Here is a 72,089-nt window from a genome sequence, read left to right on the forward strand (position 1 = left end):
GCCATCGTCAGCAGACAATTCTGTCTCGCTTCCCACGACTCCACTCTGCTTTTGGCTCTGCTCCTCCTCCTGCTCCTGCAGCGGCATTTATTTATTTGTATTTGTGCGCGCAGCTCAATTACGTTTAACGCTTTTGACGTTTTACAACATGGCCGGCACACACACATTGAGAGGGTCCGGTTGAGTCGCTGATTGCGGCGGACAGCAAGCAGAACTCTAGCCACCGCCCCGCTCCGCCCAGCACCTCTCTCTCTCTCTCCATTTCTTCCACCCACTCGGCACAAACCTTTTTGGAAATTGTTGAAATTTTTCAACCTTGTTTCGTATGCTGGTACCCCTGCCCGAAAACAACAGAGGGTAGATTGGACTCGCGGAATCTTAGCACCAGTCTGACTGTCTGCTGTGCGATTATATTTTGAGGGATTTTAATAGCCAAAAAAGTGGAGAGAAATACTGAAGCACACTTTGTTGAACTCGTCAGAGTATCCCCGAATATCTCAGCGGTATCTGCACAGTCGTTGAATGCTCAGCATTCGATTTTTGGCTATTGTTTCTCTCGGTGTATTTGGTTGCGCTTAATTGGTTCTGTCAGCAGCAGCAGCAGCAGCAGCAGCGGCCGCGGCCGCGGCAGCAGGGGCAGATTAAAAAAGTTCTCCTAAAATAACATTAGCAGCATGTCCGATGCGGAGAGGAGAGGACAGTCGACGTCGACCGACCCGTGGAGGACAGTGGAGCAGCGGCTGTGGCTGTGGCAGTGGCAGTGGCAGGCGGCAGGCGGCAGCAAAGAGTGGAATTTAAAGCATGTGCCTTGGATGCTGGCGTTTGGCAAACAATTTGCTTAGTTATTGATATGAGAAGCACAAGAAATCGAGATAGCAACAGCAAGAGATAGCCAGAGAGAAAGAGAGAGAGAGAGAAGCAAACGTGGCTACTGCGGCACTTCATTTCCGGGCTTCCGTTTTCTAATAATGAGAGTTTGCCGTAATCTCGCGAAATGTACAATCAGATTGTGGCATGGGCAGCAGGAGCAGGACGAGGTGCAGAAGCTGTGGCACGAGCACGAGCTGGCACGTGAACAATGTGAACATTTTGCAGAACGGAGAGTGGTTCTGCTGCTGCTGCTGCTGCTGCTGCTGGTCCTTCCATCAAGCCAATGTCCTGTGAGTGCGCTCATTCGTATCAAAAAGAGTCACGTACATACAGGGCAAGCGGCAGTCCTTCGTCTTCGTCTTCATCTTCGGGTGCTTCCTTCTTGTGCGCTTTACAGTTTTGCACTCAATTGCTTATGAAATTAATGGGATATGTCAGTGTTTAGTATTGACCGGAAGCAATACAATTGATAAGGATTATGGATGTCCCACTGTGGTGGGCAGTGCGTGCTTCGTTTTCATAATACTTACTCCTCTTTCTCTCTGTGTGTGTAGGTTCGGACTCATCATCGATTTGGTCAACTGGGCGTGTGAGTGCTATTGACATGTGTGTCCTGTGCCGTGTGGCACTCTCTGTGATCGGGCTCCTGTTCGAACTGCTGCTCCTGCTCTCCCGGCAGCCCAGTGGTTATGGGTTTAGCCACAAATTAGCATATATAATGCAGCACGACCTGCTGCAGGCGCCACACCCCACACCCCACGCATGCTGCAACCTGCCCGTTCCATTGTTCGGCGAGTGCATAATTATTAATTCAGAATTTTCATCATTATGCTTGGGGAGGCTCGCCGAGGCACGCTTATTGTTCGTTTCGTCCTGCTGCGGTCCCTGCCGCCCTGGCCTGGCCAGCACATCGGCGATGTTGTTTTTATTTAAATAATTTAATTGCTTTTCGATTTGTTTACAAGTTGAAAATGCAAATTTGTTGCCTAGGCCCGCGGGGCAGTAAATTGACTGCGATTTAAGCCGCGCGTTAATCCCTTTCCCCGTAAATGAGTAACCAATGCATTTAACCCCCATACACACACACACACACACACATATAAATACATTTATTCCCTATTTATGTGCATATGTACGAGTATTTGAGTGTGTGCCTGAAGCAAACAATGTGTGGTCATAATAAAATTAACAATTGCATCTGTATATTGGTTTTTTGTTCCATTATTATCACTTCGCAGTCTCCAGTTGTGCACTAGAGGGTACACATGGGGTATATTGGCACGCGGGAGAGTCTTGCTTGATGCTGAATAATATTTAAGTGGAAACCCAAGGTATTCCTTTGTCGCAATGCTTTATTTGTGTTTATTTTCTTTGCCTTTTTTTATTGTCAATAAATAATAGCCAAAGTTTGAATAATATTTGAGCTTAAAATTGGTTTTTAAATCAATGGTTTACTATTACATTTTTCACTCTGAACCAACTCGGACTCCTTCGCTTACATAACTACATTAGGCCACGGGCAGTGGGGAGCGCTCTGAGCGGAGAAGCTGTGTGTTGGCCAATTCAATTTGTTTGTCCCACTATCAGTCGAGCATCCGCCCGACTGCCTTCCCCCATGCCTGCAATCTCACTCCAAGCCAGAGTGCCAGTGCGAGTGTATCCCTGACTATTCCCAAGTTGCATTTGCAGCTGGCGGAGATGCTTTGGCTCCTGCTGCCGGAAATTATTATTGGTTTGTTAGAGCGAGTTGCTGATCCAAAGATCCCAATGGTAAACTCTCGGCGGCGCAATGATGAAGCTAACCAAAAAAGTTTCTCTTCCTCGCTTCCTGCTCTCATTCGTACACTCGGAGAAAAATTGAATCATTGCGAGTATTTCCACTCTAAGAATAAGAACTTTTTATCTTTAGATTAGATTGGATTGTGCTTTTTTCTCTCAGTGTATATTTGCCAGTATTTCTTTTCGTAAGGCAAGATGGAGTTAACTTTTGCCATCGCATCCTCTTTGGCCATTGTCTCTGGCTGCAGAGGCAAAACTTTGCTCATGAACTTAATGCCAGAGGTGAGGGCTGGCCTGGGCTGGGCTGGGCTGTGCTCAAAGTAGCTACTGGATACTGGATACTGCCTCTGCGGATGGTATGGAGGTGCATAATGCGTGCCATCATCCCCGTTGGGAGGGGAAATGGAGCGGCCAGGTCCAAGCACGCATCCTGATGACTTTGGGCATTATTCTTAAATCCGATCCAATTAAAATGCAGCCATCTTGCATATGCAATGCAATTTAATTAACGTCGCTGGGGGATTTTTGTTTACTGCCCTTTTCTGCCAATGATCCACTCATGCCTCGGTATGCTCCTGGCTGCCTGCTCCTGGCTGCCTGCTGCTGCTGCTGCTGGCTTCTCCCTGGCCAGCTACAAAAGCATATAAATATCCACTCAGACATGTGTGTGGCATGGTCTGGTGTCTGCGTTCCGGGTCTGAGCATACGCTTGGCCAGCACATCCTTCATATCCTTCAGTTCATTATGCAACAATTATGCAGAGCAAAGCATGCGTTTAATCTTTTACCCAACACACGTACGCATACATCTACATGTACGTAACATCATCTATCTCCTTCCACACACACATACACACACACACACACACACACGTGTACATACATCCCTCTCCCTCTCTCTGGATGCATTTTCTGTGCGATTTAATACGCATTTAAATGCAAATTTATATACGAAATTATCTACGTGAAGAAATCTTCAGGTTTTAATAACATTTTGCCCGAATCCGCCAACAATCATTCAGCAATGATATTTTTCCCTTATTTTATTCGCCCCAATCCCTTGGAATCGAATCCCTTTTGTGCGTGATTGCGTAATGGCGGAGAAGTGGAAAACGAGAGTTTCCCCCAGAGTTGAAAGGTGAAAATTGCATTCTCACGCTTCAACGAAAGAGTGGAATAAACTTGATTTAAAATTAAACTTTATAAAAAGCCGTTCAAAGTAGTGACCATTCAATGGGCTTAAAAGTTGGGTGGTTAAATGCTCTAGGAGATGTCCAAGAGAAGAGATAAAATCTAGCATTCATCAGCATTTGTAAGAAGTAAATCAACTTCTTATAATATATATTTAATACTTCAAGAATGTCCATTTGCTGAGCACATTTCCCCTTGCAAATAGCTGAATATTAATTATAATAAAATGCAGGGCGAAAGGAAATGGAAACAAAAGAACACAGGCTGCTATGGAGATGCAATAAAATTCATTAACCCGAACATAATTAAAATTGATGGACAACAAAAGCGTTGACTTGAAGGCCAGTTTATTAGTGCACAAAAGCGTTAATTGCATTTGTCGCAACCCATTCCCGTGTCATCCCCGCTATATAACTCACCCCCTTTATTCCCTTTTTAGCTCACGTTCCACGGTATTGAGGAAAGTGACTATGAAACGCCCATCACGTTCGAGAACAACAAGGCCAAGAACAGGGGACTAGAACGAGATGAGATGAGATGGCCATAAATCGAAATCAAATCAAATGCCTGCCAATGTGGACTATAAAATACTTGAAGAAACTTTGCGATACACTTGGAGAAGGTGTTACGATTTGTAACAGATATTTGCACTCCAAGGTAAGTCATATTATTTATACATATTTTTCCCTTAAGATGTTCGCCTGTAAACTAGACTCTTAGTTAAGCTTATAGATAAGTAGCTTTCTGTATACTCTTCTTTTCATTTCAAGCTGTCTTTAACTTGTATAGTCGTCACCAGATGGTCTGATAGATAAGTTGATACAAAATCGAACGACTGTTAAGAGTATCTAAAGCTTCGGTACCAACAACTAGCCTTTCTCCCTTGTTCTTGTGACTGTTTCGCTTTTTTCTGACCATGTTTTGGTTGCTTTTGCTGCTGGCTTTTATGAAATCGTCCACAACTTTATTTGTTTTCAATGGCAATATTTTTGCACAACAAAAAAATCTCGCTCGTTTTTTTTTTCAGTGGGAGTACGAGTACGTATATCTCACAGATACTACATGAGCCGGGCCAACTAGTCGAGGACTGGTCGGTTTTTGGGGTCTGGGTTGGGGTCTGTCGCTGTCCGGGTCTGGTTCTGAGTAAGGGATGTACCCAAAGTGAATCGCTTTTTATTAGTTGAGGCAGCTTGCGTTGAATTGATTTGTTGTTATCGCATTGTTTGTGGGCTGTGGACAGATGGATGGATGGATGAATGGATGGATATGATGGCTGTGAGGATGTGGATATGGCTGAAGTGGACGAAAGGATCTAGCGTCGCGTCGCTTCGTCTCGTCTCGTTCGGTTCCGCTTCGCTCCGTTCCATTCCGCTTACCCGCTTGCCGGGTACGTGTCATGTGGCAATCAAAATTGAAAATAAAAGGCAACAGCTGCGTTGTCAACAAAATAAATCAGCGGCAGCAATTTCATTATTTGACAGTAAACGCGATAAACTGTTTCGGTCATTCGTTCCCCCTATGGAGCAGCTGGTCGTCGCCTTTCATCTAGTTCTGCTCCCCCAACCCCCCGTCCTTAAATAGTGGGCGGGCAAAAGTTGACTCTGATTGTTTTTGAAATTGTTGGTCGAAATTCAAACAACTTTTTCCTGGGGACCCTGTGTAGCTGCTGACTTTTTTGCGTGCTAATTCGTACGTTAAATATTCTGTTGTACATTTTACACACATAGCGGGGACAAAACTAATGTAGACAACAATTTTACTCCACACAACTTTCCAACAAATGCAAAAATGAATGTAAAATGTTTCGTTCAAGCTGCTAAAAATAAGCAACAAAGCGGGTTTTCTATTTATAATATATTTAAGGGCAAGTACCATTGAAAGTGTAATCCTTGGCGAATTAAATCATTAAATCGCTGAAGAGTTGTTTAGAAACAAAAAAGACTGAATAACAGAAATTTCACTCAATCAGACAGTCGAAAAGATTTAAGTAGATAGATTTCTTATTTGCTACACCTATTAGGCTTCTTTTTTGCGAGTGTACGCTCATACATCTACAACCTGGATCTACATACATATGTACATATGTACGTATACAATTAGCAGCTTCCTCTCGACTTATTTTATTAATTGAGCTGCAAAAAGTTGAGCCCCTATAACCCAACCAGAGCCCAGTCCACTCCACTCTCAGCCCAACTCCCAGCATACTCCAATCTAAAGCTCCCCTAGGAGAGAGCAGACGACAACACACCGCTGTAGGGCAGGCACCAGGAGCCGGGAGCAACAGGAAACCGAGCCAAAGTTCGTCGAGTCACAGTCGAAGTCATGGCAACGTATGGAAATCCCCATGTGCGTGTGTACACAAAAGTTGCTCTGGGAATTGCCTGGATGGGAAGAGGAACACAACCGCAGGAGGCTCTGAGGCAGAGCTGGGATTGGAGCGAACCAAAGCCGGAGAGCAGATAGAAAGAGAGAGAGAGAGGGAGGGGAATGCTACGAATAAAATTTCATTAAATACACCAACATCAGACAAGTGCACGCAATTATGGTAAGATAGTTAAGTTTTTGATTGTGGGAATCACGCATGAGTACGCACAGCTAACCCCCAACCACTCCACCCCCGAAACCCCAACCCCAACCCCAACCACAACCTCTACGCACTTCTCAAGGTTTCGCTCGGGGTCTCCATCTGGTTTCTTTTTTTTTTTTTTCGTTGCCTCTTGTGGTGAAAACAATTCTCAACTTGAGTCGTGACGCAAAATTTCGTTCATGTAGTGTGCAAGGATTTTAGTTTTAACAATTGCCTCAATTTATGTCGCAAAAGTTTTGCCCCTGAACGTACGAGCAACTTCTTTTGGGGCGTTGGGCTGCAGACGTTACGGGAAGGGGAAGGGGAAGGGGTAGTCAACTACGCGTGTAATAAATTTCAATGCCTGTCGTTTAATTAATGATAACAAATTGGGGCGGGCCAGACATGGCGACAAACCTTCGACTTGTGGAGAGTGGAGAGCTGCTCGAATTACCCCCTATGAAAGCACACACGCACACTCGCGCAGATGGATAGATAGAGGCCCAGACACAACACACATTTGGCGTTAATTCAATTTAACAAATATTGACATATGCTAATTCATACAAATGTTTGCCGAGCCACGTCTTAGTCCGCTGGCAGTCGGGGATAATTGATTGTAAAAACTGGCAATGAGCCGCATTAAAGCCCAATTATTTGCAGAAGACATTAGGCTCGAGTTTTGTGGGGGTAGCTGGAAGCGCTGTTCATTCAGAAGATGATTGAGTGGCAGAGCAGCTATAGCGGTTAACTGAATTGACACATTAATTGCACTAGCCAACAAAAATCGGTACATTTTCTGTTGATTTTGTGTGTGCAGATTTAATTTCAAGACTTTTTCTCATCCTTTATCCCTAAATATGTTGCCTAGTGTCATAACACTCTTATGTATGGCTGTAAATGCCTGAATGGGCAGCAGAGTGATCAACAGAATGCAATCCCTTAAAGGACTAAAGGCCGCAAAACATTTCCCCCATTAACTGAATGGACTCTGCTCCCGAGGCTATGGGCGCCCTCAATTGGGTTCACTTTACACTTGCTGGATGCTGGATGCTGATGCTCATGCTGTATAGTGGCGTTGAGTTGAGTTTTCCCAATTTCCATTGACTTTTGCTCACACGATGCATTGTCCCGCCCGAAAATATCGAACAATAACTCGACAATCAATGGCCCATGTGAGCTGAGCAGAGTTCTCATCCTCGGTACTCCATCGCCCAACGCAAGCTTTGGTCGCCTTCTAAACTAGAGTCCATCGTCATCATCATTGACGGCATCTGAAGTTGATGGCCAACACATAATGGCAGACTAATGACAATAATCGCCTGGGCCAAAGAGAGTGTGGGAGGGGTGAGAGATGTCGAAAGAGCCGAAAGCAGTTGGAAAATTTATGGCCAAGGGCAGTGGCAAATGGCCATGTGAATGGGCCTGGTTAAGTCTGGAGCACGGACGAGGGGCAGCAGCAGTGCCAGCAGCAAAGCACAGCAGGACATTCGATTTTATAAATGAGCCATGCGTTTCACTCTGCTTATGTGAAAAATATGTTAAATTAATGCCTCATAAAACAAAATGTGTCCCCTTTTTCGGCACCCTGTAGCTGGAGGGGTATGCTGTGTCTCGTACAGTTGATTCCTGCCAAAGCTACCTAGGATTAAAGGGTAGTCTGTAGCCTCAAGAAAGAGTTATACCCTCCACACTTGTGTCTTTTATTTACTGGTCGCTTTAGTCTGCTGCTGGTCATTGGTCCTTCGATTTGGACTTGCCAAGGTCGCATTCCCCAGTGAGTGTGGAATCGCTCTCTAGCTATCCCTACGTCAGACAGTGGCGCAGTCAATTTATTAAATTTAAAATCAACTTTTGCTTGCGGTTGTGTCATGTGCTCGTGCTTTGCCTCGCTATGTTCTCCCTGGGCTATGACCTCGTCTGGTGTACGGCGAGCACACACGTGGCGTAGGGCGTGGCCCTGAAGGCGGCATGCACAACCATTATTGCTCCATTAAATTTGTAAGTCAAGCATTTTAATATTTGGGCCAAACAATGCAAACGAGAGGCAAACCCAAGCCCAACGGGGGAAAGAACAAAAAAAAAAGGAAACGTACAAATAAAAAACAAGGCAAATACGAGTACTCCTCGTCGTTGCACACGCGATCCCCGGAGGAGCAGCCCTTGGAACAGGAGAGTACGAGTACCAACAGCACCAGCAGCTGTACAGCAGATGGATGTGATGGCATTTTCGATGCCCTTGCAGAGATGGAGCAGAAGTAGCCCTTTGAATATTATTGATTAAAGAATCATCATAGCCATGTCCGATTGTAACTAATTCCTTCTTTGAGCAGATTCAATAAAAACGGTGCAACTTTATTGCACACAATTCATGGTTGAAAAACCAGAAAATATATCATAAATCTTCCGAAGTAATGATAGACATACACAAGGGTATCATAATCTTCGGCCCTCGATGCTGCTGGCCTTCCTTTCTTGTTATAACAACAGCAGCAGCAGCGGCGGCAAAAGCAACTGCGCAGAGAAGCAACAGAGCAGAGGAGCAGAACAGCAGCAGCACAGCAGCAGCAGCAGAGCAGAGCAGAGGGAGCCAAAAGGAGCAACGACTGCGACGACGACGACAAAGATATGCAATTTCGCATATGTACTTATATCCTAGCGACATGAAAAGGATCAATTGTGGCAAAACGAATTGCATACGAATGCGATGTCAGTCCCGCGTGGTGCAGACCACGCCACGGGGGGATAGTGTGGGGTTATGGTGTGGCATGGATAGAGTATGGAGATGGGATGGCACGTTGAACGACAGTCAGCTCTCGAAAGCAAAACGACAAAGTAATCCCGGATTTGCATTTTATCGGAATGCGGCGACGGCAAATGGAGGGCAACGTTGTTCTCCTCGTCGCTGTTGTTGCTGTTGCTGTTGCTGCTTCTGCTTTTTACTGAAGACAACATACTACAAATACACGTTTTTAGCTGGGTTTATGCGAGGCGAATAGTCACGAAGTACGAACCATTCGATATCGCAATGTGTCGTGAGATTATTGATTTCTGGATAACTATAACAGATGAAGAACAAATCAAAGACAAACCCTGAACCTCCCACTAAGTTCTCTTTCTCCCCATTCCCATTCCCACACCGCATAAACTTGCTGTCTCTGCCCATCTCTCTCTGCCACACTCCACTAACATTCCAGTCATCTCTTTCTAGCCGTAAGTCAGTCATTTGCATGCGTCGCATATTTGTCGTTACAACAGCCAACTGTTTGTTATGCAATTGTAGTCGGTGAGTTTGTAGAATCGTCATCTCTGGGACAGCAACTCGGTGACTGCGCTGCTGCTGCTGCTGCTGCTGCTGGTGTGGTGTGTGTGTGTGGAATGTCCTGGCTGCTGCTGCGTCCATTTTGTGTTTTTTTTAGCATTTCTCCCGTTGCTCCGCATGCAACGCTGCTGCTGTAGTGTTTGCATGTTTTTCAGGCGGCAGCTTATTCATATTATATAAACTAAATGCGCTCGCGTCTTGCGTAACGAATTGAAAACGGCAATCCTCGTGGGGAGAGTGGGCAGAGAGAGCTTCAAGGAAATTTTCGGATGCAGAAGGCTCGGATCTCCCCCTCTTAATCTCTGTAAAGCTAAGAGGAAAACCATTCGGGAAGTGGTACGACCGATCAGACCTCCTACAAGATGGAAGGAAATGGTCAGACCGCTAAGCAAACGAAGGAGAAAAAAGTTTAAATAAAAGGAAGTGCAATTGGAAAGGGGAATAAATATATTCCAAAGAAGAAGCCAAGGTAATATCAAGCCAAGGCATACAAGCCCAAACCGAAAAGAAGAAGTGTTGACATTTGTAATCAAATTGTTGGGGCCTGTAAATGTTGTTATCATCAATGGCCCAAGGAGGTAACAGCTTGCCAGACGGAAGTCTGGAATGGGAATAGTAGGACTGAGTTGGGATATGCCATATGAGTTATATTTTTGACACGACCATAACAGACACACACACACACACATGCAGCGACGCACACATTTCCCATACACACATTCGCATACACAGGGAGTTATAGAAAATGTGCGATTTGCCAACTACGTGACGCTTTTGTTGGATCTTTTCTTTGGGCAACAGTTGCCAGTTGAACCCGTCAGTACCCCCCGCACCACATTCCCCACTCAACCAGACCTTATCCTTCCATCCTGCTCGTCGCTCGCTGCTCTCCTGCTTCCCCTGCAAATGGCAGTTACTTTTGTTGCTGTTGTTGGTGGAATTCCAAGTTGTGCCCACATTTTTTAACGTTTTGGCGAGAAAACGCATTAAAATTTGTTGCACGTCGCATAAATGCTTCCACTGTGTGAGTGTGTGTTTGTGTGTGTGTGTGTGTGCTAAACGAGCCAGCAGGTTGGCCAACAGAGAGGAGAACTGTGGACTAAGTTGGCCAACAGAGCGGGCAGGGATATGGCGGGGGTCGGTGGCATAAAGTTGGGGGATAGAGTCGGGTTAGCTGTAGCTGGCGAGAAAAGTTTACTACGCCACTCTGCACTGCAGGCAAATAAATTTGCGGATACCGAAACCGAAAACAGCACATAAAATCACAGTGAGAGCGAGAGATTCCGAGAAAAGGTGAACGAAAAGCACCAAAAGGGGGAGATATAGAAACATATGTATGTACATACATATATTGGGTGAAGGGATGGGTCAGGTGTATCTGGATTAGAGTTGCGTCGGGGTTATCGTTGACTCGACATTGCTGGGATTACGCTGCGAGGTCAAGGTATCGCTTTAATTTGGATATGTCAAAATGTGATGAACGTTTTGTGTCAATTTGTGTACTCAAATGGTGATTAAGTGGAGATTTTATTAAAACACAGTATTAACCAATCGAACCCCGATCTATGTACAAAACACAAGAACCGCGTAGAAAAGAGAGAAAGAAAGAAAAGAAAAGTGTAACAGAGTCTGTAGCTGCACAGAGTCAAAGCGACTGCCAGGCAAACAGAGATAGCAAAAGGAAGAGAGAGAGAGACAGAGAGATATATGCAGACAGGCACAGACATGTTTGAATGCAGAGAGAACAGAAACGAAGTCAAAAACGTTTCTTGCTTCTCTGCCGCTGCGGCAGCACAACAATTTATGCATAGGCAAAGCGCAGTTGTTTCTCTGCCGCTGCGGCTGATCTCTGAGCATAGCGCGAAGGCATGCGAAGCTTTTGCGCCGACTGCGCTGCCCGAGATCTTTTATACGATAACAGAACACTGATGGCCTATGCTTTAATGCTAGCAAAGAATTGGGAGAGCCAAGACTCAGCGAGCGGCGCCAAATAATCGGCGCTCAACTCCCAAGTGCATGTGGCTGCACTTAAAGAGCTCAAATATTAGACACACAGACTTATTCTTATACTTAATTTAAAGACTCATAATAATATTTAAGCTTTTGTCCTGGAGTAATTTCCTCACCGCAGAATATCCAGGGACACATAAACTTATGTTTTGCTGATTAAAGTCCAACCATTACAAGGCCACATCGCTTGCAAGTTGGCCACATTTAATGCCCAACTGAAGTGTATTATATTCTAATAATATTTAAGCATGGGCATACATACATAGCTCAAAATAATATTCTAATTATGCCAGTTGAAGGCCACTCAAAATCGAAGTCTTCTAGCTAAACAGTAAATAACCTTCTGGACTTTTGCTCCTTTTATGCTTTCATCCACATTTGACTGAAAATAACACTCATAGTGAAGTCTCTTCATGATGGGACTGTACTCTCTGCTTATTTCCGCATTATTGGTAACAGTCCATCATTAACCGCAAGTCTGCTCTCACCCATCGAAGTGGCCTGCCCATTCCCAATTCCAATCTAAAATCCCATTTTCAGTGGTGCCCAACCACAAAGTGCGTTAGCCAACGCTCGTAGTCGTCGTACTCGCACTGGCACTCGCACTCGCATCTTCCAAGTTAGTTTTGGCCAACCAATCAACAATTTAGCATGCCAAATGTGCAATCTCAGACCACTAATTGCAGCGCATTAATCAGAGGCAAGTAGACAGACATTTAGCACACAAAATGATAGAGATGGAGCTCCTTCCACTACCACTACTGGGAGAATACCTCACACCTACACCCACATACTCCTACTCGTACTCGAACACTCCTCGCATCCCATCAGAGGCAGCTGGAAATTGGTTTATTAGGCCCGAAGGATTCCCTAACTCTGTGTCTGCTGTTCGGTTTTGTGCTCGGGCAAATGAAAGAAAATTGTAAATTGCTTTTAATTAAAAGGCACAAACATAAACACCTGCTGCCTGTCCTGGCCGCACATACTCGTACGCACTGAAACAAAGAAAAGCGGAAATGAAATCGCAGCTAAGCTACGACCAACAACAATTCCACAATTCCCATTCAGAACCAAGGACGCCAGAGACAGAGACATGGCCCACCCGGCCCACCAGCCAGCTGTCGGGCGTCCCTTTGTCTATTGGTTGTGGGTGAGGACATTAATAAGCCCCCCGCCATGCGGGGCAGGATGGTCGCCAGTATCCTCCTTGGATCCACATGCAAAGACTACAAGGACAAGGAAATATGGCGGCATGTGTTGCGCGTTTGTTTATAAATCGCCAGGCCACACGACATGCAGGAATGGTAAGTAGTAGTCGGAGAAATCTAGAAATTGTTACTCATACGCCGCCTGTGCATGGCGCTTTTGTCTTTGTTTCCAAATCGATTCATACAATTAGCCGAAGAGCAAGGGAAGTGCCCAAGTCTATAGGGCTTCCGTGGATTTCAGTGAGGTTGGGATTCGTGGTCTTTGGTCTAGCGGATTTCTGCCTTTTCTGTTCATTAGAAGACCTAGGAAGGTTGCTAAAATACCACCCAAATCAATCCGTACTATTCCAATGTAAATGCACTTTCACTGAGAGAAAAACTCTTTCATTAGAGTCAAGTTTCTGGAATGGATATTCCCCACACTCAATATCGGGTGAGCAAGCATTCTCCAGCCTTTTTTCCCAGTGTCGTTGCAACGTTGTTGTTCCGACTTGTTGCCCCACAATGTGGCCGCTGTCGCTGTCGTTGCATTTGCATGCAACACACTTTTCGAAGCAGGCAGCTCTTCCCATCGCTCTCTCTACCACCTCTGCCTTTCTGGCTGCCTGATTGTTTTCCTGCGGTTGCTGGGCAACTGTAAAACTGTGAACATTCCTCCGACGAACGAAACGAAACAGAAATTGAAAATGCATCTTCTGTGGTAGCTGAAGCTGGCGCTGCTACCTCTGGCTCTGGAGCGAGTCTGAAGCCGAGTCAGAGCCCAAGTCGAGCCATAAATAATGCGGCATTATTTTCAAATAAACTCCCCAAAAAAACAGGCCTGGGCACACAGCCCTTTCCTGGGGGGTTTCGGTGGTTTTGCAGCCAAATGATTTTCACACATGAGGAACGTGCAAAACTGCCCATAAATCTTGACAGGGTTCGCTTCGCTTTGGTTGGGGTTCCTTTTCGAGTTCCCTTTACGGTTCTCTTTTTTTTTTGTTTCGTGCTTTCTTTCAGAGGTGTTTCTCTATGGGTTTGCTTTACTTTTTCGCTTCTCTGTTTGGTTTTACTTTATGTTTTTGTTTCCTTTTTTTTCGGTGCCGCCGCGTTCATTGATTCTGCTGCAGCGAAGCGAAACAACAATGGCAGGCAGGAAGCAGGCAGCAGGCAGCAACTCGGGGGCTGGCAACCCTGGTGGCATTGTCGTTTAGCCTCTTCTGCATTTGCAAGTGAAATGTTTTGTGGCTTGTCAGGCTCAATGAGGCGGGAATGGCAGCAGAATGGCTGCAGCCCTGCAGCCACTAACCGAACCAATATGCAATTGTACCCTGGCAATGCCAAAACAGATGCCAATAGACAGCGTTTGCCCCCAAAAAGTAGGCCAAAAAAGTTACCACAGCCATTCGAGCGTCCTGGAGGAGGAGCGAGGGCGCAAAACACGAGACAGGAAGGCCAACCCGACTGGGTGGAAGGAAATGTGGAAATGAGCAATGCCTGTATTGGCATATTCAATTTCGTTGATACAATGGGCGGCATAGACCAGGACACATGACAAATGAAACGAAATGGAGCGACGAGTGTGCCAACGGAGAAAGGGATTTCAGTATCGAATGTGAAACAAGAGAAAGGTACACTGAGATTACCAACAAGATGATTAGAACCAGCATTGGAATGCAAAAGGTTTCAGACATGGATAAATATTTCAGTTAAAGAAAACTTTAAATTTATTTTTACCTTTACAGAAATCTTCCTAGAGAAAATGTGTTTAGTTTTATATAATATAAAATATTATGAAAGCAATCTTAGAGGACAATTATGCATGAAGAATATTTCTGGAAAACATACTGATTTAATTTTATAATTATTATTTTGCATTTAATAACGAAAGATAATTTCTGTCTTAATGCTTATAAATATTTCCAGCGTTGTCAACTTCCCAAAAAATTACAGATTTGTAAACCAAACCAAACTGACTGTTAACAATCACTTTCAGTCTTTTCAGAACCCACTTTCCCTAAGCTTTTGACCCTTATTACACTTAAAAATGCATTCGCCAACATCTACAACTATTTTGCACTATTTTCTTTTATTTGTTCCCATTCTGTACTATATAACTCACCGCGGATCTGAATTGCATTCTCTTGATTCACTTAAGATGGCATTCGGTGCATCTCCATTGTGGAGCAGATTTATAGCAAGTTAATATGCCCATTCTCCATTTCAAGCATTTCAGATGGCATGCCCAGCACAGGGCATAGGCATGGGCAGGGGCTGGGGCATTGGCAGCGAAGGACAGGGCTAGGCTATAGGGCAGAGCGAGGCCAGGCCAGGCAGAAGGGCATAAAAAGTTCTAGCTACCGCTCTGCGCTGCGCTGCTCTGTTTTGCTCTGCTCCTGGGGTCGAGTCGGCTCGGGTCCTGGCACACGGCAAATTATTAGTTGAGCATGTGCCAAAAAATATTGCTGAAGACGACGGCAGTCTCAGAGCATGGGCCATGGGCCAGGCAGAACCTGGCCACTCCCCATACTCATGCCGGTGTCGCCCATGGCATTCCTCTGTATAGAGAGAAAAGAGAGTCTTGGCACTGGGTCGCAAAAATTTATGGCCGTTGTCTGTCGCGGACAAAGAACATCTTTGAATGTTGTATAACTTAAGTGCCAGTGCAAATTTTCTGCCACTTCATGGCACACACACACACACACACAAGTAATATATGTGAATGCACTTTTGCAAATATATAAAGATATATGTATGTATCCGTGTGTGTATGTTAGTTTTTGTTGCCATTCGCATTTATTTTTGGGGCGGAATTCCCAACTTTATGAAAAGGCATTTGGCAATTTGGCGCAGCTCCTGAGTGCAGCCTCCCAGAAAACTAGAACTCCTCTCTCTCCTGACACTCGGAATTAGAGAGGAAAGCCTCCTGCCCTGGCATTCTTCTTTTGTGGAATTTAATATAACTTTTCTCTGCTGCTTGTTGCTAATTGAATCGAGATTAGGCGAGCTTAGAATGAGATGAGTGGCCGCTCTGAGCTCGGGATCAAGAATGGATCAAGGGCAGGCAGATGGGAATGTTAGGTCTCGCTCTGTCCATCGCTCCTTCTGTCTTTTCATTTCAAAATAATTGGCCACCACTCCCTATAGTGAGCGTTTGATCTGAAGCTGATCTGGGTTTCAGCTGGTCGACTCTTACCGCTTTGGGAGTGCAAATACGTACGTTAATTAAGCCAAGCACTTTGAAACGAGACACGGAGTGAGGGTGGGGGATGCACAATGTGGTCTCTCAATTTGCCAGGCAGTTAAGTGCAACAACAGCAACAGGAACGGGCAAGAGCAACACAAGTTGATGCAACAGCAGGCAGCAAGAACCATAAACAAAATGCAATAATGCTCAACATGACACCGAAAACCCGCAGAAGTCCAAACGGACAACAAGAATGGCCACAGAGCAGCGGGACAAACGGACAAGCGGACAAACGGAACCACGTTTATAGCCGGACATCTGTGTGTGTGTGTGTGTGTGTGTGTGTGTATGTGTGTTTGCACGAGTAAGTACATATGAAATGGCCAATGGACATAAGCACCCTGATATTGGCTTAATTAAGCAGTAATAATTGCGCATAAATATAAAACAACGGAACGCAATTCCGAATCGGGAATTTGTAGTGTCTGCGGTCGCACTGAATGCCATTTTGGTTCGTTCGCTCAGAGGTGGATGCGTGACCAGCACAAACTCACTCACGAGTGAGGCTAGTGCTGAGCAATAAGAATAATAATCATAAACGAATGAGTTTCCTTTTGCGAATTCCCAGACGGAAGCTCAAGAATTTGTCATATTGTAAAACATTTAGCACAGCTTTTACGTGATTTATATAAAGTGTGTAGAAAAGTTAATCAAACTTACACCTTCCCCTCAGGTTATTCCCTTCCACTTAGTGCCTCTTATTCCTGACATTCCGTCATACACCCCACCTCTGAGTAGGTCTCACGCTGCCATCTCTTTGCCGAATCCGTTTTGAGGTCAACAGTGTTGAATTTCCGTTATCAGATTGCAGAGTTTTGTGGGTAGATCGGATTGGATCGGCTTCCATTTTAATTATTCACGTGACTGTGCGCCTGCGAAGCCTTAAAGCCGATTTTAAAGCAATTACAAACATTGTTTGCCAGCATTATTAATATTATTATTGCTGCCTTTATTGTTATTGCTGGGCCCAGAACATATGTTGAACCATTTGTAGCAACAAGAAAATTACACAAATCGTTTAATTTTTGTGCAACTTTTTTACCTTTCCATCTCCGTACAGTGACGGTACGGTCGGGGGTCTGTGGACCCAGCCCACCGAGAGTCATAAATTTTATTGTAGCCCCCGCGTCTGTGACATTTTTACCTGTGACATTTCCATTGTTGCGGCTCTGGTTCCTCTTTTATTTGTTTGCCGTAATTGTGGCGAGACAAAACAAAAAAAGAAAACGGCAACAAAAAAACACGAAGGGCACAATTAAACCGTAGGCCGAAACTGTAGATACTCTTGCCAGTCAATCATTCAGCACGGAAAGTCAACGGTCCCGTAATAAAAGTGGAGTCTACAATGTAATAATTCCAATAATAACATTTCTGGCACAAGAAACTCACTTGAAAGCCATGGCATTGCATTTCACACGCCATACCCTTCGAAAGAGTATGAAAGTACGCAGCAGCATAATAATACAGGGTCGTTAAAATTTAATGAAAATTAAAATGAAAATAATTTGTGTGTTTAATTTAATTTTATGATGCCCCGAAGACTGCGGCGGCAATTGCCCGCTGATGGATGCCTCGACAATGAACCAACTGCGCCTAAAACTATGAAGCAGATATCATAAATCAAGAGCATAAATTACCAGTGGATGCGCTGTCAGTGCCTGAGCCCAAGGCCCGGCAGCAGTAGGAGTTTGAGTGCGAAGCGCGGCTCCTTGACAACGACAAAGATGGAAAAACAATTCACAATAAACGCAGGGACACAGAAGACAAGACGACATCCCGAACACCACCACCCACCCACAGGAAAAGCAAAATAAAAGATAACAATAACAATAACGGTAACGGTAACAGTAAAAGCAATGTTAACAATAACATTACTTCAAATTTAATTTAAATTATTGCCCAGCCGCCGCCCTACACCACCTACCACACTGCCGTCCCACTTTTGGCCAAACAATTGCCGAGATGAGAATCTAACAAAGATTACCTGTAATGTTCCAGAGTATTAGCCATAGTCCCCGACCACACCCAACCAGCTGCGAGTACTATAACAATAAGGACCAACATGTGTGCGCTTCGGTTAGGATGGGCAGATGAGACACTTACTCGTAGAGACGGAGGAGCTTAGGTCCACAATGGTGGCAACAAAACGGGCAACAATAGGCCACGGTGGCCAGAGCGGCCAGAGTTCGCGTTTTAGGTAGGTATCGTGGTCGAGTTCAATGGGGGGGGATATGGGGCTAATATTCAATGTAAGCTGCGAAACCATTGTCAGCAAAGAGGATTGCGGCCGAGCGGCCAACAATTAGTTGATATTTACCAAATGAAACGCCGCTCAGATGAGGGATAAACACTTGCAATTGTTGGCTAAGTGCGCCCCAAAACGAGCCAAAACAGGGGCAGGGGAATTTCATTTATGGATATCTTTGATATGAGTTTATTTTTGGGAAAGTTGCCCAAAATAGTTCATGTGTAAAGCATTTCCATGGACACAAAAGAAAGCTTTTCAGTTTGAAAACTTTAGGTTTCTCTTCTGTTAGCATGTACAAAAAAACAGTTCTATTCATGTTTACAATTTGCAAAGTTTTGTTTTGAGACTTTACTTCTAAGCAACAGAGTGTAGGCGAAAAAGTGACAAGAAAACTGACAAATATAAAGATTGATAAAGAAAATAAAACATGAGTGTTTGATAGTGACACAAAACCTGAAGTGATTCTTTTTACGAGATGGAATTGGCTCTCTCCCTTGCCCATACAAAGCGACCAAAAGACTTGTCTTCGATATAATTGGTAGCCGAGTAAATCAACAAGATAAATCGAAGAACATTCTGACATTCCTCTAACATTTTATCACAGCAGCAAGACGCAAATTGCACTTCCAGTTACACTTTGGATATCAGAAATATGTATCGTAGCTGTTTAGATTTGCACACTGGAGTGGCTCCTTTGGCAGCTCTTGCATTTAAGTTTAAATAACTTTAATCGTTCGGCAGTCCCCCACAATGAGACATCTGCCAATATACATATATCCATCATGGTGCAATAAAATGCCAATTTTTGTCACGCCATAATTGTTTTTCAGGTGATTTGAACTAACTCATTAAAATGAAATAACGTCGCATCGGCAAATTAAATTGCAAAGCACATACACAATTTGAATTTTGTGCATGGAGGGGTTTTCGATTGCGGGGGGGAGTCGGGTGTCCACTAATTACAAAAACATAGCACCAACGATGACAGGCGACAGGCACAGAGGAGCAGCAGCAGCAACAACAGCAGAATGGAAGCCAGAGCCTGAACAGGAGCCTGTCCGGAGCCACACACAAAACATTCATAAACTTGATTTCCAGTTGCATTTTCCATTTCCAGCAGGATGTGCATTAGCAATTCAAATTCAATGCTCGCCATTAAACTCATTAACTGCACACAGATGCCGCCGACACAGGACTCGTCCGCCCACCCAAGGGACCGACAGGCAGACAGATAGTCCAGGCCAGACAGCATCTAAAACTACATAAACAGCAGGGATATTCTCATGGGTTAGTCTGCTGTTGCTGTTGCTGTTGCGGATGATGATGATGATGGTGGACAGGAGCGGCACCGAGCAACAAAGGAGCAGAGCGGAACGGAGCAGCCCACCTTTAATGACAATCGATCGACAAATTGAAGAACCGTCTTCATTAGACATTAGGCAGCGACAACTGCGAACTGGTTAAGTGTTTGCCTCTGCAGAGTTGACTTTTTTCTCGCATTGTCTCGAGCTCTCGCAGAGCTTTGGGTTTGGGGAATTTGACTAAACATTTGGGTGGGGAGGAACAAATGCACAAATGGCATGCAGAGAGGTATCTTACCCTGTTTTAAGGTGTAAAGTATTGTTCTCGCAGCTATGAAAAAAAGTTCTAATATATTTGTGCCTCCATAAGATATTTTCCAAGTTTTCCGCTTCCAGTCCTACATTTTGCTTGCAGTTGCCTTCCAGTTTCTCTTCAATTTCATTTAGGATTCCGTTCGAACTAAAACACCCCAAATTAGAGAGTACATAACTAAGAAGTTAAAGCATAAAGTAGGTAGAAAAACCCCAGAGTCGGTTCGTTTGCATAGAAAAGCCATTTGCACGCCGTTGACTTCAACAGCGACTGGGCCGGAATAGTTGAATGGCTGCCAGAGAGCTCGAGGGCTACCCGAGTCCTAGAGGTGGCAAAGGATAATTGACTTTCAAATCAGTTTGCTATAAATTTTTATCGGCACTCCTGATGCTGTTGCTGGCAGTTCGAGTTCCAGCTCGAGCTCGAGGGCTACCCGAGTCCTCCAGGAGAGCGAGAGACCATACCGGAGCAGACCAGAAGCCGGACGACGATAGCGTTGCTCGCGGCGACACCGGCAACGACATCGGCATCTCGGCATCGGCATCGGCATCGCCTCACCATCGCCAACGCCATCCCCATCGACAACGGCTGCAATCAATTGCCAGAGTCAACGGGGGCAAGCCTGTGATAATTGCCAGCTCCATGGAGGTGCCAGAACCTTAGGTATAGGAAGAGTACCCCTGGCAGTGGTAGTGGCAGTGGCAGTGCCATCGACAAAAACGCCACTAATGAGTTTTATTGAGTAGTAGTCGGGTGCCCTCTGCCACTGCCTTGGAGCGGACACTTTTTCAGAACGCTCCTTGGCTAAAAACGAATTTGATGACGCACGGAAGCAGTTAATCAAATCTGCAAGTGGCCCCCGAACTCCCTGAAGGGTCAACGTAATTGCATTTACCTGTCTCACACATGGAAGCCTGCCCCAGAGCACCAACACCCACCCAGCACTGCACCAAAGTGCTCCTGAACTAGGAAATCCACCAAAAATAGAACAAACGAACAAACAAATGGGAAAAATGAAAAAAAAAACAGATTGGAAATGGAAATGCGAACGTGAAAATGAGAATGAAAATTGGCATGGGCACGTAAATTATGTGCTGCCAATTAGCAGGCAACAAATTTCTGCACGCCCTTCTACGCGAAGGTTCTTTAGAAGAAATCGTAAAAGGAAATGGAAAATGTGACCAAAAATACGCACAAATGCCAAAAAATAGAAGTGAAGAAATCAAAGAAAAGCAATTCGTAGGCGATTTGGCTTGGGGTTTGTCTCGGTTCGTTCTTTCTTTTTTGTTGTTGTTGTTTGGGGGGTGGGAGCCGTCTCGTCACACACCCATATGGACGACTTTATGGCGTAATAGGCAAACACAATGTAATGCAAACGGAAGAAATTGTGTGGGAATTATTAGCCAGGGGAATAGTCGACTCGAATGTAGCCTGGAGGGAAAACTTTTTTCTAAGTTGTCTTCTAACATTAAAGCTGTTGTAAAAATCACAATTTAAATAGATTTATTTTGCAGGAATTTCCCATACTTTCACTGCCTTAACTACCCTTTTCTCATGCCACATAGTCCAGGGTATCAGAGAACGGAAAAAATGTATATAAAAATAATTTCGTCACGACATAAGTGGCATCATTAGAGGAAGTATGTTAGCACGCAGCAACGCAGCAATCCACCCACAAAACAGCCTTGACTCCCATGTCGCCCTGCCACTGCACCTCCCAGCCCACCCCGGCCATGCCACCCGCTCGTCCGTCTCAAGTGCCTGACGCCAAAAAGTCAAACACCGAAATTGCCAAGCACCAACAGCAAAGAAAAAAAAAAAAGTTATATATATGTATAGAATATATATTTATATATATGTACGTGGCAAGTGCTGGGACCAACTAGAGGCGTCAGATGGGGGGCGTGTACCAGGCCATTGCGGCAATGGGCTGGGGCAGGGTGCAGGGGCAGTGACTGGGGGCAGCGGCACTGGCAGCGGACGACCCACTGCGAATGAGTGCGAGGAAAACATGGTAATTTTTCATAAAAACCGCCAAATGCGCACACAACCTCAAGCGACGCAAAAGGAAAACTGGCAAAAGCGAAAAATAAAAGAAAATACATAAAGTTTCCTTCCTCTTCCTGCTTTTGTTTTTTCAGCCTCTTACACCCATTAGCAAGGGTGTTTTGGGCCAGAGGAAGAGAAGGAAGGCTTTACGATCCATTTATATGCGATCAGGAAAAATGGAAAATCGAAAGCAAATTTTCATTTAAAAAAGACAAAATATAATCCCAATTTCAAATAACTTTTTCCATAACTTTTGGAACGATAGTTCTTCCAGGGTATCCAAAGCTTCTGTCCTTTCAAATCCCTTCTGCCTTTTCTGGCTTTTTTTGCTTTCCTGCGCGGTTTTTTTTGCGGCTGGAATGTGACTCAAAGACAGGGCGCCTTCTGAGGCGGGGGGCGTGGCATTTCATGTTTATGCGACGTCTTTAGCCATTTAGGCATGCGAAATGCGTTTGCCCCGAAATCCTTTTTACGTGAATCCCAAGCCCAAGCGCAAGCCAAAGTCGAAGACCCAAGGACACCAAGACAAGACAACCACGCCATATGGACGGATCCAAGGGAGAATGAGAGCTGAATAGAAGGGCGGGCGGGCAGGTGGGGGCAGGAAAGGCGTGTGGCTGGCCGAGGAAAAACAAACTTCCAACGGAAGTGGAAAACGGCGGCAACGGAAATGTCAACAAAACAGCAAAACGCTTTGGGTGGTGGGCGCTGCCCACGAAAACCTCCTCCAGCGATAAACCCTCTCCATAAATCCCTGCTCCCTCCAATGCGCCCCGCACTCCCGGCCACTCATAATCATTCCCTGGTGAAATATTATCAAATTGCGGCAATTGATTTAACTGCCGGCGGGTCTACGTGACGGGGCTGACGGACCTGACGGCGGGCGGCGTGTCGTAGTCCTTAGCCAGGGGTCTAGGCGGATGCCAAATCGCAACACAAGTTGTGGCACTAAGCCATCAAACTCCACGGATCTCAAGTTGCAGATGGATAGATAGTTTCAGATGCTGCTGGCTGGCTGGCTGGCTGGCAAAGATAAACACGATGGTGTTGCAAATCGGATTGGCAGAACGGCTCTACGACGGCTTCTGCATACAAAACCATTAGGGGAACCAAATTGAATTAGAAACCTGCTGAAAGATGATGAAAAATCCACACAAAATTTGTTTAAGCAATTATTCGGACATAATTGGAAACAAGGGAAAGGGTTGCCGTGAAAAGGTTTCAAAGCAAAGATTTGTTGCGAGTTTGGGGAAGAATCTTTTCGGGAAACCGCTGTTAAAAAAAGGTTAAGGGGGATGGCAAATTTTCATCAATATTATGCAGTAAATTCAACATCAAACTGAATTTATATTTTGCTTTCGCTCCTTGGGAAATTCCACAAGTAACTTGATATCAGAAGTGTTATTTTTCTTTTAATTTTGAAGCAACTCAGCTTTAAGCTAATCAAATAAAATTGTTCATTAAATTCCGTCTGAAATTTCCACTCAATATCAAAAGCGATTTTCGAGAAAACCCATCGACAATTAATTGAAATATTTAATTATTTAATTAGACACCCAACCAACCCTCGTGGTTAATACTTGAAGTAAAACAGAGGCTGCGAACAGAATTCTCGGAAAAAGGATTTTCCAAGCCGCAAGTCTGAAGAAATTTGTCGCCGCTGATTTATTTGCGTGATGTAATTGAAACGCCTGTTGCCCTGGGTACTGATCAAATGTTGTGGAGCATAATTAGTGCTTTGCTCAAAAATAGATCATAAATAATCGTTGCTTGGTATTGCTTACACATCCAGAAGGAGGATGGAGCACTCCTCCCTCGAGAAAGACGCAGAAGTTGCCACAAAATTGTCAGAGCGGCCTTGCATAAATTACCTAAATGTTCCATCTTGCTTTTGGCCTCGGCACGACAATGGTGGACCCTTATCCCTTTTCTCCTTGGCACTCGCTGGCTGGCTGGCAGCGCGTCGTATGCGCAATTTTATTAAATTACATTCGTGTTTTGGCAAATTAATTACGAAATTATGTTGTCGTCTGGCGCCTAACGAGCTCTATCTCTAGCTACTGCCTCCCTCTCTGTCCCTAGATACATATGTATCTATCTAACTGCTTGTTGGGATGCTTGCCGAATGGTTCTTGGGGTTGTGGGCGGCCTTGACAAAGCCTTTTGGCTTCCGTCCTTGTACTGAGCACGCCATGCATTTCACTTATCTTTGACTGTCAGAGTATCAGAGAGCATCATGGCATCAGAGCATCAGAGTGCCCCCAGGCTCCATAGTTCATGCATATTAAAAGTAATTTCAGCTCATTTTTGGCATATTTCGTTGTCTGGACCGGCAAAAGACTAAAGGACGTGGGCCTGAACAGATTACTCAGCATTTGAATGGACCGTGGCGCTCTCACTTGCGCTGGGGTTTGCTTCTGGACACGGAAAATATTAAACGAAATCTCAGTCGCAATAAATTTGACTTTATGTTCATGCCTCGCTTACCAAATTGGGTTTCGGCAAATCACACAAATCTAACACTCTTTCCCCGTTCCAAACACCCTTCACTTCTGCCTTTTTGCTTATCTAATTAAAGCGCAGGCAAGGTCAAAGCTTAAACATTACTCATACGACGAGGCATTAGCCAGTTTCCCAAATCATTGTCAAAATAAATTACACTAATTTGTTAAATCCCCGGCGAAGAGAGGGACAGAGTGACATGGGGAATGGAAATGAAAATGGCAAGAAAATGAAAATCAAATCAAATTGCTGGCAACGTTTTAAGTTAAAAATCACATTTGCATATTTTCTGCATAACAATCAGAGAAGCAATGGCTTGTGACGTCAGTGGAATTGGCGAATGGCAACGCCGTCACACATGATGCCAAAAAAAGCACTGAGAAAAAATTGTTCTAAATTGTAATAATGAATAAATTTTGTAAGAGTTAAAGCTGAAGCTGCGAGGCTTCTTTTTAAACCATAAAGACTATTCTTCTGTTGCTTATTTACTGATTCAAATCTTATTTCTTTCAGTGCTTTGCTACCTGTTAGGGATCTCCCTTTGAAACATCTTTCGACTTTTGCCAAATTGCTTCAAGCTTGCAGCGACAGCGCACATCAACCAAAATCAAGACGATGCCTTTTACCAGGTGCCACCACCAGGTCCCCCATGTGCCACGTTGTATACGTTGTACCTCGTAGGTGGTTCCATTCACCACATCTCCCATTTGCACGCATTTCAACCGTACTCTCCCTCTCGCCCCATCCCAGTCATTGGAACCGAACGGATGTGTACGCTTCATTTATGCATTCATCAATCAGCTAACCAAGTGTAAATTTTTGCATTTCCTTGCGCGTTGAAATAAAACAGAGAATTTGAATTTAGCTGAAACCCAACCCCCAGCTCGATGGCACCCTCTCCATCTACATCTCTCTGTGGGGACCGGACCCCTCATTGCAGAGAACCCTCCGCCTGGCTAGATGCTTTTGTCTTTTGGGCTTTTACTCCGCATCGCATCGCATCGCATCGAAACGCTCCCTCGTTCGCCCTTCATTTATTTTATTTTGAAATATATAAATCGCACCTAAAAAGTATGCTACACTAAACTTTGATTCATGGCGCAAAGTTTCCGTGTGCGCTGGGAAAATTTCGCTTTTCCTTACGCACACACACACACACACACTTTTGCGCAGCTGTTGCCCACAACGTTTCGGTTCAACGCTTTTTACGTGCTCAGCTGCCACGCCCCCACAAACTCTACCTACCCCACGGCACCATTTTCTATATGTTTAAATTTAGCTGGAAGCCGAAGAGGAGCCAGCAGCAGCAGCAGCAAGAAGCCAGGAAAAAATCGACCAAAAGCCAGGCACCGAAAATTTTTGCAATTTTCCCTTGCGCCCATTTAGCACTTGGCCATGATACGCAGTTTTCTCTTTTATTTGCTGTGAAAATAATAGAATCATAAACTGAAACGAGCGTGGGTCGGGGCGGAGGGGAAGTTACATAGCCCGGCACGTGGTCCGCTTTGAAGTGTTTGATGAAATTTTCAACACTTAATGATAGCACACGCTAGTAGAACAAGAGAACGAGGAGCAGCAGCCGGAGGAGTATCAGGGAAAAAGGCAGAGGGCACAGGCAGAAGCAACAACATAGCCATGTCCTAGACCAACAACACATCATAAACGTCAACGGCATTGACCATGCACCGCACAATTGTGTTAACCAAATGATGCTGCCCGCAATCAGGCCCGTCCCCGCTGCACAAAAGCCCTTAGCTCCAGTCCAGGCGCCGTTGCAACGGTTCCAGTTCAGTTTCAGGCTCTCAGCCGGATCGGTGACTACATAAATAGCTGCTGCACGGAGCAGGCCGGTCCAACCAACCGGGCCAATAAAAGCAACGAGCCACTCCAAATAGGCTGCATGGAAATTCGCGAAAAATATAAGAGAAGGAGGGAGGTTAATGGTGGAACACTTTGAGGGGGCTGTGAAAACAGTAGTCCTCATACATATATACCCTATGGAATATGCCCTAAATGCTGGTTCGTAGGCTGTGAATTTAATGAAAATTATTTTTGCATTCAGTGCAAAATTGTGCAAAAATGTGTAACTAAGGAATGAAAAGTAATATCTCATTACACACAATTGTTATTATTTATAGAATAAAATAGAAACCTTTCATGCTGAGATGGTTGCCATTTCATTTCTCTAAAATATAGAAATCTGGTTTCTATGATTTTATTTTTCAGTAAACTTTTCCTAAAAAAGAAAATCTTGTTGCTGGCATGGAATAATGCAAGTTGCAATTTACAATTAAAAACATTTAATTAACTTCAACTGAAAGAGTTGCATTACACTTTGAACAAATTTAAACATAAAATAAAAATACAAATTTTAAGCTAGACCAAAATGTAAAGTTCCAGCCAGACTGGCCTGATTCGAAAGTATTTGCATTCATTATGGAGTACCCATTACCATATAAGGCACTTCAAGCATTATCACATCATTATAATACCCGAAAATTTGCATTCTGCCTACCCGTAGCCCGTAGCCCGTAGTTCAGGCCCAGTCTCTCCAGTGTCTGGGTTTGGCCATGATGTCCCCAGCCTGACTGCCTGACTGCCAGGCCTGCCTGCTGTTGTCACTTTTGGTCAGCAGCAGCAGCTGCTGCTGTTGTTCTTTTCCCCATTTTCGTTGGCGAATTTTCCGGCTGTAGCCTGCGTTGACTGTATTTGTTGCCTCGGTTTATGGCTGGGGAATTATGTTGTTTATTTATATTTTAAAAACCTTGAAAATATGCTTAAAGTGTTGCATTGAACGCGCCAAGCGGTTCGCCGATTGCCAAATAAATTACGAAATTTACAGGCACCCCCTGGAACGGGGGGCAACTGGAAAAATATAACCCAACACGAAGCGAAGCAAGTGAAGTCCCTCGGCAAACAGTTTTCCTGCTGCGAATGGCTGCTGAGTGTTGGCCCATTTGGACACAATCAACGGCAACATTAACGATATCGCCTTCAAAGTGCCGACCCGACCCAAACCCAACCTCAAAACCCAAACCCAGACCCCGGACTGGACCCAGAACCAGAGCAGAACCAGACACGAGCCCGAGCCTGCACCCCCACCCGACCCGGACAATGGCAATGGCAGGGCAAACACGCAAGTCCCCTTCAATGACAAACCCCAAAAAGTTTTGCAGGTGAAGCAGATGGCCTTTACAGTTTAGTGATGGGAACAACTGGGGATGAGTGGTCGTGAAATGAAGGAAAAGCGATGACATTTCAGTACACTTTTTCCCATCTATTTGTCTTTCAATTTAACTAAACGAAATGTTGGACAAATATTTGAAAGTTTCCTAAGAAAGCTGAAAGAATATTGTGACTAAATTAACTACACAACAATTCTAATAAAAATAATAAAGTATCGAAGATGCATTTTGCATTTGGAATTAGATGTCCGCTTCCATTTTTCTTCAAACACTAAAGTTCCACTCCATCACGATGTCATCTCTGGCTATTGCTTTGCCTGGCCCAGACGCAAAGAGTTTCTATGTATTTTGCTTGTTGCGTGTCCACTTTCACTTAGTTTTCATCGGTATGTGTGTCGGTATGTACACACGTACACACGTATATATGTATACATAGGTATGTATGTATATATAGTAGTGCGTTTGTGAAGAGCTGAGTGTGTACCGAGAAATTGCGGTTTGTTTGCCAGGTAATTACATTTTGGCATTTTCTCTGTATGGGTTTACCTGCTAGCACCTCCTGCCAGCCTCGTTCTCTCGATCCTCTGTGTGTGGGCATGTCAGCGTGATAATTATGCGACTATAATCGCACTTTTACATGCCAGTCCCCGTCTCTGGCCCCGGGATGTAGACGGAGGTGGAGGGCGCCGAAAGGTAGCGACTGCCGTGAAGGCTACGAGGACTTAACTCGGGACTTCGAACTTGGCTGGAAACACTTGAACCTTAAACGAAATATGTCGTCAAGCGGCAAAAGTCAGCAGTGCCAGCTAATTAACTGGTCACAAGGTACAGTACAGACTTTACCCACAACTCGACTCGACTCAACTCGACTTGGTCCGACCTCTCCCACTACTCCACGACACATTCATGCAATATTTAAGGCAAGAGTTGGCCGGGCTTAAACAAAAGCGAAAGGCATGTTTAATCATAAGAGCAAAAACAACATGGAATGGTAGCCATTGCCGTTCCCGTTGCCGCTGCCCTGGCCATTGCCGTGTTGCCAAAGGCTGAAGGTTCGCCTTTGCTCGGCTACAGAGAGGAGCTAAACAGCAGCCGAGAAGTCGACGCCAACGTTGGTGGCATACAAAAAAGGGTTAAGTAAATATTGAAGTGAATAAAAACCATGAAAAAGGGAGCCAAGCAAAAAATTGCTCAAAAAAAGAAAACACAAAAAAAGAACGAAAGGTAATCTAGCTTCAGGGTACGAATTGTTAGATACCCTGGGAGATTTTCTTTGCACAAACAAAGGAATCTGATTAAGTTGAAGAAGTAAAGCCGTTTTGATTAATTTCAGCTTTGTTTGTGAGAATGTTATGTAAAGAAAAACTATAAGCAAATATAATTACAACCAATATCCCATTTTATTGCGAAAATTTATACAATCCAAACTAATTCCGAATCAGAAAAGAAATATCAATTCCATTTGTATCTACCAATGTTAGCTTTGTGGTTTAGTCAATCAATTGTGTCATTTTAATCGGATTAAGTTCCAGCAATAAACCAATTATATTCGCTTACTTTCAGATTGATATTTATGCTAAAATCGTTCCAATATAAGTAGAAGGATCAGCAAGGTTATAGCTGTTAAAGGTGCTTATTAGGAATATTTGTATACTCTCTTCTTTATTAGATCAGAAATGCATTCATTTCTGTTCCGTTGCAATCATAGTACCCTCTGTAGGAGTATATAAGAATAATTCCTTCATACAAACATATATTTGTACATGCGTATATATGGCAAAGTGAAACGAAATGAAACGCACACAGTTAACTACTCTTTTGGGCATGTCGCGTGGCTGGGGCGTGGCACACAGAGACGGCGAATCAGCCAGAGTCGGAGCCAGAGTGAGAGCCACTGCCAAAGCCAAAGCCAGAGCCAGAGCCGGCGTCAGAGCCTGGCTAGCTGAAGCAGCAGCTACCAATTAATGTCCTTGTTAGGCAGTGGCCTGTAAAATTGGCTTAAAAAATATGTAACCTTATGCGAGAGCGAGCCACAGACACAGAACTTTTTCCTCTCCATATATGTACGTATGTGTGTGTAAATTAATGTTTATGTGAGAGCGAAAAGTAAATGAAGATTGTGCAACTTACAGAAATCTTTTCACTACAAATGTTCAATTGTTGCTCTATTCGAAAAAATATAAATCTGTCATATATTTCACTATATTCTTTCCCAACTCACAACCTCATTCGCCGCATAAACTACACTCGTATGTGCACATGTTTGTTTGCACGCTGGGTGTGATTGTGTGCGCTGGCTGGCTGGTTGGCTGTGGATGTGTGAAATCCTTGCCACGACAATGGCTACAGTTACGTTCCGGCTGGTGTTGCTTTTGCCTTTAAGTGAAATAAAGTTCACTCTGGTTTCTCTTTTTATGCACTCGCGGCTATTATTTAATTTGCGCAGCTGGGCGTACATTGGTGACGGCTTTGACAGGGCTAGCACGAAGGCTCTCGGTATTTCAGAGCTCAGCCTTCAGTATTTCTGCATTTCAGCATTTCATTATGGGCCACCTCATGCAATGCCATTGCAAATCATCAGATCCGGACACGGACATGGGGATGAAGGGACCACCAAAGGATCCTGGGACGGCCGGTTCAAAGCGGTTGCCGGGCACGCAACATTTGACCAATGGGACCGGAGACCGGAGACCAGACAGGGCACCAAATATCGAATCAGAAATGCAACATTTTTCAGACATCAAAGTTGCCGCAGCGATTTGCAAAAACCAAGAAAGACCAGAGCCATGCCATAGGGATACAACAGCACAAACGATGTCAATGGGTATGGAGGATATACAGGACACTGACACATGAGGCGGCTCCTGCTTGGGGTTGCATCCGTCTGGCGAAAAGAGCAACAACCGCAGTCGGACAAGGCTGAATGAAAGGGTGAAAGTGCCAGTGGAAGCCTCAGTGAAAGTGCGCACCCAGAAAGGAAGGAACGTGGTCGGGGGCTACAGCAAAAGCTAGAGCCAAAGGCTGCGTGGCCATCTAATCTGTAAGCATAAATTCCAATCATTTTGCAAATGGAATGTGCAAACGCAAACCAATAAAACCACAAAACACAACACAGCAGATGGCAGGCAGGGCACAAGAAGGGAGTACAAAGTGGCATCTACAAACTGCATGCGGTTCGTACGACAGGCCCGAGGGTCAAGTGAATTTTCGACCAACATTGACTCTGTTTTGCATACACTGGAATTTGCTTGGAATTTGTAATTGGAGAAATGAATTAGTGAGATTTAAGTCAATAAAAAAGGCAAGATCTTTACTAAAAGATGGGGAAAATCAATGCCATTTGCTGCAACTAGAAAGTAGGCCTAGGCTGTAATAGTTATTCATTCAAATACAACCTTTGGCAGAAACAACATATAATACCATTCAACACAAACAAAAACATCCAACAAAAATAAAACAGAACAACAAAATGCCAACATCTAAGACAAATGCATTTGAAAAATGTCCCCTCGATTATACCAAGGAACGCAGATGGGAACAGGACTATCTAAAGGTTGGTATACAATGAAATGAAGCATAATTTTGGCATCTTTTTAATCGTATCTCAACACAGGTCAAGTGCGCTGAGCTGGGCTTGGAGAATGAGTTCGTTTTGTATCAGAGACGTCAGAGGACCAGTTATCTGAGGGTTTTCTATCTGCTACATATTATTGCCACCTTGTTTCACTGTACAGTGATCCTATTGTTTTGCGCTGTGAGTAACAGTCGCCGCCTTTGAACTGGAGAGTTGATTTTTAATTGAATTTCCGTGCAGCATATTCGTTATATCCTATTCGATATTGCTGTTTATGTGATCTCCGCTTTCCTCATTCTAAGTATACTCAGCGTCAATTTCTACGAGGATTTTGTATCGCGTCACACTTGGATTCTGACAGCTACTTCAGCGGCATCTGCCCTGATTCTGGTACTTGCTGGTAGGATTTGTGTATGATTTAATTCCATTCTTTATTTTGCTTTGGCTTCCTGTAGATGTCTTGCAGGGCACGTTTCATTACAACATCAACGACTGGATGCTGGCCACCTCCTACGACACTTATACCATCCTGATTATCTACATGTTCTTGCCAATACCCTCACTCCTGGGCTCGGTGCTGTTGGCATCCACGGTCTCCGTTCTGTTCATTGCGTACTTCATGAAAGTCGTCGCCTCGCGGTTCCATTACTTCAGCATGGAGAGTGTGGATGCGTACAACCAAATGAGTGTGGACATCATACACTATATTTGCTACAACCTTTTGGGGGTCTTCTTCCGAATCATAAATGACAATGTGGTGCGCTGCTCCTTCTTGAATCGTCATCAGTTCATAAGGGAGAAGATCTGGCTGCGCAATGCTCGAGTCCAGGAGAAACTGCTCCTGGATAGCATTATTCCGCCGCAGATAGCAAAGCCCATTCAAGACGATATAAAGAACAGACTGGCGAGAAAGGGCGGGCAGGGTCAATCAACGCGCGTCATGGAGCAGATCATGGCCCTTCAGATCCATCCTGAGGTCAGTATCTTGTACGCGGATGTGGTTAACTATACGCAACTGACGACGACACTGGATGTGGAGAGGTTGGTGAGGCTGCTGCACGACCTCTACGGAAGGTTCGACTTGGCAGCCACGCAGTTTCAGGTTCAGCGAATCAAGTTCCTGGGGGACTGCTACTACTGTGTGGCTGGCCTAATGCGCCCGAATCCCGATCACGCCAAGTGTTGTGTGGATCTAGGTCTGTCCATGATCTCACACATTCAGGAAGTACGGTAGGTAATTGATCGATGTCTGTGTGCAAATAACTTTTGAAACTTCTTTGCAGGAGGGAAAATGACGTGGACATCGATATGCGCATTGGCGTGCATTCGGGAAGTGTGATTGCTGGCGTCATCGGAGAAGCTAAGCTGCAGTTTGATATCTGGGGTGTGTTGGATACATTCAAAAACATGAATTGAAGATCATCGATTGCAAAACTATTCTTACCACTTGCAGGAACCGACGTTACGATTGCCAATCGTTTAGAATCCACTGGTGCGCCAGGCTTTATTCACATAAGTGGCAGTACCTTAAACGAATTGGACATTGACCAGTATTCCATATTTAGCGGCACAGATGAAGCCCGAGCCGATGCGTTTCTACAGGCACACAATATCACAACCCATTTGCTGACAGCTGATATAATCATGGATCCGGATGCATACAGATTGGACAGTTGGGGCTCCTTGTCCTTGTCGGTAGTTGACATAAACGACAGACCGGAGCTGCACACTCGTAGTAGGATGGTAATTGGCCCCAAGGATTCGATTGACGAAGAGCTGCGTAAAGAGTTTAAAAATATGCCAGTCAGTGGCATGACGTGAGTTGATTATGGGAATAATAACATTGGCATAACTACCTCCAATACTTCACAGACTTGGCCAGTCTTGTTCAGCCTGTTGCGGATATAAACCTGAGGGTGAGACTGGTTCCGATCAGTCTATACAAACGTTTTGCCTCCACTTTCACGATCCTCTTTTGGAATGGAAGTATTTGATCCAGCCGGACTACATGTTCAAGTACAGCATGTTGCTGTCCTGGTGCGTTGGATTCAGCCTGGCGTACGTTCAGATGGTGGAGAGCCTGGATCCATGCGAAGTTTGCATTTTGATTGACTTGTTCGCGTTCGTTAGCCTCACAATTTTGCTTGTGATTGCCTGGTACAAAAAGATTTGCTGGCTAATTTATGGTCGTAGCGAGAAGATACTGTATGGGAAGTGGAACTGCATGATATTTCACGCCCACGACAAGATCGTGCGTCATATGACGCTGCGGATTTGTATCTACATCTTCATATTGACAACGTACTTCTCCATCATCGTTATCATAGTGGTGAGTATGCGGGAGAGATTAGGATGCTGAGATCCACAGCTCCACTTTGTTCCACAGATTAACTGCAATTGGGAAGAGTTCCAAATGAGGGACATTGAGAGCAAACTCTATCACTACGAGTTGGATCTTAACATGTGCTTTCACCCCTGGGTGGTCACAAATATGGTGGCACTGATCATCGGCATCAGCTTTACCTTCGCTCGCATACCGTTCATGGTTAAGACGGTCATCACTGTGTCGCTGACGAGCGTCTATATGGTGATTGTCTTTTTCCAGTTCCAGTTCGTTTTCCATCACAGTGCCACCATTAATCCATGGTTCCCCTCGGAGAATGCTCATGGTATGCGCATATTAATGACCCTATTCACGATGTATCTGAAGGAGCGCCATTCGGAGTTCAATAACAAAATCGGATACAGGTGGAGTGTTGACTTGTGGAAAAAGCAAAAGGATGCCGATAGGACCAACCAATCCATTACAATTGTTCTGAACAACATACTGCCATCGCATGTTGGTGGGTTCTTGGCTGCCTTGCGACTGACTCTCTCATCGATTTCTCTCCTCTATTCACAGTCAACGTCTATATTTCTACCCTAGCGAAGCATGAGCTCTACTATGAGGAGTATAAAATGGTCTCTGTTATGTTTGCCTCTCTACAAAACTTTGAAATGGATCTGAGAAATTTGCGCATGCTGAATGAGATTATCAGGGAGTTTGATCGATTGGTGAGTTCTGAGATATGAGTTGTGAATGTACGATACGTGGCTCTCATTTGAATTATAGTTAATTCATTATAAGGAGTACTACGTGGTTGAGAAGATCAAGGTTGTTGGCTGCACTTATATGGCAGCATGTGGATTGGATGTGAACTATGCCGATCGCATCAACAATCGGTTTGCGAGGCACGATTCACTTTTGGAAGAGGGTAAGACACGAGACTCAAATGTAAATATAATACATATGCTTAGATAATCGCGATCCATATCGTTTCAGTGGGACAGGCTCAGCGCATTCGCAATTCTTCACCTACGGAACATAAAGAAGAGCTCCACGAGGAGGTTGTCTTTGTGATGGCCACGTTTGCCTTGGACCTAATGCGCACCCTCTGGACAGTTAAGAAAGCGTATGAAGAACTTAGGTTGCACTATGATCGATCTTTAATATGCGGTGACATGTCCATTGGAATCTCTAGTGGAGAGGTAATGGCCGGAGTCGTTGGCGCCTCTCACCCACATTATGACATCTGGGGTGACCCCGTTAACATGGCCTCCCGCATGTACTCCACCGGCCTGATCGGACACATTCACGTGACCGAGGAAACGGCTAATCTGTTGCGTGAATTTGGCGTTGAGTGCATCTATCGTGGAATAACATTTGTAAAAGGCGCTGGACATATTCCCACCTACTTTATTGCCATTAATGATGACTATGAATTCGTGCCCCCGACCCAGTGGAGTAATGCCAGTGTGCGACGGCAAACGGTTACTTCTTTTGGGGCAGCTAGCGAAAGCTCTCAGAGCTACGAAGATGATTAACCGATTGCACTCCCTAAACAGTTACGGCATTATATAAATACATACATATGTACATATCTATGGACATATCTATGGACATATGTATGTATGTATATGTATATGAAGTAGATACAAAAAATCACTTACCATATTAAAATGTAATCTCAGTGAACATCGATGTTTGTTACATTAAAACTTCAACTTTTTGCATAGGGAGTACATGTATGTACATATGTACATTCATACATATGTACATATGTATGGGCTGCACCCACTTGCAGCGGCAGCCCACGCGTCGAAACGCAGACAACGACAACGTGCCGTTATCTCTATGCAGTTGGCAGCGACGCGGCTGCAGCAGCAGCATCATAAGCAGACCAAAACTCGCGTCACGACATATGTACATACATTTTAAGAACAAAAAAAAAAAATGAACGAGAACAGACATGCCCAAAGCCTAACGGGACAGGTAACAAAAACAACAACAGACAATGCATACGGAATACGGAATAAGAAGAATCATGGTAAAACGAAACATGTAAAAGTTAAACGGTAAATGTCCAAAGATGCTCCCTGCTGCTGCTGCTGTTCTTGGTGTTTCTGCAATAATTGGCATAATTCGTATGTAAGTACATACATACATATGTATGAATGTATATAACTATAAAGTTGAAATAGCTGTATTAGCTGGCGACGCTAAAGAAAGAGTAAACGCGAGACGTTTCCGTTCAAGCGCCACCCGCAGCCAAAATCGGCTGCTTCTACAAGCAAAGAGTGCAGAGAGAGACTGAGAGAACAGCAGTCTCCGGGAACGACACCCAAACCGAAACGAATGGATAGATAGAACAGCAGTGAGCTGGAGCGACGCTCTTCGAAAAGTCCCGTTAACCCCTGGCGGCACCGCGCCCGAAAGGCAGTGTGAGAAGTAAAAACAATTTAACCAACCGCTCAGATCAAGGAGAACAACCAGACAGAAAGCAGCAGACAAAAATGCATATGTATATGTAAATAACTAAATAACAAAGTCTGGATAGACCATTTTAATGCCAATCGAATAGGCTGTGATTTAGTGCATACGAAATATATGTAATCAATCATAGTTTTGATTTGCCAATACTATCCGAAAAACTCAACAAAAAGTAGGCTTAACGGTCGCTGTACTTGAACGTCTCAGTGCTTGTAATACTTTTAGAAGCAGTCAAGGAATATACAGAATATACACGAAAAAGAGAATGCCTCAACAAACCTTCACTGATGATAAATGTCAGTTTAACTTTAACAAAGAGCGCCTGTGGGAGCGCAGCTACCTTTTGGTAAATATTATAAGACATACAAATGGCGCAAACTTTTAAATACGTGAATATCCCATAGGCAAAATGTGAGGAGCTACATTTGGAGGAGGAATTCCGCCTGTATCATGTACGACTATGGAACAGTTTTCTTGGCGTATTCTGCCTTCTGCATACCCTCATAACCATCGTCCATTGTACAATTCTACTGTTAACTTGCCCGGTAAGTCAAACAAGAACCAGTATTACGATGCAAATAACAACCATCTTTATCCAGCATACCCACTTAATTTTGATCGATGTGTGTATATATTTAGTATCTGCATTCATTATTGTAACTGTCTTGAGCGTCAATTTCTGTGAGAAGTTTGCCTCTCGACACTCGTGGATTACTTATGTGAGCTCCGTGATTGCAGCACTCACATTGGTATCTGCTGGTGAGTTAATTGTATATTAGACTTCTAATATTATACTTTTCCTCCCTCCTTAGATATCTTTCAGGGCACATATCATTACTACACACATGATTGGGCATTGGATACATTTTACGATACTTATATTATTTATATGATTTACATGTTCATGCCTATACCCCTTATGTCGGGTGCCCTTCTGCTGGGAGTCACAGTGTCCGTCGTCTACATAACCTATTTTGCTGTCTATATTGCCACGGAATACTATTTCGAGATTTACAGTACCTACGACTATGGGAGGTTTATTGTAGACATATTCCACCACGTGTGCTTCAACCTTCTGGGCATGTTCTTTCGCACAATGAATGATATTGTTGTGCGCTCCTCCTTCCTGGATCGCCATCAGTATGTAATGGAAAAGATATGGCTGCGGAATGCAAGACGGCAGGAAAAGTTGGTGCTCCATAGTATTATCCCGCCGCAGATAGCTAAGCCCATTCAAGACGATATCCAAAATAGACTCGCCAGAAAGGGAGGAGGACTCCGCTCCCCAGGCGTCATGGAGCATATCATGGCCATTCAGATCCATCCCGAGGTCAGTATCTTGTACGCGGATGTGGTTAACTATACGCAATTGACGACGACACTGGATGTGGAGACGCTCGTGAGACTGCTCCATGGTCTCTTCGCAAAGTTCGATATGGCTGCCACCCACTTTAAGGTTCAGCGAATCAAGTTCTTGGGGGACTGCTACTACTGTGTGGCTGGTCTAATGCTCCCTGATCCCGACCACGCCAAGTGTTGTGTGGATCTGGGTCTATCCATGATCTCACACATTCAGCAAGTGCGGTAAGCTATTGATATAAGTCTGTGTATAAGTAACTTTCGAAACTTCTTGCAGGAGAGAAAATGACGTGGACATCGATATGCGTATTGGCGTGCATTCGGGAAGTGTGATTGCAGGCGTCATCGGAGAAGCTAAGCTGCAGTACGATGTATGGGGTGGGTTAAGCATCGTAGAAAAGCATCCATACATACAAGAATATTGATGGAAAATTATTCTTTCAATTGCCAGGAATCGATGTAACTATTGCCAATCGTTTGGAATCCACCGGTTCAGCGGGATATGTACATATAAGTGCAAGTACTCTGAACGAACTAGATCCCAGCCAGTATACGATAATGCCAGGCACCGATGCAGCTTCGGTGGATCCCCTTCTAATCAAACACAACATCAACACGTTCCTTATTTCTGCTGAGTCTTCTACCCATTTTACCAAACGTTCCACAGAGAAGTTTGATTCACAATCTTACATCGATATGCGCGCTCGACCAGATTTATACAGTACTAACGAGGATGTGATCAACGAAGAGCTGCGTCAGGAGTTTCGTAAGATGCCAGTCAATAGTTTCAAGTGAGTGTAGACTCTCTCGGACAAATGACACATTTTCAATTAACTGAGTTTCTTATAGACCTGGAAGAATATTCTCCTTGAAACGACGTGACCATTCTAATGATCTCCTAACTTCCGAGGTAACCAAATTCTGTCTGGTCTTTCGGGACTCCCAACTAGAGTGCAAGTACTTGCATTCGCCGGACCTAATGTTCAAGCACAGCATGTTGCTTGCTTGGATCATTGGATGCAGCCTGACCTACATACAGCTGATGACTCTAAACAAAAACCTACGCATATCCGGCCTAGTGCTGGATTTTATTATTTTAACTTGCCTGACCATCTTGCTTGTCATAGCTTGGTACAAAAAACTATGCTTTCTTAGCTATGGCATGAATGAGGAGATTAACCATAGATTCAGTGGACTGAGCTGCCGCATATTTCGCACGTGTGAGAAGATCCAAGGAAGCCTCAGCCTCCGCATTTGCATATATCTCTTTATCCTTTGTTCCTACAACTCCGTGGTCAGCGTCATACTGGTGAGTTTCGATTGGTAGACTGTGCATTTGCCCTAAAGTTGTGCTCTTTTTAGATGGGATGTGACCGCGAGGAGTTCGAAATGATGAGCATCGAAAGTAAACTTTATCACTACGATGCTGACGTGACAATGTGCTTTAATCCCTGGGTAATCACAAATGTGGTCTCCCTTATCATTTCAATGGGCTTTACGTTCGCTAATATTCCGTTCATTTTAAAAATAGTTGTCTGTTTTGTGTTGACGCTCGCCTATCTGATCATCATATTTTTCCAGTTTGAATTCATTTTCCATCACAGTGCTACCACGAATCCTTTTTTTGCGGCAGAATATGCACACAGCTTGCTCGTTGTAATCACTTTTTGTACCTTGTATTTGAAGGAGCGACACGCGGAATTCACAAACAAAGTCAACTTTAAGTGAGTAACTCCATAAAATGTTATTTAATTATAATGTCAACTATTTCCATTATCTTAGTTGGCGCGTGGAGTTGAGAAGAAAGCAGCGTGATGCCCATATAACTAACCGCTCAATAATAATTCTCCTGAACAACATACTTCCTGCTCATGTTGGTGAGTTTTTGGATGAACTTTTTTAACAAAACTCATCTGTACTCGCCTCTCTCCATCAGTCAACGTTTACCTCACATCTCTCGCCAACCATGAGCTCTACTATGAAGAATATAAAATTGTGTCCGTTATGTTTGCAACTTTGAAGAATTTCGAAATGAGCCTCAGAAGTTTGCGCTTACTGAACAAGATCATTACGGAATTTGATAGATTGGTTAGCTATAATGGGTCATATTATCTCTTTTGTCATTACTGGTTGGTTCCCTTTTTAGTTGCATCACTATAAGGGTAATTACTTGGTGGAGAAGATCAAAATTGTTGGCTGCACTTATATGGCAGCATGTGGGTTGGATGTGAGCTTTGCCGAACGTATTAGCAAAAAATCAGACAATGAAGACTCCAACAATCGAGACTCGCTAATGGAAGAAGGTTAGTTGTAATCAAGTCTGAATGGGATAGAGTATATTAATAAATGTGTCTTACCTTTTAGTGCAACAGGCGCTGATGATTCGCAGGGCCTCTTCTACAGTATCAGGTCAAAGTCACAGGGAGAATCTGCATGACGAGGTCGTCTTTGTGATGGCAACGTTTGCCCTGGACCTAATGCGAACCCTTTGGATGCTCAACAAAGCCTATGAAACGGTATCCTACGATAGGACCATCATTAGCCCAGACATGTCCGTGGGCATATCCAGTGGTGAAGTGATGGCCGGCGTCGTTGGGGCCTCTCAACCTCATTATGACATCTGGGGTGACCCCGTTAACATGGCGTCCCGTATGGACTCCACCGGCATGATCGGACACATTCAAGTGACCAAGGAAACAGCCATAATTTTGCGAGAATTTGGCATTGTGTGCAACTATCGTGGCAAGACATATGTGAAGGGACCAGGAAAAATTCCCACATACTTTGTTGCCATTGATAACAATTATGATTTCATCACCGTCGATGCCAAGCGAACTCCAAGGCGTCAACATCGACAAAGGATTGCATCTCTGTCTGACAACGAATCGTTAGCTGGTTACTTGGGATTTGATGAAGAAGATAGTAATAAAGAAAACTAAATATGAAGTACTTTAATGTCAATTATTTCATAGCCAATCTGGTTTCTGTTTTGATGATTTTAAACTTTGTCTCCTAGCCCCTGTGCTTTCAATCCTAGCCGATCCTTTGCGTGACCTGCATATTCCCTTCGAAATATAATTAATGATTTTCTACGCCCTCCAATTACAAGTGTCAAAAGCAGAAGCAGAAGCAGCCGAAACCAGAAACGAGCCCCAGTCCTGGCGTACCATCAATGTCTTGACTTTGCCTTACAAACTGTTCAGCATAATTGAATTAATCCCAAAAGCATTTCAAGTTTTAACATTTGTGAGTTGAGGCTCTAAGCATAGAGTCCTCCGACTCTGAGTGCTTTCTGATTAGATGGGTACCCTTTTTACACGTACAATTAAAAGTCATTTTTACAAGCAATTTGCAAATTATGATGACGATGACAGACATGAATGGTGATCGTCTTCCTTTGATGCCGTTGATGCTTGTCATTGTTTGCTGTAATTGACGACTCCTCGTTACAGTGAAACATCAAAAAAGGCACGAAAATACGGGTTAGACAACCCGTCAGGCATTTCAGCGAGGGCCCCAGGAACCACCATGCGTCCCGTTCTGCATGAAATGGAATTCTTTTCACCCGGACACATCAGCATCGAATAACCCTTTGACATGTAAAACGTTCGTCCAATGCAAATCGAGATAAAACAAAAATAAGAGAAAATGCTGTTCCACGAGTAAAAGTGCTTCCTGCGTGGAAACAAATGGAAATGCATGTGGAATTCAAATGTGAATTAAAACGCGGAAATTATTTGCGCTGAAAACAGGGAAAATTAAATAAAAATGCATTTTTTGTTTCGATTTTTAAATGATGCACGTGTATGCACATTCGAATACACAAAAATATGTACATACATAAGTACATATGTATATGTATGTATGTATGTATATGTGTATGTACATAGCTGGCCATGTTGGAGTCGTAATTATTTGTTTGCTTGCTGCTTGTTACACTCCTGCTAATTGAATATTTACACATGTAGAGACAGGTGGCAAGCGGAGCAGAAATAACTAAACAGAAAGTGACACATGAACTCGTTAGCAATTTGGCTAAGAGCTGGCTCCTATTTGTACAGATAGTTGTTGAAAATTGAAATGTTCCATTTCCATTAGAGGAGACTTAGGAGTACGTTCATACACATAGAAAAGTTGTGAATTGATTACGTTTTAATGCGCGTGTCCGTACCTGTTCTTCTTAGTGTTTCCAGATAATTAATGTTAGCTCCCAAGCAAAGTCCAGTAAATAACACTGTCGATCGTGAGAGCGAAAGCTCTCAGAGAGCTCTAGCAGTGAGCTGTAAACGGGAGCGGCCGCAGAGAGCGTTAACAGTGATTGAAGTGTTAACAGCGCTGTTGCTCTGTTAGATCTGCTGCAGTCCAAATGTACATATGTATATGTTCTGCTCCCATCTCTCAGGTAACTTAACGGTTTAACAATATCCCGTTGCAGGTCATCGTCTGTGCGTAACACGGACTCTGCATTCAACAGCGCTATACCAATTTCTTGACATATTTTAGTGCCTACCTCGGTCATAGGTCGTTCTCGCTTCGTGCCAGTTTAACCCTTTATCCCAGAATTGCAGTTATACGATTCGTTTCCAGGCTTGCCTGAGTGCATAAACCATTTCATATCTAAAATTCTTTCACGTCATATCAAAGCCAAGCCTATTAAAAAATGTAGTATGTATGTATGTACTTTGTGAGCAGTCCTGAGAACTGGGACTGGCAACGGCAAGAAGCCTCCTTCCAACGCACTCAAATAACAATACGTAAAATGTTGCCATGAAAAGAAGTGCGAGCAAAAAATGTAACGTAATCGAAATCGAGTTTCATTCTCAGGCCATTTGCCATTCCCAGAATCCAAACTAACAACATTGACTCAAGTCCGCAAAAGCGAAAAAAGGGAAAAGAAACGAGGAGGAACGTTGTGAGACGCGTCTTAAGCCGCGTCACAACTCTTATACCCGGTACTCAGTACTACATCTGCAACTTAGCGGTTATTTGTCAAATTTTACATTTTCTCTTCATCTGTCATCTACATCAACAACACTACTCACGCCAACACGCTCCTTTAGCTCGCCACCCTCCCCTAGAGACACACACTGCAGAGTCAGGGCAGAGGCAGCGGCAGAGTCGTGGCAGAGGATGAGTCAGAGACGTGTCAGGGGAAGAGGCCTCTGCCACTGCGCGAAGCAGAGTGTGAATGAGAGAATGTGTAAAAGCAACAAAAGCTGCTGGACAGGGTGGGTTTAGCCACTGCAACTTAATTTCTTCATTGTGGCCATAATAATGATCCAATCGGATCCCAATTTGGTGATCAGATAGATATGGTCATTCCCTACGGAATGGCGTTTTTAGTTTTCTTTTATCTTTAAAATTGTAGATTTGGGAGGTTTTCGCCCTTTTGCGGGGGCGGAAGAGGGCGTGGCTGATTTTTGAAATACACTTGTAACAGTGTGAGCATACAGAAGTCTGGATGCAAAATTTGGTGGCTCTAGCTTTTATGGTCTCTGAGATCCAGGCGCTCAACAAGACGGACGGACAGACGGACAGACGGACAGACGGACAGACGGACGGACAGACAGACATGGCTCAATCGACTCGGCTATTGATGCTGATCAAGAATATATATACTTTATGGGGTCGGAGACGTTTCCTTCTGTGCGTTACATACAACCGTTATGTGCACAAATACAATATACCCTATTTACTCTTCGAGTACCGGGTATAAAAATATAGAAAAAAGTCCAGTTCCAGGCTAACTAATCCTTTTTCCCGAATTTCTTTTTTCCTCTTTTCTTGGGGCCGCGTGTGAGTGTGTTTTGCTGCCAATCCAAGCGACCAAAACGAAAATGTCATCATCAGCAGAGAGCTTGGTCAGAGAATAGAAAGAAGAAAACCCAAAACGAACTACGAGAACTATTCCTACCCCTCTCCCACTACATATACATATATACTGCCACTCAACGTAACTTTTTATGTGCAACATAGCAGAATGATTGTGTTCCGTTCCAGAAATATCAGCACAACAAGCACGACAACAACCACACACGAACAGCAACAACATCTTAAGCCATTTCGCATAAAATTTCACACACCATTTTAGCCAAGTGCCACATTACCTGCACACAAGATGGGACTCGACTCAACTCAACTCGACTGTGGTCCGCTTCACCTGGTCGCCCCGCTGAACCCTGCCCCATGCCTTATGCCTCTTGGCTGCCGCTTACCTCTCGGGCACCTCCTCTGTGCCGAACCATACCAAGAAAAGAAAGAAAATAAAACCAGAAAATGTTGAAAAACACGAAACTCAACATAAAAAATACCTTTTGACACATGCAAGCAGCAGCAAATGGGGGCGTGGCCCAAGGCCCACGCCATAGCCAGAGCCAGACCAAAAAGTCTTGGCCACTGTTGGCCAAATAGGAGAGGGAGCGAGGGCAAGAAGCTTAAAATCAGCGGCCAGAGACTACATGGAAAAGGCTACAAAAAAAAGAAAAGATTCCACCAGCCAAACGAGGAGAAAAGGTAAGGAAAAAAATCTTGAAAATTGCATTTTAAGAAGAAGTTCGTGTGGCTATAACGGAAAATCTATAAACACACACACACACACACACAAAACACTTGGCCTCTCCAATATATAGCGAGAGTGCGACTGAATGCAGACAAACGAACAAAACGAAATAAAAAAGGATACATGTAAGCTCAATCTGAAACTGACTGGAGGGCCACAATGGCCAGTCGGTTGTCCAGTTGGTCAGCAAAGCATGCCGAACCAATCCAATACAATTTTAACGATAATGTGAGCCAAAAGCAAAGCGTTGGCGAAATTGATATGGCCACCAGAGCAGTCCACACAGACACACACGCACAGACATCGAGAAGGTATAAATGCAAACGAATAAAATCACGGAAGACGCACTAAAATAAAAATAAATAGTTGCATTTTTATGGAAATATAATATAAAAGCAGTTTTATTTTTATCTATTTGCTATTTTTAGACCCGGTACTCGAAGAGTAAATAGGGTATATTGTATTTGTGCGAATAACGGTTGTATGTAACGCACAGAAGGAAACGTTTTCGACCCCATAAAGTATATATATTCTTGATCAGCATCAATAGCCGAGTCGATTGAGCCATGTCTGTCTGTCCGTCTGTCCGTCCGTCCGTCCGTCCGTCTGTCCGTCTTGTTTGTCGGCTAGTTCTCAGAGACTATAAGAGCTAGAGCCACCAAATTTTGGCACCAGACTGCTGTATGCTCACACTGAAACCAGTGTATTTCAAAAATGAGCCTCCCAAATCTACAATTGAAGATAAATCCCAAATCTGAAGATAACAGAAAACTAAAAACTCCATTCCGTAGGGAATGACCATATCTATCAGATCACCAAATTGGGATCCGATTGGATCATTATTATAGCCACAATGAAGAAATTAATTTTCAGTGGCCAAACCCAACCCCGCCCCGCAGCTTATGGCAGCACACTCTGCTTCGCGCAGTTTATGGCCTCTGCCCCTGACACATCTCTGCCGCTGCCTCTGCCTCTGCCGCGACTCTGCAGTGTGTGTCTATAGGGGAGGGTGGCGAGCTAAAGGAGCGTGTTGGCGTGAGTAGTGTTGTTGATGTAGATGACAGATGAAGAAAAAATGTAAAATTTTACAAATAACCGCTAAGTTGCAGATGTAGTACTGAGTGCCGGGTATAAACGTTGTGACGCGTAAGAAGCGTCTCACACGTCCCTTCTCGTTAATAATAAAAATCAAGTAAGTAGGGGAAAATAATTATTAAATGTTAAATATTATTATCAATCCTAATCCACTATTTGCTTTATCTTTTAAGTAAAATATAGCAAATATTATCTACAGATACAATTTTCTACTTTAAGAAATTATTTTGCACCTTCTTTCATACTCTCAGTTGACTTAACTGTTCTTCAAGACATTCCTGAGAAAGAACTTAGACTTCCATGGAATTCCAAGGTTTTTTAGAAGCAAGAAAATCAGTTTGGTTAAGCCTGAAGTGCGTTGCCATAACAATTTATACTTCGAGCCACTCCCAGCGCAGAAGGTTGTGTTAGGGTCTGGCCTGCTTTCGCTTGAAATCTAAATCCACAAACGCGCGAACTAGCAAGTAGAACAGAAACTACAAATTATGACAACAAATTGCAAACAAACAAGGAACAAACAAGTGAATCACCTTTAACGCTTCCTTCTGCACTTTTTGGTCTCTCATTTTTCCTGGGATTCGCTCCGCCATGCCAGAGAAGCTTAAGCAGAGGTAGGCAGGAGTAGGTTGTGTGTAGGGTCTTGTCATAACTTCCAGCGCTCGAAGGCAACACGAACGAACGAACGAAAGAAAGACTTTCAACCGAAGTGAGCCAAAGAACGAGCCAACGTACGAACCCAAAATGACAAAAACTGCACAGACAGCACAGGCAGCACAGACAGCAGGGAGACAGTAAGAGAGGAGCATCAGACAGGTTGGAATAGCTAAAGACCAAGACATGCATGTCAAAGGACAACGAAATCTCCTGGTCTGTGTGTGTGTGTGTGTGTCTGCATTTGTGAGTGTTGGTTAACACTCAAAAGCGGAAGTAAGCGTCGTGTTGCTGCGGTTGCTGAGGATGAGGAGTATGAAGAGACAGCCCAAAGGCAGCCAGGAAGCAGGCAGAAGTTTGTTTTCTTGCGGCGTCATGACTGGCATTTCTGTCTGCTTCTGTTTCTGTTTCTGGTACAGGTACTCGCAGTCGGTATTCGGTACTCGGTACACGGTATTCGCACTGCTGCAGTGACAGCAAAAACCAACAGCAAAAACCAAAAGCAAAAGCAGAAGCAGACGGCAAGACAGGTGTGCAGAACTAACCGACACAAAAATATCACTTTAAAGTTTCCCACCGTTGAGTCCTGTCGTCTGTGTTAGTTTTTGACATGAAATTGCATTACATTTCACACAGAAACAAGACAGTTGCTGGAGTTCCGATGGCAATGGCTCTGCACTTTTAAACATTGTCCTATTTTTATGCCAACTGTCGTTTGGTTTTTCCTATGAAGTGTACAAATTAGTTGGCCTTGTCACAAACAGCCCCTGCACCAGCAGCAGCAGCAGGAACAGGAGCTGCAGCAGCAGGAACCACTCTGCCAGTGTCTGGCATCCTTAAGCTACTTTTCATCGATCCGCTCAGCAATTACGTGCAGCGTTCTCTCTACGGAAACAATTTATCAGACAGGGCAAACGACCCAAGCTGGCTTCCTTACCAAAAATAAAAATAAAAATAACGAAAAATCTCCGTACTGCTGCCGTACGACCTCTTTGTTGTACAAGTAGTATCTTCTGGCACGGTCCGAAATGTATGTCCAAAGTGCATGGTAAAGTAAATTTTGTTTAACAAACAAAGTGGAGAAATCTCTTACATGTTCGTATATTTAGAGCTCGAACTATGAAGGGTTATATGGGATACTCTTTACAGAAATTTATTTCAGTTAGCTTTGTTTATAGTATAAATTCAAAAGCATTAACAGCAATTATTTCTCAGTATTACTACCTCTTACAATAGTTGATATACCTCTTATTCCCTAACTTATCGCCTGCTTATTCCTTCCGCAACAAACAGTCCTGCAAGCCTTGAACTATTCTGCGAAAGAGAAGCCAAAGCATTGGAGCACATGCCCTGAGGCCAACGAACTCCATCAAGAAACGCCCTCGCTAATTCCGCCTTTGAACTGCAACCAGCCTGAACTGACCGAAAGAGAGTCAGGGGCTGGATTAGAGGGCTGTACTCGTAGAGCCCATCCCAGTTCAGTACCCCCATTTAGTGTCTGCCAAATCGTCACATCATTACTTATAGTCCCACGAAATATAGTGTTTTGTGTCGAGTTTAGCCTAAAAATAGACCAACTTTTTGGCCAAATTGAAAACGATTCGGCTAAAATGCACTTAGCGTGGCAGTCTAACCCCACACGAGCCAACAAACCGCCGTGCCCGAACTCATACCTCCGCGCTCCGTTGACTGACAGGAGCCAGTGTTGAAATTTATTGTGCAAAGCAAACGGGCAATTTACCAAACTGCAGTTGTCGGAAAGAGTGAAAGAGCGAAAGGGAGAGAAAGGGAAGGAGAGTGAGAGAGGGTAGAGCACGCTCTGTGTCTAATCGTTGCGCTAAATTAACACGTATACACCATGTGGCCGGCCAAGATTTTTGTCTGTTGAGCAATTGCTGGGCCCGTTAGACAGTAGGACTTTTTTTTTGCATACTTCCTCACCGCTAACAAGTTTTTCCATTGATACCCTTACAGAGTGTATAAAAAGCGTGAGCAGCGGCTTGCAATCGCAAGAAGAAAGCATTTCAAATTCAAGAATTTATGAATTCGTGTACAGCATTAACCGTGGAATCAATAGTTATTTACTTTACTTGTCATCTACGTATGTGTATTATCTATGCATGTATTTTATATTCAGGCTATCGTTCCGGTGTGTCGATAATTTAGTGCTGTTAGGCGCACCACAAAAACGATTCTGTTATGAGTAACGGAGATTACCTTGCCATGGATCGATCACCAAAGTGGAAAAACGAAAAGAGTAGCTGCACGACCAATTTTTTTTTTTTTTTTCCCACTGCGCAACTCAGATTCTTATTTTATTTTTATCTGTCTAAATATCCTAAAAGAAGTTTCAATCAATGACATTTTTTTTATATCTGATTTCTCCAATGACAACTACTGTACGTAAAGCAGTGAAGCGTTTCTGCTACATACACACATGTGTACATGCACATTCTTTAAAACTTTGCAAGCAAACATGATCGGACATGTCGCGACCAGCCGCCATTTTCTTTGTTTTTGCTGCAGAGGAGCCGCGTAATTGCTGTACTGATTCTGCGCCTGCCAATTCCCAACTGGTTCAAGCTCGACTGACGTCTAAGTGACGCTGCGGCTTTGTTTTAATCATTAATAATCCATCTTTTATCTATTTTTAGGTAATTGTAAATTTTTTTACTTTTAATATTTGTGAGAATTTTTGGAAGTGCCTGGCGGATTCGGTTGCCGGGCCATAGTCAATAAATTTGATGCAGCGATGGCTGAAACTTTACTTTCGTGTTGGCATATTTGAAATCCGGATCCAGAACATTACACCACGTTCCCTTGTAACTATGAATCTTCAAGGGTATTCAACTTCGGCAACCAAAAGCCAATCTGTTTTCCTATTTTTTTTTAGCAGCTTTCCTTCTTTGCAATGCTCACGTTTTATGGGCCACACAATTTCACAGTTAGGCAGCCAAGTAGAGGTGCCAATATTGTTGTAAACTGCTGATAGTTGGTACTCTGCTGGCTGGCGTTGCCCTGCCCTGGCAAATGCAATGCGCCAAATGGGATTGCCATTTGCTCCACAGCTCGTTTCGTTCGTTCACTCTCTCTCCCTCTCTTGCTGTATCTCTGTCCCTCTCTCTTTTGTGCTTTGCTGTTGCCGATTCTCCGTGAGAAGGTCTCATTTCTGTTCCGTTTTTATTGCATTTCATTCGCTTTTCGCCACTCAGCAGCAGCAGCAGCAGCAGCAGCACTAGCAGTGGCAGTGGCAAGAGCAGGAACAACGATAAATACGAAATACATTTTTAGTTTTCTAATCGACGCGCGTTCATCGCATAAAAATAATGCAATAAACGATAATCCAAACGAAGCCAGCTGCATTTTTGGCTCGACTTTTGTTCACTCAGTTGATAATGGCTGGTTTATGGTCGTTGGGAAAACGGAAATGCGATTTGGGAACTACAGAGAGTGTACCATTTGCGAATTTAGTGGCTTTTGTCGAGACCCTTTGTCAAGGGTAAGGCAGAGAACATTGCCAACACCCAGCAAAACTAGTTTCCCTTTTACACCCATAATTCTAAGAATCTCTACGCGCAGATACAGCTACGAAATACTTTTCAATTAACACACCAAGATGGAACTCATCCCTCAAGTACGGCTTAAATTTTCAACGAGATTTAAACGACTTTTCCAGCATCCCAATTGCGAATGACATTAAACACCAGTGAGCCGCAATTTATTCCATTCTTTTTCTTGAATTCGCCTTAGTAAACGCTATCAACAATTCGTGGAACGAATATCGAGTCCCATTTCAACTTTAAGCTCAGTTTCTATTTGCCAGCTCTCTCTCTCTCTCTCTCTTTCTTACTGTCTCTGTGGCATTTGAAATTCATGGCGCATTTAATGAACTTTGGCGACAGCCAGCCACCAGGAACAGGTGAACACAACTCTGCAAAACAGCTGAGAGCCATCGCGGGGGAGCTTCTGGCAATGATAAACGGCCCGGCTGATAGAGCTTAGCAACCTGAATGTGCTGAGGGTATGGGATAGGACCGTTTACCCGAGATATTTTCCTGTTTTTCAGTTTACGTGCTATTTTTTTTTCCACAGCTTGTTTCGTTTTGGGTGAAACGCTACGCGAAATTTAACAACACAATAAAACACATCAAATAAATTTTCGCAGAATATTTTGCTTATCGGCGAGGCGTGGCAGGAGGCTTTCGTACGACGCGAGAGATTTAATGGCAACTTGATAAGCAGGCAGCAGCCAGCAGCCAGAGACTCCCTTTAAACTCGCTGGCTGGCTCATGGTAATAAACTCAGCGAGCCATGAAGCTGTTTTGAAAATCTAAATAGACTCGCCAAAGCAACTTGAATTTATTTTCCCTTCTCACCGCTCACCAGGAAAAAAAAAACAGAAAATACGGAAAAGGAAATAATAAAAAGTTTAGCAAAAAAAAAAAAGAAACGAGGGAACGTGGCAGTTGAGTGACTCGACCATGAGATACCCGTTAATTAATGGAGCTATTTCTAGATATACTTTACATAATCGAATAGACGACAAACTGGACGTATTCTGGGAGTTCTGGAGATCGTACATCGCTGGATCCTGGCCAGAACAATTGGAACAAATTTACTTTTAGTTAAGAGCTGAATCTAGTATTCCTCATTCTTAATATTTTATGTAATTTTTACAAACACCCCAAACACTATCCACCCCTTTGCTCAACAAGTTTCGGGTATTAAAACGAGCTGTAGGAATGGGAAATGGAGAAAACAAAGGCTAGAAATAATACCGCGGCATGCATAATTTCGAGTGGTTTTTCGGTGGCGAGGTGGCCACATTATGCAACATTCCTTTCGGCACATACAGGCACACCTCCAGAGCCCACAGACCCCCCACTAACCCCTTGCCGCATGCTCATTATGATAATAAAAATGCTGAGCGGCATGGCATATCTCCAGCCCCGTCGGGAGGGACCAGGAGGCCAGGACGAGCTGCGTGGGAAATTTCCATGGTCTTCCACGGTCAAAGCCCACAACAACAATTAAAATGTTATTAAGCGGCCAGCAAAAAAAAATATAGAAATTATGCAATGAGAGCAACAAGGATGGATAAATAAGTAGAGATGGCCGAAACGGTGGGACAGAGGACCACAAAATGGATACAATGAAAGGTAGGCAAAAAAAAATGGCAACAACCTGAACCAAATGAGAAGCAAATAAATGACAATGCGGTAAAAAATGTTAGTGAATTGTGGTAAAGGTTCCATCTAGACAAAAGGCTAGTACTAATGAATGTGTGGGCGGGATGGATAGATAGATGTACACTCTGTGTGGTTGTATGTGTGTCAGCATTGTTACAGGAAATAATCGATATGATGAAAGCGTGGAGCAGATGGCAAAAGCAATTACTCAGCCCAGAGCAGGTTAGCACTCGGTGACGCAACTTAATGAAGATGCTAAATTAATAATTTAGAAATTTTGTATTTGATTAAAGATTGGTTTAAAAACACAACCAATTAAACAACTACAAATGTGCAAGTTCTTTGGAAAACCCACTGGAATTCTGCCTCAAATCAAATTGATTTTCATTTCCTCTAATAACGAAGAGAAATAAACTTTTACTGTTTTAATTACTGTTTCCTAATTTCCATGAATATCGAAGCTAAATGATTGCCAACAAATCACATGAATGGTAATTCATTTGTCAGAAAAATCGAAATCCCTTTTACCTGCCGTTATTATATTTTAATGAGACTCAATTATATGTACGAGTACTCGTATCTTGTCGTGTGTCCTGCCACAGGGCTGAACTGCAACTACAGTAAATTATCGATCTTTACTTAATTTGTGGCGCAAGCGACAATCAATTAGTGAGGGGACAGCCCGAGCCATGCCACGCCACAGCCGCAGCTGCAACAAAATTGAAACAAAGTTTTGTGTTTGCCGCACAATGTATTTGGCTTTTTTTTGTTTGTATGTTTTTATTTGGTTCTTCTGCTCTTGAAATGTTAATTACGAAGCAAAAAAGTAACTGAAAAGAATTTCAGAGCGAAACAAAACTTCACAAATGTTAATTATTTAGTATGCCAAAGAGGGAACAAAGAATCTCCGAGCATGCCAAAATAAAAGAGGATACCAGCAAGAAGATATACTCGTTCTTATGCAGGGCTCACTCAAAGGAAGGGAGTTGAAGGACAAAAATAATGCACTCTTTCGTAGATATTGTACAAATATTTACACAAATGTAGCATGAGTTCATGTGAGTATTGGGGGGGAAGATGTGAGAAGAACTAACTTATGACTTTGCATTTTAATTAATCAAAAGAAACAAACAAAGAAAGTTGCTAGTGTGGGCAAAGTTACCCCCATGTAAATCCCGAAGTAACCCTTGGACTAATGGATTGCTGATTTAAATATAAGCTCTTTTAAGTAGGGGAAACAAACACACACAAATCTGTTGGCAAATTCTGGCATGAGTCCTTCAATTGTAATTAAATAAAGTTTCGATATTAATGCAACAAACAAAATATAGGCTTCGACATCTGCTTGGAAAATGTGACTGTCAAATTGTTTTTCCGTTGGTGTCTCAACCTCTTACGTAGAATAAAATCAGCAATGTTAACAAGTTGAAAAATCTTTGAAACTAAACGAACCTCATCCTTTTAGTGCCACGAAATACCTTCTTCTTTGGCAAAGACTCATTAGCTTCGTACACCTTCGGCTACACCAAAAACTAGAGTCACTGCCAACGAAATAAATCACATACAGTGTGCGCAAAAAACTGGCAGAAATAGTTTATAAATAGTTGCAACTTTTATCCTCCCCATCAAATAGCAGAGGGAAAAAACTGGGGAGAAAAAAAAGAAGAAATAATGTTACCCACTTAATGAACTACTTTAAATAATTTTCCAACTGAAAATTATTTTCATTTACTAAAACTTTGCCGTCATCGTCGTCGTCCTCATCGTTGTGCTTGTCGTTCCTAGACACTGGGAGGTTCTCCCGAAAATAAAACCTCCCGAGACCACCCATACCTCACCCCGCCACTGTCAGGAACGCCTTAACTCTCATTCAATGGCAACTTTAGCATCGTTAACAATTTGGCAAGATTTAAAAATGGCAGCAATTGAGGGAAGAGGTAAAGACGGAGCAAGAAATAGAAGCAGCAGAAGTACGAGTACGAGTGTGAGATGGGGGTAAAAAAGTGAGACTCCAAATAAAAATATCACTTTGCTGTGTCGCCCGACAACACTGAAATCGCTGCCAAGGACGGGGTAATTTATCAAGACAAAAACCGAAGCAACTCTGAAAGACAGAACGAGACAGAGACAGATGGCCAGCGCGAGCGGAAGTGGGACGGATATAGGGGCCAAGAGTGGAGATGGCAGCAGCAGATAAAGCACACCACTGCAAAAGCCAAGAGTGAGAAAAGGAGAAAGAGGGGCGTGTGCGGGCGGGAGCTTTGAGTCTTTGGTTACTTTCTTAATTTCATTTACGCAATAGCAGCGACGCCAGCAGAAGCAGCAGCAGCGGCAGCAGCAGCAGCAGTTGAGGCAGCAACTGAGGCAACTTTACAGCTTCCTTTGGACTGTTTTGTTTTTCAATTTGGCTCAAGCGATGGAAACTTTACCAAATACATCTCAAAAGGCAGAGACGGAAGGAACAGAGCAGCAGTGCACTGAGAAAAATCCAGAAATAATATACATGCAAAATACATACATATATGTACATATGTATGTATGTATGTATGTACATATGTATGTACATATATTTGCACATGTTCAATCGAAGAATGAAGGGAAAAGTTTCAGAATTTCACCAAAATCAACTACTAGCATTCCTCTGACTTGAGGCAACTGGATATGTATAATTCAGAAGTTGTGGAAATGTTCTTCATATTTTTGCTAACTTTTTGTTTCCATTTAAATTGTTACAATATTTTATGTTGAAGTTTTAAAATTTATATTTGATTAAAGAAAGAGTTTTCTACAGCTCCTATTATATTATTTTAGTTGCTTGTAATTACAATTATTTTGTTTCAGTGTAACACCAGTAGCAGCAAAGACAGCAACACCAACAACAACAAGAAAAGACGTGCAAAGTTTCTATTAAAACGGATTTAATTATGTAATGGAATCATGATAAATTTCGCGCAACGTGAAAAGTGTTTGGCCAGCTCTCCTCTCTCACTCTCTCTCTCTCTCTCTCTCTGTCTCTATTTTTGCCATCTCACTGTCCCTCTGGCTCTCTTCAAGTTGAGTGTGCCTTACAAAGGCCAAGAAAAAGGAAGCTAAGACAAAACTTGTACAAGTGGAGCAGGCCATAGCAGGCCAGAGCAGAACCGAACAGAACAGAGCAGAATAGAATGGATGAAATAGACACAGAGGTAATATAGATAGATGGTATACGATGCTATGGGTAGAAGGAGGTTTGGCTGCTAGGCTGTTTAAAGAAATCCCCCACTTTTTTTGGGGGAGGGCCAGTTTGAGGCTCATGATTTATAGGAGCGTAGTTTAATTAACGGTGCTCATAACGAGTAGTAGTTCAAAGTTTTTTTGTTCCACCGCCATGCGATAATCCATTGTTGCTACTTTTTGCGGGGTGCGTGAGGGGGGTTTTCCTTTAGCTGCTTTCAAGTATTCTCTTCAGCAGATTCTAGCCAATTAGCTTAAAAAGTTGAACAAGTTTTGACTCGAGTTTGTTTTGCCATCCATCGAAGCTGCCTGCTGTTGAGTGCCTAAACTGCTTAATGAATTGAGCTGTTTCTTATAAGCAGCACTGCCGAAGGCATAGTTTTCATGTCTGCAACTGTCCCCCTTCAAACCGACTTCGATTTTCATTTGTTATTTCCATTTTTCAATTAAAATCACATCACAAAAGCATATGGAAGCACCCTTCCCTTTCTCTGCACCACCATTAAAAACTCTTCTAATGGCAACATTCTCTGCTGGCCTATCTTCTGCTTTCTTTATCCCTGCCTGACAACTCACTTAAATCGCAATAAATAACGCAAAAGGCAGAGACAGAAAAGGTAGAGAGAGCGCACACCTGACAACACCTAAGCGGTGCAAGGGTAACCCGGCAAAAGCAAAGCAAAGCGATCCCGCATCACTGATAGGACCCTGGAACTCGCCCACTCGGAGGGGTAAACCCTTAGAAATCCCCGCAACGAGCATTAAAATAAAATTAATTCTTTTTTTCTCTTACTCAGGCAGGAAAATGGAAGGAAAAATGACAAAACGATTGACTATTAAAAAGGATAAGGCATAATATTTTTCGCATTTTGCGGCTGCAAAGAAAGTGTGTGGAGGAGAGCCAAACAGAGGAGGAGCTGGCTGAGCCCATCACGTAACTGAAGCACAAATAGTTTACAGACGCAGCTTATCTCTCTGAGCCAGTAATGTTTTCCTATTTCAAAAATGACAAAAGCGCTCAATAGTTTGTTAAAACTGGAAGCCCACAGAGTGTAGTCCAAGATGCAAAAGAAGAGAAACAAACTTTTGAATAATAATAATGGTCTCAATAATCGCAGCTAATGCTGTTGCCTCAAGGCTTCGGTAATTTTTCCAACAATGCAGTCTGAGGTGCAGTCAAAAGATTTGCGAAAATTCCGATTGCAAGATTATATTACATACAATACTCTAGGGCAAAATGATTCCAAGAAAGATCTATAACCTATGTACATACATTCATGCCCGTTAACCTTTGACTTTTGTTCTCATTTTGATTACTGTAAAGTTAACCCAAGTGGCTCACAAATATTTTAATGCATCTCTTAAATATCTCTCTGTGGCCCCTCTGTCATTTTTAGTGCTCGTTGTGTTGCTCTTAATGTTTTTGCTACGGCAATTAAGCATCGAGTCTTAAAGCTGTTTGTGTCCTCCTCCTCATCCACCTCTCTTCTTTGTCAAACCAGAAGAGAAAGAGCAGCGTTGAAGAGGCCATGAATAATTTCCCTCAGTAGCTGACCAAAAAACGTGTGGGGAGAGGGAGTAAGAAGTTGAAGAAGCCCCCCCTCACACCATTTAGAGAAAGACAAAGCAACCGCAAAGAGCGAGAGAGGGGGGGTGTGTGTGTGTGGAGAACGACTTCAAAAAAAGTTTCTCTCTCTCACTGACTGCGTTGCGGTTTTGCTGGCTTTTGGGGTTTTCCCTTTTTCGGACAATGCTCTCTGTTGCTCGCATGAGATTAGGGCTCGCTTAGTGGGCAATTATCGCCTGCAGGGCCCATAATTATTATCATCCACAGAGAAAGCAGCACCAGGACCAAGTTGCATTTCCTCATTTCATATTCCAAAGACGACTCCTCGGCCACTGTCTCTCTGGGGGGTGCCGTTATCTGGTGCCCACACATGAGCGGCATGAGAAAACCGAAAAAGAGAATCAAGAGAAAAAGGCTACATTTACGGAATGTATTTTCGGGTGTCGACGCTTTTGATACCCTACCCTTTGAAGATCTGCAGGCAGTCACCGGTTTTCACTTACTTTTGCGTTTTTTCCATTCGTTTATATGTTGAGAGCTGAGAGCATAATTTAAAGCTTTAAGGTGGCTTGCTTTTACATATTACAAAGCGAAATTGGAAGCTGTGTCTGCTTTCCCTGCACTCCGTCACACTTTATATGCTCTTTGTAAGGGTATACTTAACAGGGGTTGTGGGGTGTCCGGATCGAGCCTCCGCACACAATGGACTCTAGTTGTGAGTGTGGGGGGTAGTGCTGGCCCAACACTGATGAGCGACTGCCACTAAAAATAATAATAAACGTAAATTTCTCTAATTTACACTCACATGCACGCATCCAGAGACATAGAGACTCAAGCTGGTGAGATAGAGAGGGACGCAAGTCAGACAAGCACATGACATGCACAGACAGGCACACTGACACAATGCCCCAAAGATTAGAGCCAACAATGGGTGGTTTCCAAACACGATTCTTGTATACCCTCATGTACTCCACACGTAGCGGCCAATCAGTAGATCAGTAGAGGAATTTTGCTCAAAAATATTCTACCTGATTGAACCATTCAAACTATTCAAGGTAAAGCCCACATGTTAGGTCCTACGCCTTCCAATATCGACACTGTGCAAGTCTCTTCCCGTATTAATTATGCTCTTTACTTGGGAAACTGTTCTATACAGCCTTCCTCGGCAGCATTCTCCATCGCACCCCTTCTGACTCACAACCTATCAAATAAACAACAAAGTCACTGAAATTTAATTTCCAAGAATCAGCAACAACAAAGAAGAAAACTAGAGAAAAGAGATGGGAGATGGGAGATGGGAGATGAAGAGCACTTGGCAACATGTTCGTTCATGTTGCTGTTGTTGGCTACATGACAGCGACAGTGCTCTCTCATCACAGCAGGCGCCCAAGCACCCCCCGCTCTTCACACCCTCATACTATTACGTTGCAGTAGCCAAAAAGTTGCCTTATCACTTGGGCGCATTTACATAAAAAAACCACAAATAAAAGTTGCCAACTAACGCAGCAACAACCAACAGAAAAAGAAGAGGAGCCTGGCAGTCAAGAAATAGAAGGAGAAGATGGAAAAGCAGGCGCATGTTAAAGCCTGGAACGAAATGAAGAGGGAGAGGCAACCATGCAAGTAGAAGAAGGGGATACGAGTAGAGAGGCAGGCAGCAAGCCGAAGAAGAATCGTAATCAAAAGAAGATCCACAGAAAATAGGAGCCAGAGCCACAATTGCTTGCAAGTACACTCTGGCAAAAATTCCAGACTGAGCAAACATGATCGGACATGTCGCGATTCCATTTCTGCACAGATTCTGCTCCTTGAAATTCCCAACTGCTTCTGGCTCGAATAGGAACATACACCGCCGCTTTGCCGTTGCTTTGTCAAGCTCAACATTTTATTTTCCTGCTATTCGGAATAACTATCAGATGGGTTCTGGCGGCTTTAGTTGCCGAATTAATCAGGGCGTATCCGATGCCTTAAAGTGGGAGGCAATAAATCAATAGCGCTAAAGCTGCCATCGAATAGCAAAAATTGTTCATTCCTAAGAATGAATTTTTGTCAAGTGTATTCCAGTATGTGAGTGACTCTCCTTGGTTTTGTTTGAGAAAAGTGCCATGGGTAGGAGGGGGCGGGCTGGAGGCGCACAGCTTAAGCATTAAAAACTTTTCACATTAAAGCACATTACAACAACAAATCATAGAGCAAACAAAACAAGCACACACATACACACACACATGCAACACATTTAGATAATATGCTACAACGGCTGTGGCACAAATGACAATGAGTGGGGGCAAAGTCTGTGGGTGGCTCGGCAGCAGCGGGAGTGGAGTGGAGTGGGAGGTGGGGCCGAAACTCATGCGAGTTGTAAAAAGCTTTGGCAACAATGTCGCCTGAATGTCGCGCATTGTTTCCAGGCCGCTGGCTCTGACACTACCCCAAAAACTGAAGGGGAATTCCCGACACCCTGAAACCATACCCAGAACACATCAGGACACCCGAAATCTCTCCTACTCATTCACTTCCACAAACTTTTTGTTACCGTACTTTTTTTAAGCACATTTGTGCATTTTCCCCACTTATAGCAGACTCTTGAGCGCCAAAGCGCATTAGCCAGGCAATGCATGAAATTAAATTGCATATTACGCAGCCTTCCGCCGAAAAAGTGCGACAAGAGCAAAACTTCATTACAGCAGCGATGGGCGAGAATTTGGAGAGCGACCACAATCGACCATCACATCATCGCGGGCTTGAACGAAATTTCACAAAACATTAAGCAAATTCAGGGCTTCCTCACAACTACAGAAATAAATCAATTTAAAATTTAAATATTGAATAACCCGAACTGTACAGCTGTACTGTGATTTAAGCTTAAAATAATTCCTCTAATATCAGATTAGCATTAGAGAATCCCAACAAAAAATATCTCAAAACGAGTTGAAGCAGCACTTCAGACCTCAACTCTCCTCGAAGTCAACCAAATTAAGGCCCTCCAACATTTGAAATGGCCAAGTGTCTGAGGATTGTTTCGTTTGAAGCTAACAATGCGCCAGACCTGAAAGCGAAGCACTTCTCTACGAAATGACCTGCACTCAAAAATCAACGCGTTGTCGCTGACAGCCCTGGACATTGTCGCGACTTGCGACTTGTCGCTGACGTTGGACGCAAAATCGCGCGCGGACACGGACAGCTCGGCGAAAACTTGTTATGTCGTTAAGTGTGAAACTTATTTCGCACATGACGCCGGGCGAGACTTTTTGGTAAAGAAGATGGCCATAGAGCGGGTGGATGAGATGGGATGGGGCAGCTGCCGAAAATTGCAAAAGAAATCAGCAACAAAAGTTTCCTTCCGCTTGATGGCACCAACCTTCCCTTTGTTTGTTTTATACCCTGGAAGGAAGACTGCTATAGATTTTCAAAAGTGCTTAAAACCATACGTACAACTTTTCCTTTAAGCGGGTTTTATGCCAAAAAAAATGTATCATTTTTGTTTGATAAGAACAAATCGATCGTACTCAAGAATTCACCTAGAACCATCGTAAACACCCCAGCTCAAAGAATCGCGTAGGGTATTTCAAACGTCGACTAGTCCTTATGATTTTCTACGCTCGCGCCCTTCGCTACGTATGCCCTTCGCTGCTTCCCTCATTTTTTGTTGCTTAAAAATCAAAATAGCTAAAAAGTAGCGACAAGTGTTAAGGAGAAAGAGAGGGCCAGGACCGAAAGTGTGGCGAGAGTGGAAAAGTTTCGACCAGAGGAAAGTAAGCGGAAGCGTCAACGACGCCACCGAAACAAGGCGAAGGAAGGTGGCACTGCAGAAAGGGCAAAGGATCAGGAGAAGAGGAGTGAAAACAGGAGCAGGAGAAGTGCCACGCGGCCAATCTTAAAATAAACTGCAGCTGCGCGTAAAAAGTGACAAGTTTTGAGCGGACGAGGACAGTTCTCCAACTAACAGAAACATGTGTCCGCTGTCCGTCTTCCACTGTACACTGTACACTCGACTATGTCCACTGTCCGTTTGTCCATTGTCCGTTATGCCCGCAGTCCCGATGCCCAATCCCCTGCCACTTCCTTCACTTATTGGCACTCGGACATTTTAGCACGTGACATATTTTGCAACAGAAATGTGTTTTTCTTCGCTTCCCCAGTTTTCTTTTCTTTTTTTTTCTCCTCCCGCTCCAGCTCTTGTTGCGGATTTTGACTTTAACTTAAGAGATGGTTGCGTAAGCCCTGTCCGGAGACGGGATGCGGTATGCTGGAGTCCGGGTAAATGTGTTGAAGTGATGTGTTGACAGGCCATGTGGTTTCCATTTGGCCAAGATGTGCGTGAGGGGTTTCTGAAGGTTCAAATGGAAATGGGCTTCGCTGAGATCAGGGAAAACTGTCAAAGTTTTCAAGGTTTATTTTTATATCAAGTACATAGCAGTAACACACTTTCGGTCCTGGCCCTCTCTTTCTCCTTAACACTTGTCGCTACTTTTTAGCTATTTTGATTAGTAGGAATAAATATTGCTTGCTCATTCAGAAAGCAATGAATATTAATTTCCCACATTTTTATTTCCTCAAGCGGATAAATCGAGTAAGTTTTTTTAGTACCAGGTAAAAAACGACACTTTCATATACTCGTTTCTCCGCTGACGAAATCCATTAAGGCGTTGTTGTAAATCTGACAGAATTTCACAATAAATAAAAACTTTCAGAATTATAAGAATCAATATTGGATTTTCCTTCGCATAAAAAAAACTGTTGGAAAGTGTAAGCCGAAATCAATAAAAAGTTCCTGCCAAAAAATCCCAACTATCCCCTCGCCCCCCACAATTCCATTTACAGTTGCATTTACGCAGCTGACAATTCATCTCTTAAGAAAGTTCCACGAAAACATTTTCCTTTTGCTTCTTTTGCTGTGGTGCTGGTGCTGGTGTGTGAAGGGGGTGTGGAACTTTTGGTAAGAGTTATCCTTCCTTTAAGGCGAAATGCAGATGCAGAGGCAATTTATCAGCTTGGCGGCAACATTCAAAATTAAACGCAATCCCATCCAAAAAACCACCAAAAAGTGCGAACAAGAATCAAAAGTGAGAGAATAAGAATGCAAAAGAAACGTAAGGAAAATTTTGGGTTTGCTAGTCGAGGATTTTATACCCTTTTAGATCGATCACACAATGGAGTTTGTAACGTTTGGCTTGAAAATCTTTGAAGCAAGCAAAAATCCTCACACAAAGACTCGAGTTAAGGCCACTAAAAGAGTGTTAAATATTTACATGTATCTTCTTTAATTTAGTTGCAAATATCTGCTCAAAGTCATGGTAGCCTCTGAAAGGGTATTCCCTTACAAAGTGAGCGCCAAAGCGCGGCATAGGAGGCAGGCATACACAGCGTCTGAGCAGGAAAAAATACAATTGAAAACTTTTGCAATACGCGGCAGAGCGCAAGCCGGATGGGTCGGGCCTGTGCGTTTTCATATCAAACTTTGGCTATTGCATTTTCATGTGTCTTACTTTCTTTTCACTGATAAGACGGAAAAGTGTCTGGGGGGAGGTTGGTTAGGGGCTGCGACCAGGGCTATGTATATCGTTGTCAGCCAAATGCACTTTAGCCGAGTTATCAAAGAGTTGAAATTGCATTGCCTGTTCGCTGGCGGAGAGCGAAGACGGAGCGCGCACTCGGAGCAACAATTTCAAGCGCATTATCCGAAAGCGTTGACTGAGCTTCAATGCACACACCACAGAGAAGTGAAGAGAACAGAGAGAGTGTGTGTGTGTGTGAAGAACAGATGCAAGAGAAGAGGTGGAGGCAGCCGATGCAAAAGGTGTATTTATAGAAGGTAAGGTATGCCCAGAAGGCATTCTCACGAAATTTAAATGAATTTTAACACAAATCCGTAGTAAGGCCAGCAACTAAGAGTATGGAAATCAAAGCATGGCAAGTCCTCACCCTAAATGTATGTACCTTTCAAAAGCAGAGAACAATGGACGGAGGAGCAGCCGTGAAGAGTTTTCAGACCTTCACACATCAAAGGCGATTTTAAGAGCGGGAAATCCTAGAACTGGCACAAAGGCAGAACCCGCGAAAGCTTCTAAATCAAAGAAGGGTAAACCACACATGTGTGATATGGAACGCAGCAGCAGCAGTGGATATCGGTTGAAGAGCTGAAGGCGAAAGCATTAGAAAAGCTGTGAAATAGAAGCGAAAATAATGAAAGACTGCAACCGGCAAGCACTTGACAGCGAAGTCGGAAATGGCAGAGAATATGCTGCATGTTCGGGCAATGCCTCACCTTCTATTAATGCACTTTTACATAGAAATAAGCAGCGACTTTGGCAGCGGGCATCAGCTTTGGTGCATCAGCAGCAGCAGCAGCGCCAAAGACAAAAGTCAAACTTGGGCTGCTGCTCAGACAAAGCCGGCGACGTCGTCTGTTTATCTTGTAAGGTAAATCATTCGAGACTGAAAGTCAAACAGCAGCCGAGAAGGGAGAAAGCTCCTCGGCGAGGCGAGGCGAGTGGACGGAGCGAAACTTTCGCCACGCCTGAAAGTAGTTGAGGCGACAATGCCGGGAATTGAATCCAAACAATGGCCGTCATGGGACGGCAACCAACTTGCACCTGCAACGTTGCAACGCTTTCTAGCACTCCCTTCCCGCGGCCGTACCCAGACACCAGGCTTGCCTCTGCCGCAATGCGTCGCATTGGACGTCCTGCAAATTAGTTGCATATTAAAAATGCTTCGGCTTTGGCCAAACAATGACGAGCATTGGGCCACCGGAAAAGCAAAATTTCCCCACAGAGTCCCATCTGTCCAAGGACGTCCTGGTTATCGAGGAGCACCTCTTCCCCACTCTGTCTCTGTCTCTATCTCTGTGTGTACCCCCCACCCTCATTGGAGGCAGCTTTCGATTGCAGGGTAAAGTTTTCCGCTGGCGTCGCTGCTGCCGTCGCTGCCATCAAATGAGAAAAGTTTAAATGACGCTGCAGTTTGCAAATGCCAAGCCGTTAAAAATGAGGATATCTGTATGAGGATGAACAGGGGGGAGTGGGGGGTTGGAGACCCAAAAGGGGGTAAATGAAGGAGAAGAAGTTGCTGGGACAGGAGCGAACAGATTGTGGAGAGGGCAGCAGGGTGAAGTTACCGGAAAAGGAAGTCGTAAAGTCGGAACAAGTTTGATATTTGTAGTCGAGTATTGCGACTGAATGATACCCTACCATCAATCTATCTCCTTATTCTGCGCTCTCTGAGATATCCAGGGAATGATCTTTTAAATAAAAGTAGCAAAGGCCATGGACAATGACGATTAACATGAATTCGATCAGCTTGAGCCTAGGCTTTGTATGATTCTTAAGCTCAATATGGTAAACTGCCTTCTAAGAGAATAATATACCCTTCTGCCCGATGAGTAGTGTGAATAAACGGATAGAAAAAGCCAAAGGAGAAGCAGAAGAAAGAGCAGAGGCAGAGGCAGAGGCTGAAGGCAAACGCAAATTGGAACCAAAGATGCGGAAAAGGGATGCCAAAAGAGTACTCACAGGAGGTGGCAAAATGAAGCCCGAAACGCAAGATGCAGTTAAGAATTCTACCCATTTGTTATCGCAGCAAAGTCATGGACCATGGTCAGGGCATCATCAGTTTGACGCCCGTCTCAGTGGCTTGATCTTGGTCTAACAAAAAAATACGCTGAGATGATTGACGATGAAGGCGGTTGGCGACGAGATAAATGTGCAAATTATACCAGATTGCAGGAGAAACTTCTTTTGAATATTATTGGAATGAGGAATCTGGATTTGATTAGTTTTGGGATTAAGAAAGAAGCTGAAAGAGAGTTTCATAAAGCTAGATAATTCTATTACTTTGTAGATTTATCTTTTATCCATTCCAATACTTCCATCCATCTATTATCTTTTCTATAATGGAACAGTTCTAATGCCATATAAATTTTCCCATCTCTATGGTTCTCGGTTAATCTCAGCCCTGAACCTTACAATTTCTTTCAAATTACTTTTCAAATCTGATCAATAAAGCGAAGTACATGACATCCCATATTTTCCACTCCTTCTATCAGCTGGCTTCTCCCTTTTTACACCATCTGAGCTCCAGCTACTCATCCATAACTGGCATTAAAACGCAATCAGTGTTTAGCATGTTCCATCCTGGTTGTTCTTGTTCCTTACACCAAAATCACATCAACTCTATTCTGCGAGAAGGCTGTGTGTGTGTGTGTTTCCTTTTGTGGGAGAGTGTGTGTGTGGGGAGTGGGAGGGTGTGTGTATGTTTCCTTCCCTGGGCGAATGTATTTTCCCAATTGCCGGCCACAGCCGAAAGCAAGTTCGATCCAACATTTTCCGAATCTCTGTTTTTTTCCTGTGGCCTTCCCACGCGACTTTGTCTAACTTTTTCATTAAATGTATTTCAATACTTTTTCCCCCACGCTCCCTTCTTCATTCTCTGTGTCTCTTCACATCCTCCTCACTCTTTCTCTCTCTGTGTTTGGCCAACAGCCCTGCCAATTTTTCCACTTGACCAATTCATTTTTGGCCATTCCAACCCAACCCATCCTATACCATGCCACCCCACCCCCTCCGCTCTGCACTCCCCACTCCCCACTCACCCAAATTTGATTTTGTTTTTTCTTCGCACCAACTTTTAGTTGATTTAGCTGCCCCGCGACGCGAACCGAGAACCCAGTTGGTTGTTGGTTGTTGGATGTGCTCGCTGCTCTCTCGGCTCTCCTCTCCTCTGCTCTGCTCAACTGATTGCTTACACTGAGTGCAAATAGTACTGGGGACGGGCTTGGGGTCAATCAGTGGCATGGGAAGGGTTGCACCAAATATTTTGAAATGTTCATTTATGGAGTTTAAAGAACGCTCGAAGAAAATGCAGACAGAATGAAAGGAATGTGAGAATATATTTTTATATTGGGATAGGGTTCGGTATACAGATATATGTATAAGACCTTCCCTAGCTTATAAATGGAATTATAGAAGTGCCAGCATATCCAGTTTTAAGATTAAATTATACACAATTCAATGAAGTAATTAAAAAGGATTTATTACGAACGCAGGTTTCCTGTTGCCTTCAGTGTTATTTAGGACCTGGTACACGATCTACAATCAATAGACTTTTGAAAGATTTGATTCACTCTTATGTTATTTTTACCTTCGAACTTCCAACTGTTTTCAGTGGTTTTTTCGTTATCATTTCCAACCAACTTTTGTTTTTCGCTTTCCATGGGAGTGTCCATTCCATTTGGCAGCAAACTTTGCTCCCCCACTGTTAACCCACTTCGGGCCAAGGATGTTCGAAATGAAATTCGGCCGTCAAGGTGATTGTTTTCAAACCTCAAGCGCTTCACTTGGTTTACTTAGAGGGCCAAGTTTACAACAGTTGTGCAGTCCGAGACTCGGACTAGAGCCGAGACCCCTACCGCCAAACACCACTCTATCACCGGCTTTTTGCCTACTTTTCTGTACGGGTCTGCGAAGCCATTCGTAGGCGTTCAGCTTAACTGGCATATACTCGTACATATACATTTTTACGGTCAATTGCCGTTTGTCTGTCGCCGGGTCCCAGGCCCCCATGCTCTGTCTGCACACTGGCCCCGATTCGTGGGCTCTCCTGTTACTCTGTTTGTTTGCCCAACTCGAATTTGATTCGAAGCTAAAAAAGAATGTAGAAAAAAGGAAGCCCAAAGAGATTTGGGGGTGTGTGTGTGTGTGGCAGGCCGCCTGGCGACGAACTTTTGACCGAACGTAGGGAAAAAGTTTTTAATTTTATTTATTGAAAAGTTTGTCCTGTTATTTATGTGCTAGCCGTGTTGAAAATATGACCAAACACGGTCGGTCGTTGGTCACTCAACTAGCTTTAAGCTTTTGCACCATTTCACTCTGTTTGACTTGCAGCTAAAGGTCCCTGGATGCTGTTCAGCAACTGTCCAGGGCTCGAAGAGGCTCTACAACTTTCAGGCCTTCCTGGACATACCGGGGCTTCATTAAAAACTCATTGCCACTTGCAAGTTTCGTTTCGTTTATCATTAGAAGGATCTGTCAACTGTTACGGTTTTACAGTTTTCAACAGTTTTCTGGGGGATGGCAGTCTGAGTCTGAGAAAATTCGCCAAAAATTGTTCGTTTGCTTATGCAAAAGTTTCTCTCTGTCGCTGGGCAAAGCCCATTTAAAAATAGCTTAAGACATGGACACTGGCAAAGACCAGCTCAGACCAGACCCCATCTCTCTCTCTCTCTCTCTCTCTCTCTCTGCTTTAGAAAAGTTTACCAACAGAGCATCATAAATTATGGTTAGTTAAAAGTTGATACAGCCCAAAGAAAAACATGCTCAAGCATTGATGGTACAGTCGCGTCCTCTAATTAACAGTTGCAGGGATGTGTTTGCCCAGGCAGTTGGCTTTCGGGATTTTATTTCCGGGCAAGGGGACAAATTTTATACTTCAGAGTTTTCGTTTGTTGAATGAAATTTTATACGATTTTAATGCGTTTAAGTAGCTATACTTCTTCAAGTTTTTATAGGAATTTGCCTCCCTGTTGGCATTGTTGATAAAATTAAATGAAAAAGTCTTCGCCAAGTACAGTGGTTACTCGGTAATTAGAAGAACCTTTTTATGTGCATGGCCTTACTTTTTTTAGGATTTATTCCCTAGGAGGCAGTCCAGTTTGGCCTTAAAAAAGAAGCATTTCCACCTTTGTTGTGTTCTGTTTGAAGCTCGGTCTTTTGACCGATTTTTCAGACGCTAGATTGGGAACCACAATACTCTGTCAATTCTGGTTGCCCAGAATCAGTCAAAGAAGTTTCAATTAAACTCGGCAGCCTGAGCATGCAACTGCAAAGGCCAGAGATTCGCCAAACACGACCTTGGCTCAGATTCCGCTCTGACAGCACAGCAAAGCGTTTGGGGTGTCAAAGTCAAAAGCAACATGATGAAAACGCAGTGATTGGCATTTTCCATTTCTAAGAACACTTTCTACAGTCATTTTTTTGATTTTAAATTAAGTTATGACAGAAGCAAAATCTTCGCAGTCAAAAATTGAAAAAATCATGGATAATCTTATGATCAATATCATGATCCGGGGTCTGATCGAACAAGATAAGGAGCTTTGGCTAATATATTCAAAATGTGCACTGCTTAATATTATTCAACGTCGCACTGCTTTCACCCCAAAAGTATGCACTGCTTCATTTAACTTGCTTGCTCATAAAATTTCGCACTTAACACTAGACAACCAAATCAAACTTTTGTTTATTTTTTAAAACGTAAATCGATTAATTTGTTTTACAAATTTAAAGCCGAGGCGGAAAAATGTTGGTAATTCGTAATCTTTAATTCTGAAATGTGGTGGAAGTAGGTTCGATGTTAAGTAGTGTAATTCTTGGGGGGAATTGAAGAAAGCTGAGAGCGAGAAATTTTACATTTTAAATTGCTTGTTGCGTTTGTTTTGTCAACGTTTTTGCTGCCGCCGCCTGCCGCTGTTGCTTCTGTTGTTGTTCTTGTTGCTGCTAATCTAATTTACTGCCTGCAACTTTGTCTGCGCCTCAGCTTCTGTTTTCGGTTTTATTATACCCGAGGATTTGGATAGGACCAAGGGTATATGGCTGGGGAATCTATTAAAAGTTAAACATATTGGAACATCTTTATGGCGATCAACAGAAGCGTGGATCCAACGAAATCCATCCATTAAATAAATTGTTGCAGCTGGAATAAGGATAACAAAAGGTTATTCTGAACCATACATATGGGATGTGGGTATTCCATAGTCGCAATATCGGCTTTACATTCTCAAGTGTATTTTGGTTGTTTTGGTTTTTTTTAGATTTCTGTTTTTGTTTTGGGGGGGCCACGCATTATGATGGAGGAACATTCTAATTAACTTTTGTTTTAGCAAAACTTGAGTGAGGAAAATGGAGAGCGTGCCGCTTGCCTTTTGCATGTCATAAGGATGAGCGAGAGGAGGAGGGCCCGAGAGAGTATGGTCTTGTGTCTACTTGTACAACAATGGGGACTGAGGTTCTCCCTCTTATACACTTATTTATGAACTTGTGCCCTGCTGCACAGTAAAATTAACATTGACAAAGCAGCAGACCCTGGGTCTTTGTTCTTTCCCTCTTATTTCATTTAATTTCTTTCCTTTTTTTTTGTTGTTGGCCAGGACAGGCAATTAAAATTGCCTTTGTATGTGTATGCTTATTGTTTTTTGGTATATTTTCTTTTTAATATTATATATTTTTTTTTGCTTTTTGTCATGTGTCATTTTTTGTTGGCTGCTTTTCCGTCGCTTTTCGCTTTTGTTTGTCTTTGCGCTTATTTGACAATTTTATTCGGTTTTTCTTTTTTGGGTTGCTTCTTTTTTGTTTTAATTCAACTTTGTTAGCACATAATTTTTCGGAAACAAGCGCCAGAAAGCAAACAAATGCATGAATAAATACTCATACAACACACTCATGCAACGTACTGGGAGAAAGCGGTAGAGGGATTTGGGGTGGAAAGATGTATGGAGTCAAAAGCGAATGACAATGAATGCGAATGAGTGAATTGTTGCTGCTCATATGCCTGCTAGTTATACCCTCCATGGCAGAGGGTAAAGTGCGTTAACCAGCGGATTTGCAACTCCAAAAATGATTTATTTTAAAAATATTTCTTTATATTTGTGAGTACCTCTGTTCGCTCAGTGCGGGATCTCTCAATTGTTTCTTAAACAAATATTTTCTTGGCCATATGTTATTATTTCTCATATAAACATTTGTTTCGCAGAGGTATCTAAAGTGCCGGAGCCAGAACTTCCTGTCTTATTTCGCTTTTATTTTTGTTTTTTCTATGAAAAATGCAAAAGTCAAATAATAACCGTTCTAACAGTCGATGTCAGAGGGGATGACATTTTATTTCATTTGATTTGATTTGTTTAGCAGCGGGAGCCGAAGCGGCAACGGCAGCGCGAGAGCCAAAAGCGTGACTATTGAAGTTTAATGATTGATTATATTGTTGCGTTTGCTTTTTACTCTTCGGTTCACAGCAAACAGCAACAAAGTCAAATGTGGAAACAACAAAGGAGTGCTGAATGAGATGTTTTATATTATTCGATACCCTCGTAAAATCGTATCCATAAATGCCATGTAATTCCTGAATAATTATGATATTATGCCAGGTGTTACTTCTTCGCTTAATTTCGGAAACGGATAAATTAGCTTATGTTAAGTACCAAAAGGGTTGACTGTGATTGGTCATATCTTTTTCCTAGGGTATTCAAAAATAATAAAGAATTTGTACAGCAAAATACATAGAGATTTTTCTGTATGAACAATTTTGAATGGTTAAATATTGTTTGTTATTGAATTTGGATTGGTTTTTGATTGACTTTAATCCCAATCGAACGCATAAACCGGCAATTAAATTGGAAAAATGTGTGCGAATTAAGAGCAGAGTTCATTTTGTGTGGAACTGTTGGAATTTATTCATTAGGTATGTATATAAATTTCCGCACAAAATATTTTTAAATGGTATTTTCGACAGGCTATGAAATGTGTTTAAAATCGGTTCAAATTCTGCTATGTTTTGGAGATTAAACACTCTATAAATCATAAAAATACAATATAGATATCATCAAAAATCCAATCGAACTATTATGAGACATTAATACTCCATTTTACTCCATAAATAACTATCAGAAATAAATGTTCAAAAGCCGAAACAGCAATTTCTATCTGCTGCAATACAAATCAAAACATTTTGGGAATTTTCTTGGGGACAAACTGTGTTCTGTGAAACCATTTCATAAACGACATACACAGTAGATTTTCGTCTCAATTCCAGCGAGTTTATCATGGGATAATTCTGCTTAAATATTCAAAATGATTTTCCTTCCGCTCCCTTGTCGTATCGTCCCCTCTCGGGTGTTACCATTCCGAGGCAACCATCAGCATAAAGTTGTCCTCTGGGTAAGCTCTTTGGCATCGACTACTTCAAAGTTACAATCTCTGGCCTTTGATTTGTGCACAAATAACCATAAACAAATTACAAATTAATAACATACTTCACTGCTTAGTGCCAGACAGGGACAGCCGGACGGGCAGACAGGCAGCCGAGTGTGTGCAAAAGAGAGGCCAAGTCGGGGAGGACACTGAAGGAGACAATGTGAGGTGGGGGAAGCGGAGCGGAGCCATGACCATAACTTGTAGCTATCAAATGTTGCCGATGAGAAACGGCTGAGATAAGAGCCAGAGCGACAAGACCCGAAAGAGGCGGCTGAGGTAGAAGGAAGACAAAGATGAGAGAACACTGAAAAAAAAACGAGGAAAGATTGCTCTAAGAATTCTAAGGAATATACAAAATGTTGTACACAAATTAAGTCTGGCTCAAAAGAGTCTCTAAAGACAGTTGCTCGTTCCACCAGTCTCCAATCATAGTTTTGAGCTAAAGAAAACTCGAATATTTCTCCAAGTGTAGAGATGAGAGAGCCAGAACAACAGCAGGAAGGAGGACAACATAATGCGGTATAAATTTACATATTTTATTGAAAATTGAATAGCGCCAAGCAGTAGCAGCAGCAGTAGCAGCGACAGCACCACCCGCATCACTACCATCAGCCGAACAACAAATATAACAAAGTTAACAAAATCCAGAAGAGAATACGCCTCAGCCCCCACCCGAAAAATGAACCAGAGATCCCCAAAGAGCGAAAGATAGAACAAAAAAAAAACAAAACACAAAAAGTGAAAAGAAGAAAGAAAGTTTTAATACGAAAGAGAAAAGCATTGAATGGAAAGCCAGGCACAATAATAACAAAGAGAACAACGGGCAGAGTAAAGAGTGTACACCAGAGGGGCTTCCAGTGGGGGGTGAATGAAATAGGAGGCTTTTGGGGGGGGGCGGGCCGCAGAGCCATAGCTAGATGAAAATATGACAGTAAGTTATATGCCAAAACCAAAGTCAGGAACAGGAACGGTAGCAGAAACGGGAGTAACACACAAAGAGATATTCACAAATATATAAATAAGAAAGGGCAAGGGACAAATGGGTATCAAGTGGATGCTCTTTTTTTAACGTTTACTTTTAATACTCTACACGAAAGAAATCTAAAACAGTTGGCTGTACCGATAGACTTGGTTCTTCCTAAGACAGCACAAGTTACAGTGTCATAATCCATGAAAGTGTAACCCATTTCGATACGATTGATATACCCACTGCCAGTCAGGGCGCAAGAACATTGCAATTTGCCAAAAGATAGAGAGAGAGAGAGAGAGAGAGAAAGGAATTTTGGTATGCTCTTTCTGCCACTGAATCGGATTCTGCGCTTGCCGGCTTACATGAAGATTCATTTCAAATCAATACACATAAAGAATAAAGGTAGCAAACCGCTGAACCCACACTCGGATCCTTGCGAAATGGGGCAAAGGCATGTGGGTGCATCCACTCATGAGTGCAGAAAATAAGCTGCTGTGTGGGTGTGTGTGTGTGTGTGAGTGGATTGCTGACTGGCATTGGCATCGCATAATTTAGCCCATCGCCTGTCAGTGGCGACTGCATTGAGTCCATCCTCGCAGTCTCGCAAATTCTGCATTCGATTTGTGGACCTACGAGTACCCCAGGTGTCGAAACAATGTAGAATATTTGCCATGTGCCGGGGCTGTCATAAAGTGGGCTTATGCATTGAGAGACGGCGAAATATTGCTCTGATCACACGGGAGTCGAAGTAATCTGATGATTTCCATGCAGCCAAATGCAGCATAGAGTTATGGCAGTGAGAAAATGCAAAATATTTCAAGCCAAAGAGTGATTTAATGCAGGAAAAAGTGAACATCTGCAGATGATGTTCTTCTGAGTCGGAAAAGCAGTCTTGAATATCTGAAAATCTTATACCAAGCGGGTCGAACCCATTTCGATTGCTCTGATTAAAGTAAGCAATTGTTGATCCTCCCAGCTATCACCGCTGCTTATATTCCTCACTCGCATCTTTAAACCCAAAAGCTGACAGCTATGCAACCGTCTCTCTCCCCTCCAGATCTCTTCATTTATCTCTTTTAACCGCGCTGTGCGAAATCCCTTAACAACTTTTATCCCCCAAAAAGCAAAACACAAAAATCCCTTTAATATGTTGGTAAACTTTCCTGCTGCTGCTGCTGTTGTTTCTGTTGCTGTTGATGCTGCCCCTTCTGGTAGCAAAACATTGTAATTCCGGGAAAACGTAAACTAAAAGAACAACATCGGCAGCGGCAAAAGTTGTCTGCTATGACACCTGCCCATGGCAGGCACAGACACAGACACAGAGGGCTGCTCATACGCCACAGCCCCACTGCCGATGCGAGTTAATTAGCTTTAT

At 43.3% G+C, this 72,089-nt stretch overlaps 2 protein-coding genes across 2 annotated transcripts; both read left to right on the forward strand.

The window, feature by feature from the left end:
- Window positions 1–31,169: 31,169 nt before the first annotated feature.
- LOC117901070 (adenylyl cyclase X E-like) lies at window positions 31,170–35,245 on the forward strand. The gene is made up of 11 exons (XM_034811682.1): window positions 31,170–31,322; window positions 31,383–31,523; window positions 31,584–31,743; window positions 31,799–32,573; window positions 32,627–32,727; window positions 32,797–33,160; window positions 33,216–33,672; window positions 33,730–34,186; window positions 34,246–34,397; window positions 34,456–34,597; window positions 34,666–35,245. Exons 1-11 carry the CDS (start codon window positions 31,239–31,241, stop codon window positions 35,205–35,207), a joined length of 3,375 nt encoding a protein of 1,124 aa, XP_034667573.1. The 5' UTR covers window positions 31,170–31,238; the 3' UTR covers window positions 35,208–35,245.
- Window positions 35,246–36,210: 965 nt separating this feature from the next.
- Window positions 36,211–40,451, forward strand: LOC117901208 (adenylyl cyclase X E-like). The gene is made up of 12 exons (XM_034811863.1): window positions 36,211–36,499; window positions 36,558–36,698; window positions 36,753–36,912; window positions 36,966–37,737; window positions 37,790–37,890; window positions 37,964–38,303; window positions 38,362–38,821; window positions 38,875–39,236; window positions 39,295–39,389; window positions 39,449–39,600; window positions 39,659–39,815; window positions 39,877–40,451. Exons 1-12 carry the CDS (start codon window positions 36,419–36,421, stop codon window positions 40,449–40,451), a joined length of 3,396 nt encoding a protein of 1,131 aa, XP_034667754.1. The 5' UTR covers window positions 36,211–36,418.
- Window positions 40,452–72,089: the final 31,638 nt, after the last annotated feature.

Source organism: Drosophila subobscura, chromosome U, assembly GCF_008121235.1.
Source record: "Drosophila subobscura isolate 14011-0131.10 chromosome U, UCBerk_Dsub_1.0, whole genome shotgun sequence".
Classification (NCBI taxonomy): domain Eukaryota; kingdom Metazoa; phylum Arthropoda; class Insecta; order Diptera; family Drosophilidae; genus Drosophila; species Drosophila subobscura.

Excerpts from the sequence above, each read along its gene's own strand:
- LOC117901070 (XM_034811682.1), top strand. The coding sequence starts at position 31,239 with ATGCCAACATCTAAGACAAATGCATTTGAAAAATGTCCCCTCGATTAT. Across the intron at positions 32,574-32,626 it reads TCACACATTCAGGAAGTACG|GAGGGAAAATGACGTGGACA; the intron begins GTAGGTAATTGA and ends ACTTCTTTGCAG. Across the intron at positions 34,398-34,455 it reads TCAGGGAGTTTGATCGATTG|TTAATTCATTATAAGGAGTA; the intron begins GTGAGTTCTGAG and ends TTTGAATTATAG.
- LOC117901208 (XM_034811863.1), top strand. The coding sequence starts at position 36,419 with ATGCCTCAACAAACCTTCACTGATGATAAATGTCAGTTTAACTTTAAC. Across the intron at positions 38,304-38,361 it reads ATGCCAGTCAATAGTTTCAA|ACCTGGAAGAATATTCTCCT; the intron begins GTGAGTGTAGAC and ends AGTTTCTTATAG. Across the intron at positions 39,816-39,876 it reads AGACTCGCTAATGGAAGAAG|TGCAACAGGCGCTGATGATT; the intron begins GTTAGTTGTAAT and ends CTTACCTTTTAG.